The 72,089-nt window shown below is 36.4% G+C and overlaps 1 protein-coding gene across 3 annotated transcripts; it reads left to right on the plus strand.

Annotated features, from left to right (window-relative positions):
- The first annotated feature begins 27,236 nt into the window (after positions 1–27,236).
- Positions 27,237–54,575, plus strand: LOC149847992 (uncharacterized). Of its 3 annotated transcripts, none has more exons than XM_090010064.1 (4): positions 27,237–27,512; positions 28,013–28,649; positions 28,940–29,779; positions 54,125–54,575. In XM_090010064.1, exons 2-4 carry the CDS (start codon positions 28,107–28,109, stop codon positions 54,143–54,145), a joined length of 1,404 nt encoding a protein of 467 aa, XP_089866190.1. In that variant the 5' UTR covers positions 27,237–27,512; positions 28,013–28,106; the 3' UTR covers positions 54,146–54,575. The 3 variants fall into 3 exon arrangements, with proteins under 3 accessions (XP_089866190.1, XP_089866174.1, XP_089866182.1); XM_090010048.1 differs by having other exon boundaries at positions 28,042–28,649; XM_090010056.1 differs by lacking the exon at positions 54,125–54,575 and adding an exon at positions 29,951–30,006 and having other exon boundaries at positions 28,042–28,649.
- The last annotated feature ends 17,514 nt before the right edge of the window (positions 54,576–72,089 follow it).

The following is a 72,089-nucleotide window of genomic DNA, read 5'->3' on the forward strand; positions in this document are numbered from 1 at the left end:
GGATGCGATCAAAGCTAGATGCCTGGTTGGAAATGGATCTGGATCTTGAGAGAGTTCCTCTATTTGGTCACTGGTCCGTTTACTTATAAGCCGGATATGGTTCTTGTCTTTGAGATTCTAACCTGCCTAAGGCAAGTACAATTAGGCTCGGAGTTGGACTCAGGAAAGGTGGCGCAGTGTGGATCCACAAAAACTAGATCCAACCTTGAGTATCTTTGTGACAGTTTTCGAGGTTTACTGTGCAGGTTGTTTGGACCGCAAAAGGAATTTCTTTCCCATGTGATTTTTTATCAAACAACATTGGGTGGCCTTGTTCAACTAAAATACTGAAGCCAAAGAAATTCTGGAATTCTATGGAAAATCCAAGATTACCTTTTTTATGCCATTAAAAGATGGAACAAATCTTGTGTGTTCATGTGTTTCCAGGAATAATTCCACTAGCAGTATGATTTTTTTTTTTGACAGAGAAAGCTGGGGTTAGTCTGACCCCCTACCAGTTATACAACTATACCATTGGGATTCGAACTTGCAACATCCCAACACAAGGTGACTTGCAGTGGCTCCTGCCAGACAAGTGAGCCCCGTTGGTAGCAGTAGGAAATTTGAAAGTCTTGGAATTTTTAGATTTCTTTTAGTACCAAGTTATAGGCATACTAACCAATGGGGGCTCCGCTTGTCTGGCAGGAGTGGTTAGTGCACGTCACCTTGTGTTGGGACAATGCAAGTTCCAATCCCAATGGTATATAGTTGTATAACTGGTAGGGGTCTGCCTAACCCCAGCGTTCTCGGGCGAGAAAAATAAAAGTTGTAGGCACGCTAGAGTCGTGGGATCTCATGGTCATATACCAAAGAGTAGTAATAGTTGGCGTTAAGAGCACCATGTATATCCTTCTATAGTCACAAATATCAATCGTATTTTTAAAAATATTTTGATTTTGTTCTAATATATTCATTAATTAATAAAAAACTCGAGAAAACCACGATTTGTTCACAATATCAGATATTGTTAAGACGTGATTTTATCATGATATTATCCTGATATCAGCACTTTTTATTTTCTTTTTTTTTATGTTTTATGCATATGATATACCTTTAAAACTTTTAAATTTTATGCTAGTTTCTCTTGAGATATTCTAAAAAATTAAACTTTTCAACTTATCAAGAGTTTCCCATGGTGAGCAATTGTGACATTGCGGTAGCGTTTGATTCCCTTGGCCTTGAGATCCCGGAGGGTCAAATTTAGCAGAGTTTTCATGCCATACCCAAGCTTTTGAACACTGATTCTCGGATCCACAAATTTCAAGGACTCGAGCTTCGTTTTTTGAATTCTGAATTCGTGTATCTCTAGTCTGACATGGGGAAATGGAGAGCGAGGCCAGAGACACATGAGTTTGAGAATTGAGGCATTCAAACACACTCTAGAGTTTGAGAATTGAGGTATTCAAACACACTCTATCTCTCAATAATAGAACTCTAACAAACTTGCAAATGAAAGCCACACAGTGAGTCGAAAGCAGATCAGGTTCAAGGACCCTGGACAAAGGCCTGGTCATGAACACCTATAAAGTGCCCCCCCGCCCCCCTTTTTAATAGGGGGCAGCCAGGACGTGGCTTCCCCTGGTTGAACAGGATACCTCATAAGCTGTGGTGTCGTGTCCAAGGATGGAGCCACATTGGGGCCAGGGTGGGTAGCTGGTCCTACCCTGACTTTATGTAAGGTCAGGTCAGGGTGGGCACACCTAGACCCAACCCACAACCCTCTCCTCCATATCCTAGACCCCAACTCCCCCCCCCCCCCCCCTCTCAACTTTGTCAGATTGGGTTTAGTCATTCGGCGGCTTTTCTGGTGCACGACCTTAGCCCTAGTGGTTGAGACACCGAGTATCCTTATTTTCAAACTTGTTTTCAAAAGGTTTGATAGGGTTTTAATTTGAGGGACTTATTAGTGTAGTGTATTGTTAGGGTTTAGGTTTTTGATATAGTTTTTTTATTGAAAATACTCTAAATGTTTAGTTAGGGTTTTTGTGTTTTTTTTCAATTAACATGAGGCGTGAGTAATGAATGCTTGATTTTGGTTAGAATATTAGGGATTTTTTTCAATTAGCTTAAATCTATGATTTTGTTAGGACTTTGAGTGTTGATTTGGGGTTTTCCAAATGACATGAATATGTATGTAATTAGCGTTTTAGGGTCATTTTGTGCTATTTTTTAAAAAATTATCATTAAGCATAATTTCATTAATGAATGCTTAGTTTTGGTTATCAAAGCCTTTAATCTTTGATTTTTGTTAGAATTTAAGTTTTTTTATTTTGGTTTGTCAAATGACATAAATATTTAATTTAGAGTTTTTTTTAATTAGCATATTTATGAATGATGTTTGTTAGGATTTAGGGTTTTTATGATGGTTAGTTTATGGTTCTAAGTTTTTTTTTGTATATGTTTTAATAATCATTAAGCATGAATCAGACTATTGTGTGATTTGATTTTGGTTAAAATATTAAAGTTTTTTTTATTAATTAACTTAGATGCATAAATTTTTATGTTTGTTGGCTTTAGGGTTTTTCTGTGTTTTTTTTTAATTATCATTAAGCATGAATCCATGAATATTGTGTGATTTTATTACAGTTAGAATATTAAAAGTTTTTTTATCAATTAGCATAAATGTATAATTGTGATGTTTGTAGAAATTAGTGTTTTGATTAGATTTTTCTAGAATAATATAAATGTTTAATTATGACTTTAGGGTTTTTTTATGTTTTTTAAATTACTATTAGGCAAGAATCCACAAACATTGTGTGATTTCATTTTGATTAGAATATTAAGGTTTTTTTATCAATTAACATAAATGCATAATCTAAAATGTTTGTAGGAATTAAAATTTTGATTTGTTTTTTTAGAATGACATAAATGTTTAGTTGTGTTTTTAGAGAATTTTTGCATTTTTTGCTAATTAGTATTAGGCATGAATCTATGGATATTGCTTAATTTGATTTTTGGTTAGAATATTGGTTTTTTTTATCAGTTAACATAAATATATAATTTATAAAGCTGATAGGATTAGAGATTTTATTTTGCTTTTTTATGTAATGAATTATTATAGTTTATTAGTAATTATTTTTTCTTTTTTTACTTTACATTTATGCCCACCTTAGTTTAGAATCGTGGCTCCGCCCCTGGTTGTATCCCCTGTGGTGTTGTGTCATGAACACTGGATCTGCTTCCCATCGAGAGCGGATCAGGTCTAAGGACCATGGACAAGAAAGCATCTAGGGTCCCTTGGATATATCTTTGAAGTGGAAGATCATACTGATAATCCACCAAATCTTACCCTTCTAAACAAAATTATAGTGATCCATTTTGCAACCATAGACGCTATTGATATAGAGAGTAGATGGTGTAGGAAATGCTTGTAGGGACCATCCAGCTCAAGACCCTTAAAATTTAAGGGTGTATAGGTGTCATCCATCTTAAAGATAAACGAATCCCTAGGAACCTTGGATGCTTTTCTCTTGGAATGAGAAGCATGTAAAGAATAATAGGGAAGTGATTTTTGTAAGCATCTAATTGGCTTATAATTAGCAATGTCCTTCATGAGCAATAAAATATGTAATCAAATGCTCCTAATTAGTTGTATGTGGATAATATTGTTATCTAGTCATTTTGTTTGTGTACCAATCAATTCAATGTTGCAAAGGTGGCAAATGGGTTGATATAATACGTTGAGGGACACATGATTGTTTTACTATAACAATATGACATGTCAAAAGATAACACACTATAAACCAAAGAACCAACAAAAGGAAAATTGTGCTTCAATTAATCCAACAAAGTCAGTACATGAGTTGATATAATTAGTCGAGGTACGCACACAAGGTTGCTTTATATTGAGTTATACAAATGTCATGGGCATAAATCTTTTTGTGAGCCCATGCAGCCAGTTGATATGTGATATGTTATAGCAAACAACGCTATTCAAATTGCTCATTGATGCTTAAGCATTTACTTGTCTAGCCCTGAATCATACTCGGTTGACAACACTTAAAGTGATTCTTGCAAGAATTAGCCCTAACCCACATGCACTCTTGTGTGCACCAAATGTTATGCATATAAAACTCATCCAAGTCGAGAGGTACTTAACCAAATCTTTAAAAGGCAATATCATTTGATCCGTTGATACTATTTAACCAAAACACTTCATGTGTGTGCCGCCACACACCATCGCCTTAATGATGATACCGTTGTCCATCGCACACCGTCTTCATACTTATGGCTAAGGTGCCTTCAGCTACGACAAAAACAATTTCAAGCTCTTTGTGGTCCTCGCATAAAGAAGAGCAATCATCAACGCGTGCCACAAGAATATATGCTTTCTTATGACACCAAACTTGCAGTTTTCAACAGTCCAAACTAATCCTCAAGTGGAGAATGTCTACTTGCATATCACCCTTTAGTGGTCCTTAAAAGCGATCTTCTTGGTCATTCGTCCAAACATGGGGTAAATCTCGGCTCGACGCCGCAACTCTCTTCTTGAGCCAGCACATTGCAACTCACTTTCAGAGCCAGCAAACACATTCTCATAGAAACTAAACCGACGAGTCATGAACAATGGTTTTTTCCACACACAATCTAAAGAGAAATTACCAAAACAAAGAACATTTTTGCTCAAAAAGTAAAAACTCAGCTAACCCACAACTTCACCATCCTCAAAAACTTGGGAGAGAATATACAAGTTCAATTGAGTCTTCTATACTCGAAGGTGCAAATCCATTCATTTGAATCCAACATGCACTCTCTGCATGCATAAAGAAAATGCCAAACTCCACTTGCTAGTTTGATGCACAACTTGTAGGAATCTTGACTTACCCATGTTTCTTTAGCCAACTGAGTAACAATCTTGCGTTTCTGCTTACCATCAACAAGATATCCCATACCACACTGCCAACAACTTGCTTTTACACTCAGTTAACCATACTTCAGCTGCATAAATACATATACATGGGATAAACCATCTCTTGAACTCTTCTAATGAACATCGCCCTCTTATAGTGTCGCAGTTACCCAAAGGCAAGGTCACCATGAATCTTTCTGTTTCAATACCATTTTTACGGACAAAAAATTTTTACGAGCCCGTGCGACCCCACACTGCCCATTTTAACCAATTTAATGGCCAAAGGCTTCACACAAATTCATTTTTGTATGTTGAATCATTTCATTGGCATTGCATACCACCTCGTGCACAACTGCCTAAGCGAAAGTTGATCTCAATGCATCACTTCATGCGTAACTGCCTAGCCCAAGCTACTAGCTTTGCACATCGTTTCTTAAGCACATAGCCATCGTGTCTCAATAAAGGCACAAATGGGTCATTGTCCAAGTTTCAGGAGAGGGTGATGCCCACACCCGTCCTAACGCGATCAAAATCCAACAACAACATCATACCTCTCATGCTGTGATGTGACTTCCTAACAACATCATCAGAAAGGCCTTGCAGATATGTCAATGGCTTGTGGCTAGTTGATAGTTGATTCGTCATAGCAAACAACGCTACTCAGATTGCTCACTGACACTTAAGCATTCACTCGCCTATCCCCGAGTCAACATACTTGGTTGAGAACACTTAAGGTGATCTATGAAAGAATTAGCCCTAACCCACACTCACTCTCATGTGCACCAAACACTATGTGTGAAAAACTTATCCAAGTCGAGAAGTACTTAACCAAATCTTTCAAAGCAACATCCTCTGATCCGCTGATACTATTTAACCAAAATACTCTGCGTATGTGCCACCACACACTATCGCCTCAACAACGATAGAGTTGCTCATCGTATGTCATGCTTTCACCGTACGTCACTAATAGCTCAATGCATATGCATTTTTCAGTCAATAGAGCTCAACATTGCACATGCCTTATTCTGAAAGCTTGGTCCGAGATAACAACATTCCGTTATTAAACAAATAATATTTTTTTTATAGGCAAACTAGGGTTACGCAGACTCCTACCAGTTATACAATGATACTACTGGGATTCAAACTTTCAATGCCCCCAACCCAAGATGCTGCTCGTACTAAAGCCCCGTTGGTAACATGCCAAAAGAGAACACGGTGTAAACCAAAGAAGCAATAAAACAAATATTTCAAGGATCAGCCGGGGTTCGAGTCCGGACTGCATAAAATCAAGGATATATGTGGCATAAAAGAGACAACAAATGAGAATTCAGAGAGAACCAAGATGATCTTGCAATTGCCAACAGATGGCTGTAACTTGTAAGAGTTGATTTTTAATCTCACTCCTGGTCAAAACGTTGTACTTTTTAATGAAGGGTTTGCACTGTCTCATCGGAAGGATTTCTATGAGAATTTCAGTAGGGGAACTTTTGCTTGACCACGTGAGGGCACATTTGAAAGTGAGAAAATGGTAAGAAAAGTGCAAGAAAAAAACTGGCAACTTTTTCAACCATTTTAAATGAGAGAAAATATTTAAAAAAAAAAAGCTTTTTTAAAAAGTGTTTTTTATAAGAAAAGGGTGAAAGAATTTTTTCTATCAATTTTTTTATTTTAATTAGGGCAACCATTCACCCGCAACACATCTCATCCTATTGGGCTTCCATGAAAAGAGCATCCTCTGTCTTATTCCTTCCACCCACCACCATTTTCATCTCTCTCTCTTTCTCTGAGTGAGGTTGACCACTTCTCTCTTTGGTATGCTCGAACCACCTCTCTCTCTCTCTCTCTCTCTTGGGTGTGGTCAACCACTTTTCTCAAACCACCTCTCCCTCGCTCTTGGGTGTGGTCGACAACCTCTCTCTCTCTTACAGGGCTGATACAGCTCATAAGCAAAAAAAAATCATGTGAGAATTTTTCTTGCTTCCAAACATGAGAGAGAGGGCTGGTGATGTTGGTGGGGGAAGCAGATCTAGTGTCGAGGAGTGTTCGGCCCAATTAGGGTTTGCCACGTAGTGGCTGCCCCCTTGTAAAAAACAGGGGCATCCCCACATTAAGAGGTGGCCCCAGTGTATGGTCCCCCTCTTGAAAGGGCCTAACACTTTATAAGAACCACGCCTCAATCAGGCTCATACATTGTACACATTTTTATTATTATAGATATCATATAACTCTATGTATTAACATCAGTTGAGTAAACATGGTTTATATACAAAAAAATGGAAGTCCGATTGTTCTCCTTTAAATTTTTTTTTGGCTAGACCAAGGGAAAAAAATTCCGTCATTTATGTCACATTGGCAGACCTTCAGTTGATAAAACCCTTGAGGTCCTTTCGCCCACTAGAGAATACATCCGGCTTCAACTTTGTGGCCATGGACTGTCCTTGTGTGTTAATGTCTCATCAACTTGGTGACTTCACAAGGGTGGCCATCGGGCTTCGGGTACCCAACCTGAATCGGGTTGGGCTTGGGCCCTCTTTTGAAGAACCTGTCCGACAGCCCGAATATTGTTGGGCCGAGATCAGGTCGGGCTAGGATATGGGTCCAAGCCCGATACGTGCCCTTACAATAAAGGTGGAAAAAACAAAAAAAAAAATTTTAAAATAAAACCTAAAGGCACACGATTTGAATTTAAAGAAAGTTTTGCCTATGAGAGTTTTTTATATGACAAGTTTTTCAAAATAAAGTTTTTCATTTGTTTGTGTAGTATGCGAAAAAAAGAGTGAAAAAATGTGAAAAAACGAGAGAGGGGGAGGGTGGTGGGTAGTCCTAGATGGTCGTGGTGATGGTGAGATGGGTGGTGGAGAGTTTAAAAATCAATTTTCTTTCCTCTACCCTATGGAGGAATGTTTCTTTATCAAAAAGTGTATTTTTTTAGAAAAACTTTTTAAAGTGAAAAAGTGTCTTGGTTGGAAAGGTCGAAAAATCTGGATGAATTTTTCATTTTATATCACTTTTCTTACATTTTTCTCACTTCCAAATGCACTCATAATAGTCCTCTGAGTATCTTGAAAACACGAGTTTCCTTACCTTCATATGTTCGATTCGAGATCAGTAAGTTTGTGTCACACATTTGCGGACCTCACGATTTTTGCTTATATGACATGCAAGCCTCTTTTAACTAAAATAGCATAAACCAAAATATTTGGAATGTATGAAACTAACATTTTGAACATATGAAGCATTACCTTTAATGTGTGTTCAGAAACGTTACACGCGAGGATGAGGAGATTCATAGTAAAGTCATGAAAATATTTATGAATCTCATGCCGAACATGTAAATATTTGAAATGTTTGCAAATGAGAACAAAAGTTCAACATATATAAAGGATGTTCGCGAATCATCTAATGAATATAAGGAGGACGTCTGCAAATGTGTGAGGACATTTGCATGCAAAGGTCGGGATATTCACATTTTAATTATATTTGTTTTGCATTAATATGAATTTCGTATATAACGCTTGTGAATGTGAGACTTTTGTGAATGTACATTCAAAATTTATGTGATTTTAATTAAAGGAGGTTCACATTATATTTTCATAAAGATCGTGAGGCTAGTAAATATACGACGTGAACATAACCAGCTTGAATAAGATATGTAAAGGTAATGACATTCATAACATGTATTTGAGAATGTCAAGACACGTTAGCGGGCGTACATCCTACATATTTAGTTAAAGTTGAAGGTTGTGTGGTTCACAAATATGGGACAAGAACTTGTGGAGTTCGAATAAGAAAATGTGCAATATTTGTGAACGTAAGTATTGAGTTTTTAGTTAAAAGAGGTTTACATGCCATTTGCTTGAATGTCAGAACTGTCGTAAATGTATGGGATGAACCTGTCGAGTTAGAACTTTTCAATTAGTAAAGGTTTACGTAAGGGTTGTGAACCTGAAAAGATGTGTATATTTAATACGTGAATCTCTTGTTAGGATGAAAGTTAACTAGGTCCACAAATCTCCTGTTTATTAAAAAGTTATGAGCTTTTGGATGACGTACCTATATAGTGCAGGAACTTCAGTAAGTTCCTTTGTGTAAGGTAAAAATGTCTTAAAAAAGTCATACATTTTATATAGGAGGGAGTTTCAACAAATTATGAGGCATTTTCAAAATCATGACATTTTACAAAGATAGTACAGTTATTTTTCATTTATAATATGTACAGGTCTTATCATGATATTGACACTTTTTTGTCATTTTAAAATTTTAGTGTTTGTTAAGTGGGTATTAACTTTCTTCTAAAGTTTTCAAGCACTTGAGAAAGTGGTTGGGCTGAGCTTTCTTTTATAAAAAACCTATGGTGCTTTCTCATGTACTTGCAAACATGTTTATTGGTTTACTTCTACCTCACGTTAGGGATGGCAGTGGACCGGGGCAGGGGATAGGGTCTCCACCCCTGCCCTGTTTCAAAATCCAAACCTTCATCCCTGCCTCCATCCTTGCACGGGGATGGATTTCAACCTCTACCCCATCTCCATCCCCGTTTCATGTCCATCCCTGGTCCAAATGGGGGCGAGGCAGGGCGGGGCCCTGTTTTCCCTTAGTCTATAGTCATCCCTTAAAGGATTGGGGGTAGGGCTAGGCGAGGATTGAGACGGGACGGGGCAGGGATAAGCTTAAGTCTATCCCCACACGGGGATAGATTTTAACCTTCATCCCCGTTTCATGCCCTTCATCCCCGGTCCAAACCGGGTGAGGCGGGGCGGAACCCCATTGTCTTCCGGTCCACTGCCATCCCTACCTCACGTGGACATGAGAATGCATGATGAGACTGAAAGTTTGGATTTTTTTTTGAAAAATAAGACACGAGGGCATATAATTTTTTATTTTTTAATCAATAAAAACATTTTTTTTGAGATTTTATATTCAAAATTCATTTTTATTAAAGTAAAACCTTAAAAGAATAATAAAATAATATAAAATTATTGTCCCTACGTGTCTGTGTCCGAGCATGCCCTGCTTGTGTCATCAGGGACACACCACCAAAATGGCGTGTCCCTGTGACAAGAAAATCCCAATAAATTCAACTAGGCCCTATTCCGTCAGGTTTAAAGCTCGATACGGCCTGACCTGCAAGCGTAGGTCTGCCTACTTCTCTTCTTCACATTGAAACAAAGTAAATTGGGGGTTCGATCATGGCCTGACAAAATGCACAATGTGGATCCCACCAACCTTCTTTTGTCATGTTGGAGTCTTGGGCTGTCTTGGACAACACAAAATGGTTAAACTCACAATAAAAAAATATCACTGTGTCCGGTCTGAACAAGCATGTGAGTGTGGCACAGCCCATTCCCAGTCTTTTTCATTAGGGGTGTCAACGGGCCTGGTTTACCCAGACCTGACCCGAACCAAACCCAATAAGATCCAGTATGGTGATAAATAAGAAGACCCGGGTCCGGACTTGAAGGTCCGATTAATACATGAACCTGGGTATAGTTTGTGAAATTTTATACCACACACCCACCCGGCCTGAATTTCGATTAAGACCCTTAATTTTTAATGTAAAACTGATAAAAGTTATAGTTTTACTGGATATAGTCCGGGTTTGGTTCATGTAGTTCTTATCAGGTCTGGGTATGTTTTTTCTTATAATGAACCCAATTAGACTCGGACTCAGATCCCAATACCATACCCGAAAATCTGATCTAAGGCTGATTTCACCTGGGTCTGAACCAAACCCGACCCATTGACACCCTTATTTCACAAGGCCTCTCTTATATTATCATGTTTGTCATCTCTCTCTCGCTTGGCAATTGAAAAGAGAAAGTGGAGACATAAGGTTTTTTGGCTCTTTATTAAAAAAAGAAAGTACAAAAATGATATTGATAAGTAATCACTCATGGAGTTTTATGCTGTCAAGACAGAGAGCGACCTATGACAGTCAAAGCCAGCGTGGTTAGGTCGCTAATTTTGAATTGGTTTTTCGTGTAAATATAAAAATAATAATAATATAATATGCTTGCGTTCCCATCATTGTTGTGCTAAAAAAATGTTTAAAGGCCAACGCATTTTTTAAGACAATAGGGTTGTATAGCGTATCCACACTGAACAAACAAGTAGGATTGTTTTTTTTTAAGGCAAGCTGGGGTCAGGATTCCCCACCAGTTATTATTCAACTTACAACTGGGGTTTGAGAGAGGGTTTTGTGCCGAACACAAATTCGTGTGTTCCGGTGTGTATAAAAGAATATCTTGGGACCCACGATAATTAATATGCCAATATTGTCTACGATGACTTTATAATAAAATAACATATAAAAAAAGTAGATATGCTTTTGACGGAAATGTCCTCTCGTAAGATAGATATGTGTTGAACGAAAATGTCCTCTCGCTCCCCGTATATAGATTTGCGCGTTCCGCCTTTGTTTTTAGCTTGTGTTACAATACATGACCACCTTCTTATTCCTGCCTTGTGTTAGATAGAACTTTTCCGGGTTTGTTCCTACCTCGTGGAGATAACTATAAATCGAACGACTGGTTTGATCATTAGTGGGCATCATAGGGGAAATTTATCGACTATCTCTTTTTACAGTCTTCTCTCCTTCTTCATTTTCATTAGGTAGTATGGAAAAAAGCAACAAGTGTCATTAAAGCGTGGTGAGTACCTTTCCATGTCATTATGCTATTGTTGAAGAACGTATGTTGTCGTGAGTGTCATTAAGGCATTGTTTTGTTATTGCAAGTAGATTTTATCATTTCGACGGTTGAAAATTTGAAGATATTTGTAAGGCGATGGGATCTGTTGACAAGAATGCTTGGTTATAGATGCGAGCAAGGGCCTCTACCCCATCCAGTATTGTTTATTCACTCAGTATATGCAATGTAACGCAAATCGCAGTTGTAGTAACATGTGTATCGATTTGTGAGATATTGTTTTATTTGTTAATATCGATTTGTAATATATTATATTGAATTGTTGTATATCGATTTATAAGATATTATATATTTTCTAGTGTTGATTTGTGAGATATTGTTTTATTTGTTAATATCGATTTGTAATATATTATTCTGAATTGTCGTATATCGATTTGTAAGATATTATGTGTTTTCTAGTATCGATTTGTGAGATATTATTTTGCTTGTTAATATCGATTTGTAATATATTATGCTGAATTGTCGTATATCAATTTGTAAGATATTATGTGTTTTCTAGTGTCGATTTGTAAGATATTGTTTTATTTGTTAATATCGATTTATAATATATTATGTTGAATTGCCGTATATTGATTTGTAAGATATTATGTATTTTCTAGTGTCGATTTATGAGATACTGTTTTGTTTGTTAATATCGATTTGTAGTATATTATGTTGAATTGTCGTATATCGATTTGTGAGATATTATGCTGAATTGTCGTATACCGATTTATAATATATTATGTTGAATTGTCGTATATCAATTTATAAGATATTATATATTTTTTAGTGTCGATTTGTGAGATATGGTTTTGTTTATTATTATCGATTTGTAAGCTATTATGTTGTTGCTTTGATACTGTGATTCATTCAATCGTTTCTTTGACTTGCTTAACTAATCGGTAGTCGTTGTTATATGCATCCTGAATAAATCGTAGTAAACGTATGTGCTGGCTAATGCAAATTAATATTGTGCTCATGACAGTGTTGAGCATATCAACTAGTTGCAGTGAAGATGATGTATCTCAATCATTGGAAAGTCATGAAGCAATGGACATCTGTACTATCGACGCACCTGAAGAAGTGAATATGTGTATTAATGATGCACATGATAAGAAAGTTGCAGGCATTAGATTCACTCTTGACTTGAATGTTCCAGCAGAAGAAATGCAATTCGATAATAAGGTAGACGATCATGACAGTGTACTTGACAAAGGTGCAGGCACCTCAAGTCTATATGATATTACACTTGACTATGTTCTTGTAGAGGGAATACAGTTTAATAATGATGAAGCGACATACAAATTTTATAATGATTATGCCTTAAAACTTGGCTTTAGTGTTAGAAAGTATTCTTGGGCAAAAAATGCACATGGTGTCGTGGTGAGAGAGACATATGTTTGTTCTAAACAAGGTTAGAAGAAGTCAAATAGAAATTCAACAAGGAGCAAGCCAGATTCAAGATGTGGCTGTCCAGCGAGAATGATGTTAAGAAGACTTTCGAATGAGAAATATGTAGTCCGTACTTTAATCAATGATCATAACTATGAATTAGCCACTTCATTTATGACTCCTATGTTAAGGTCACATCGTAAAATAACTGAAGCACATGCTGTAATTATTGAAATAGCTGATAGCGTCAGCATTGCACCAAGAAAGACATATAATTTGTGTGCACACATAGATGGTGGTCACGAGAATGTACCATTCACTCCTATGGATCTAAGAAACCACTTGAGAAGGAAGAGATCAGACAACATAAAGAATGGAGGAATATGTTCTTTGGTTGATTACCTACAAAAGAATTCAAGCAATGATCGTGGTTTCTTTAGTGCAATGCAACTGGATGAAGATGAGTATGCTGTGAATATGTTTTGGGCAGATTCAAAGTCAAGAGTAGATTATGAATGCTTCAATGATGTGCTTGTTTTTTATACGACAGTGAAGTTTAATACGAAATAGTGGCCATTTGCGCAGTTTGTCAGAGTAAACCATCACTCACAAAGTTGCATATTAGGCAGCGTTTTTTTGTATGACCAGTCTAAGAAAACCTTTAAGTGATTGTTTAGAGTATTTACACAAGCAATGAATGGAAAGCACCCTGGAACTATACTTACAGATGCTAATCATGCAATTGTGGCTGCAGTGTCTCATGTATTTCCATATGCACATCATTGCCTATGTTTGTGGCATATCTTCAAAATGTAGCAAAGAACATATGACACATTTTTAATCAGAAGACAATGTTTATTAAAAAGTTCAGAAAGTGTGTACTTGAGAGCATAGACGATGTCACCTTTATGTCTGATTGGAAGCAAATGATTCAGATGTACGACCTTGAAGACTGTGTGTGGTTACAACATTTATATGCAGACAAAGAGAAGTGGGCATTGGCATATGGAAGACAATACTTTTGTGCATGTATAATAAGCACACAAAGAGTTGAATCTATGCATGCCACACTAAAAAAAAACTTGTATTCATGTTTAACAATGTTTCGCTTCATGGAACAGTATGAATTATTTATAGACGGTCTTAAACAGAATGAGCTTGAACAAGATGTGAAATGCTTCAACGCCTGCCCTGTAACTTTGGACATACAAATATTGATGTGACCTGTAGATCTGTATACACTAACTGTATTTGAATGGACTAAGAAGGAGGTTATACAGGTCATGAATTGCGACACAGAAGGACATATGTAATATGAGAATATGCATAAAAACTATATTGTATGGGAGGACGAAGAGCATCCAAAAAGGAAAGAAACACATGTTACGTACAATATTGATAACGGAATAATTGAATGTATGTGCAAAATATTTGAATTCAAAGGTATTTTATGTCATCATGCATTAAAGGCACTTAATCAAGAGAAGATACAAGAAATATCTGAGTCATATATAATGCGAAGATGAACGAGACAAGCAAAGATTAAACTGCTGGATACAGATAATTTCAATCCATCTGATGTTGATGAGAAATGCCACATAGCCTCCCGTTACCAACAACTATATAGGTCACTTATGCATGTTGAAGATTCGACATCGAAAAGCGAAGAAGCCTATGTATGTATAAGAAAAGTGTCAAGAGAATTACTTGAAAAAATGCAATTAATTCACCATGAGTCTGTTGCAGCTCGTGAAGACCAATCTAAGAAAACATGATCGAACAACATAGGTGAAAATCAAGCTTCCCTTGACCCTTGTGAGAAGTTGCGCTGAAGCGTAAATATCATCTTCGACAAGTCAGGAGTAAATATTGTAGATTATGATAGAAATATTCACCTAGCGAAGGGTATCAAAAGAAAACCTGCCATTGATTGCAGTCGTCAGAGAATAAAAGGTGCACTAGAATTGGCTGGCAAGAAAATGTCTAAAAAACAATCAACCCCTAAGCAAAAAAGCCCTTCGCATGAACATGTATGTAATACAGTATATTGCTTCCCATGTAAATTGTATTACATGCAACTTATTAATACCTAACTTGTGTAATTTTCAACATGCAGCAATACCCTACAAACGTGCACTACAACGTTGGAACCTGCAATCCTCCCGACCTGTTTGAGTGAAATGATGACATGAGTTTGAAAAGTCTTTTGGTATGTAACAATTTTGGGAGGATGTTTGCATTTCTTGTTGAACTTAATGTATTGCCTGATATTGTTCTGTTTTATGACCGACTCAATTCAATTCAAAAGTGAGCAACACAACACAGGAATCACGTGTGGATTCTTCAGCTACAAAATAGTTGTAGCATTTAATTTTCATTAGTGTAAATCGTTATAATGTTTAACATTCTATAATTCTTTGTTGTAATTCTATAATTCTTTGTTGTAAATCAATAATTCTTTGTTGTAATGTTATAATTCTTTATTGTAATTCTAAAATAGAAATCATACTATATATATCATAAAAAATTGATACTAGAAAACACATAATATCTTATCTTACAAATTGATATACAACAATTGAGCATAATATATTATAAATCGATACGACAATTCAACATAATAGCTTACAAATCGATATTAACAAACAAAATAATATTTTATAAAAATCGGTAGAAATGATTTATCCTATCGCGATTTACACAATGACTGATAAAAGGTGAAAAAGTGAAAGAAACAACAAATCGACATGATGTTTATTGATAGCAATATCTTAAATCGATTTGTAAGCTATTATGCTGAATTTCCGTATCGATTTGTAATATATTATGCGATATGTATATCGATTTGTAACATATTATGTGTTTGCTAGTATCGATTTGTAAGATATTTGTATTATGATATTGAAACATGTGTGTGCGGCATTTACATTATTATGCGATTGTGGTGGCGATTTGCGTATTCAAATCAAGATTTACGTTTCCATTCGCCTCCTCATTCTTCCTTTGCTTTTCTTCCCTGCCAGTTCAAAATTTTAAATCGATGTCCTGTTCTCAACGAGCAACTAAAAAATGATGCCAGCCGTCGTCTCAATCGATATAATATCCTATAAATTTATTGCAGACATCGTGTTAGGAAAAATATCTACAAATCGATGATAAAATATCATAAAAATTGAGAGAAAAATTCCTATTAATAGCTTAAAAATTAATATTAAGAATGAGCATACAAGATATTATGCAATATTATATCGATTATATAGCTTAGAAATCGATATTATGCAATATTATATCGATTTGTAAGATGTTATGTGTTTACTAGTGTCAATTAGCAAGATATTTGTATTATTATTTTGATTGTTGTGATTTGAGCGCTTGAGGTGGCGACTTGCGTATTCAATGTGAATTTTGTACACCTGGCACACACGTGTGCCAGGTGCGTAATTTTGGTTTTTAGATCAATGTGAATTTTGTACACAATCTTACAAAATTTGTATATACAGTCTATAAAATCTGTTACAAATATCTGTACACAAAAAAATTGTCATGTTCGAGAAATTGAATGTTGAACCAAAAATTGCTCTCTCTCTCTCTCAGCAGTAGAACGTAACCCTCTTCACGTTATCCTTGAGAACAAGTAGAAGTTTAGTCGACTTGCCTTTGTAAAATCATTGTAATGTTTAGTCGATTTGCCTTTGTTACGAAAATATTGTCATAGTATAACGCAAATTGATGATCAAATGGGTTTAGGGTTAAGGTTTAGGGTCAGGGTATAGGGTTTAGGTTTAGGTTTAGGTTTTAGGGTTAGGGTTTAAACTTAGGGTTTAGGGTTTAGTAATATATTAAGGGTTTAGGGTTTAACATTACGGTTTAGTACGATATTAAGGGTTTAGGGTTTAGGCATTAGGGTTTACGGTTTAGGGTTTAGGTTTAGGGTTTAGAGTTTAGGGTTAGGGTTTAGGTTTACGTTTAGGGTTTAGGTTTTAGGGTTAGGGTTAAGGTTTAGGGTTTAGGGTTTAGTAATATATTCAGGGTTTAGCGTTAGGTTTTAATAAGATATTAAGGGTTTAGGGTTTAGGTTTTAGGGTTTAGTAATATATTCAGGGTTTAGGGTTTAGGGTTTAGGTTTAGGTTTTAGGGTTTAGGTTTAGGGTTAAGGTTTATGTTTTAGGTTTAGGGTTTAGATTTTAGTAATATATTATGGGTTTAGGGTTAGGGTTTAGTAAGATATTAAGGGTTAGGGTATATGGTTAGGTATAGTAATATATTATGCGATATGTGTACTGATTTGTAAAATATTAAGTGCTTTCTAGTGTTGATTTGTTAGATATTTGTAGTCTGTAATTGAAACCTGTGGGTGATAAATCTACATTGTAGTGACATGAGGTAGCCATTTGCGTGTTCAAATCGTTGTTCATTTAGCGATTTCTATGGATATCGCTTCAAAGCTTCGTACCTGTAATTAAATAGTTATCACGTGAATCACTATCGTCAACAAGTATAAATCGCTATTTCATCAAACATATAAATCGTTCTTGCTTTAAACGTACAAATCGCTGCTTCAAACGTACAAATCGATGTAGAAATCACACCCTTCATAAGTACATATCGTTGTAACGTTTGGGCTTCAACAGTAAACGTCGTTCCATATCCCGCTCGTTGTCAAAAATCGATATGCTTTGTGAGACCTAGATTCCGATTGACGATTTATGCGATTTACGTAATGACGTATATGTCGGCCACAACTGACGATCATGACAAATAACATGAAGAATGATGTGCATGTAGATTTAATTTTGCATGGTCGGCAAGAAGAAATCTTTTTGCCTCATAAGTGCACGTAGTTTTCATTCTCCTCCTCCTTCCTTTGCTTTTTCTTCTCTTCATCATCCTTCTTCTTCTTCATCCTTAGTTCTTTCTCATCTTTCTTCGTTTGCTTTTCATCTTCAATATCTCATGGATCAGGCTCCGTATAATAAATATCCAACAATTTGTTCCTGTCTTTTTCATTCTCAATGTTCATTATATTTTGGTACTTTATATAACCCTCATATATATCGGATTGGCGGATTATTTCTCCAAGAGTCATCCCCTTCAACGATGAAGGCTTTCTTGTCTTATGAATTGTAATCATTTCTAACCTGCAAAACACATAAATTTAACCACATCATTATATGTTACAACCGCCTTCCCAAGTATATATATTATTACAAATTATCACATTCGTTACACAATCACCAACATTACAAGTCGTCACAATATTTAGCTTCATAAGTAAACATCGTAGTATGATTTATCAAAATTAAGTACAAATTAAGGTAACTTCATAATTACACATCGCTATTGCATCAAACATATAAATCGTTGTTGCTTCAAACATACAAATCATTATACAAATCACACCCTTCATAAGTATATATCGTTGTAACATTTTGGTTTCGTAAGTAAACATCGTAGTACGATTTAGTAAACTTAAGTACAAATCGTGGTAACTTCATAAATCATAAATACACATGTCTACTGCTTCAAACGTATAAATCGTTGCTGCATCGAACGTACAAATCGCTGCTTCAAACGTATAAATCATTGTAGAAATCAAACCCTTCATAAGTACATATTATTGTAAATCATAAATCGCTACCGCATTAAATATATCTGCTTTAAATGTATAAATCATGAATCATAAATCGTAAATAGCTACTGCTTGAAACGTATAAATCGTTGTTGCATCGAACAAATCGCTACTGCATTAAATGTATAAATCATTGTTAAATTCAAACTTACAAATCATTGTAAAAATTTAGCCCTCATATCGTTGTAATGTTTGGCCTTTATAAGAACAAATCGTGCTAACTATTTTTCGATGCCCAGAAGGTGGATACGTATAAATCAATTTGTTTCAGTATGAAAATAGGTATTATTTAGCATGAATAGTATAACCAGTTGTAAGATTTAGCATTCAGATTTACAAATCGATTTGTTTACATAACGAAACCTTACACAAAACTCACCGAAAGGACACAAGTTTCGCTAATCCGACAGTGGATGAGAAACACCTAGAAGATAGATGCAGTCGATGGTGGCAACGGTGCTCCGACTATATTTCGATGGCAGTAGACGATAAAAAGGGGTGCTCTGGAGGCAACAGATGATGACAAAGGGTGCTCCTGTGGCAGACGACGACAAAGGGTGGTCCCGCGGCAGCAAATGACGTCAAAGACTGTGTCGTCAAAGGGAGCTCCTGTTACAACATATGGTGCATCATCAAAGGGTAAGCCAGAACGTTTAGGGCGACATATTGCGAGGAACTCTTGTTAAAGCATAATCATTTACTCCTTAGGGCGAAAACGATGATGATTTTAACCCTTTCTCTCTTCTGACGGGAGGATATTTTTGTCCTTTACTCGAAACATCATTTTATGGCGCTAAAGGTGGGAAATGGTACTTAAGTTTTTGCAAACAAACCGAACTCCGATGCTAAGTGATGCCAACATACACAAGGAAACAAGCCCCACGTGCTTACATACGTGGTGCTCATTCAGACCCGAAAACATGCACCTGTGTGTTCGGGGGGAGGGGGGGGGGACATATAACCTGCTTGGGGGTTTGAACCTGTAAGTCCCACCACGAGACGTGCACTGACAGCTCCTACCAACCATGGGGAGAGCCAAGTAAGATTCTTTCCTTTTATTTTTTATTTTTGGAAAGACCAGCTGGGGTTAGGCGGACCCCTATCAGGACAACAGCCGCTACATGTAAGCTGTAACAGAAGTATTTGATCATCGGTTCTCCAGCTTGACACAGGACCCCACATAACACATGGGATACCACCTTGGTGCCAAGTAGGATTCTTGCCCAACAGATTCCCCTGGACTTTGCTAACGATCATTTTTTGGGCCTTACAAGTTTGTTACGATATCAAGCTAATTCGTCCTGAGCCATAGCTCACTGTTTTGTTTGGGAAAATATTGGCTACCCTTAAGTATAGCCTACCCTATGATAGAAGCAACCTGTTTCTTCATATTTTCTTCAACTTTTTTTTCTTTGCAAACATAGCCTACGAATATGATTTGTATGGTCTGTGTAGTCCAAAACAAATTTTATTTAATCTGGACGAGTTGTTTAGGCAGATTCTGTAAGGGCTACAAAAATTAACGATACGCCAAGCTGTCACTACTAAGAAAATCATATTTTTATGCCTAAGCTTGAAACTACCCAATCCAAAGTGCATTTCCTAATAATGGAACATGCTGAATGCATTCGTGGGGTCAAATTAGCCAAATAAATATCACACTTATGAGACTGAGAATACCGTGTTTTGTAGAATTGTTTTCTTAGTTTACCACTGAAAAGAAAGATGGGCATCTTCCCTAAAGGGGGGGGGGGGCGCGTAAAATCTGGGTTTTTCGCAAAAATACATCGATGGGTGTGCGTTTCTGCGGAGCCCACAATGCCAAAACAAACATGGCATCATGCAAATGCCTTGACGGGTGTGCCATTTTATACGCTGGACCCCCTTTTCTACCCAAACGGTTCCGTGGGGGTCCAATCCAGTTTCTGCGGCAGAGGAATCCATGGAAGGGGTGCTGCGGCATCCTATTCCGTGACAAGCAAACGCTCTTGTGAATAGCATGATTGAACCTTATGCGACCTACTGGATACTTTTATAACAAGATTTAAATCTGATGAGCGTACTGAGATGCACAGGTATTCAAATTTCAGGTTCGTCATGTGCACTACAATTCAACACAGTCACAATTGAAAAACAACGGGAAGAACGGTGCTTAAAGGAGCCTCTAGTTTGCTGAACTCATTCTGGAATTTGTCCAAACAAATAATCTACTATAGGCAAGGGACAATACCATAAAGGGACACGTCCTTTACCTAAATCTACATTTACACTTGGTTTGGCATCCTGGTATGTAACACAACAATCTGTACCAGCAAATATATCACTGGAGCACGTCCATATTTTGGACAATTTTCCAAATGCACATGAGTTGCCTTACTTTGATAAACTGCTGCACCAATCCAGGTAAAACAGTGTGTGTGTGTGTGTGCACGCGCTACACACTATGGGTGCATTTGAATCCATCAGATTTCAGATCCAAGGTTCTTGAGGTCCTTGAGATTAATGATATGAGGATCTCAAATCCATGGTTCCCGGCCAATATATATAATCACTATAGTAGGCACTTTTTAGAAGGATATATATAACAAGAGCAGAAAATCATTTTTGATTCCCCCAATTGAACACCAGAAAATCTAAGAGTGGTATCAAACCGATTGCAATGACTCTTAATAACTAGCAACTAGAATCAAGATTTGCATCTTTCAAACTTCAGGAGGATAACTGATCATTGATGGCTCAACAAGTCGAGTCTTAAGGAGCTAGTGCAGTAGATATCTCCCATATAGTGGGATCCTCACATTCAAACGATGAATACAACACCACCGACAAAATTCTCTCAGCTAAGAGGCTTATACAAGAAGAGCTTCATGACTGAACTAGGTTGCGATGAAAAATGGCACAAAGGCCATAGGTGTAAAGAAAAACAATTTGTTTATAATAAAGTACATGGTAGTTGAAGCTGAAGATAAAAGTAATAGGAGGGTATAGATAATCTAGAATCAACCTTTAAATAAAGCTAAGAATAAAGGGTAGGAAATGATAAGTTTATTAAGAAATTATATTACTGTAACAGGCAAATTAGGAAATGTAGATTTGAATGGGTAGGAATATTATAGGAGACATGAAGATAGATTATGATGCTAAAAAGTTAGGTTTGGTTATAGTAAGTATATTAATTGTCAAAAGTTGTGCTTAGGCTGGCTAGGCATACGGCCACCACCTAGGTCCACCACCTAGGCTTATGGGTTTAGGCAGTATGATCTTGTTTTTCTACCTGCCTAGGTTGTTCATGCCTAAGCTGCAAGGACATAATTGTTATGTTTTTTTAATTTTTTTTGTGTTCTTTCTTTAGCCTCAAAAGCTTTTTTATTTCTTTTTTACCTTATTTTTTTCTTATTCCTCCTCCTTTTACCCCTTCGTTTAGTGGTCAAAGTCAAAGCCTAGGCGCCGCTTAGGCGGCTTAGCCGAGGTAGTCTCTCAGTCTGATGCGCAATTGCACACACACATATATATATATTTTGTATAATTGTATATAATTATATATATTAACATATCATAAACATATATTATAAATTTACAATATTATGTATTTATATTATATATATATATGTACTTACTTCATATATAATCTATAAGTGTATGAATTATCTATTTGACTGTTTTTATGTAATATAATTGCTTTACAATATTTGACAACATATTATTTGCCTATTGCTTATTGTTGATTGATTCTATGTTTTATACATGCTTTTTATTAATTTTAGTAGTTTGTTTACATATTTTGTATGCTTTTTATTTATTTTTTGATATGGGATATCGCCTAGTCTACCTAAGCCCCGCCTAAGCCTTGCCTAATCTTTTTAAGGGCTCATCGCCTAAGCTTTGCTTAGTGCCTTTGACAACTAAGGTAAGTATCTCTCAATTTAAATTTGATATTATTAAGATAATAATTCTTTTTATATAAGAGAACTGTCTACTATAAAAGGTATGACACTCTTAATAAGTGAGAATAATATTGACAATCATTGGAGAATTAATCTCTCTCCCCGTATGTTAGCATCCAGACCTTGGTTCCTCTCCTTCTAACCATCCATCTCCTGTGTCGCACCCCCACCCGACCTAAAAATCACGGATTTCAGGCTATTTTGAGGATTTGGAGGGGGGTTGAATCTGGCATGGGCTCCACATATTGATCGGTGTGTCCATGGATCTCTGCACGAGATAGCATGGTATTCAAACATGTTCTAAGGTGTTTTAGCCAAAGATTCTTGGATTAATATGTTACAGCCTTGTAATGGCGGACAACATTCTGCTATTACATACATGCATATGCATGTACATATGGAATACATTATATGCATTGAGTGAGTACAGGGAGAGGTTGGTGTTAGGGTTGTACGATTCCTTTCAAGCTTAGTTTCTCCCTACTATTGAAAAGTATGTCACTGTCCTTAGGTGAAGATGGTTGGTACTTTGTTTCAGTAGTTGGCACATTTTTTTTTTATAAAAAAATAATTTCTATTATTAGTTACAAGCCTTTCTTAAATGAGCAAGGCACCAACCAACAGGCTCTTGCCACCACCACAAACAACCACCACCACAAGCAACCACTTTGCTAATCGTTGAGTCCCACGAACATGAACCAAAGAGTCAAATGCTTACAATGAGCCCAGCACATTTTTAGTATGCATGCCTAAGATGGTCCCCTGAGAACAACAACAACAACAACAACAACTACGCCTTCATCCCAAAACAATTGGGGTCAGCGATATGAACCAAAAAAGAAATTCATTTTGGGTCTTCCACATGAATCCTTTTCCTCCAATCATTTCTATCCAACGCCATGTCCTTGGTGAGGTTCAAAGCATTCATATCCTTTCCTATCATCTTCATCCAAGTCTTCCTAGGCCTACCCCGACCTCTTTTAACTAATATATTTTCCCATTTCTCCAACCTTCTAACTGGAGCATCATTAGGCCTTCGCCGAATATGTCCAAACCACCGTAAACGATTCTCTCGCATCTTATTTTCAATGGGTGCAACACCTACCTTCTTACGTATCTCTTCGTTCCGAATCTTATCTTTTATTGTATTTCCACACATCCATCTAAGCATCCGCATCTCAGCTACACTCATTTTTTGAATATGATGTCTCTTGGCAGCCCAACATTCCGTACCATATAGTAAAGCGGGTCTAATAGTCGTCCTATAAAACTTTCCCTTCAACCGCAATGGCATTCTACGATCGCACAGCACTCCAGTAGCACTTTTCCATTTCATCCACCCAACCTTTATCCTATGATTTACATCTCCATCAATTTCTCCATACTTTTGAATGATGGATCCCAAATATTTGAAATAATCATTCACCGGTATATCTTGCTCACCAAGCTTCACTACACTCCCATCACTACTTCGTTGCTTACTAAACCGACATTCCATATATTCAGTCTTACTCTTACTCAACTTAAAACCTCTAGCTTCCAATGTCTGTCTCCATAATTCTAACTTAGCATTAACCCCAGCTCTAGACTCATCAATCAAAACAATATCATCAGCAAACAACATACACCACGGTACATTTTCTTGAATTGATCTCGTAAGCTCATCCATCACTATCGCAAATAGGAAAGGGCTTAAAGCAGATCCTTGATGTAACCCAACCGTTATCGGAAAATTGGTTGTCACCCCTCCACAAGTGCGGACATTGGTTACTACTCCTTCATACATATCTTTAATTATACTAATGTACTTGAAAGAAACACCTTTCTTCATCATTGTCCACCAGAGAACGTCCCTAGGTACTCTATCGTATGCCTTCTCTAAATCAATAAAAACCATATGCAAATCTTTGTTCCTCTCTCTATATCTTTCAATAAGTTGTCTAAGAAGATGTATAGCTTCCATAGTTGATCTTCCAGGCATAAAACCAAATTGATTCTCCGATATCATGACAACCTTCCTCAACCTAGACTCAATCACCCTCTCCCAAAGTTTCATAGTATGACTCATGAGTTTTATACCACGATAGTTTGTGCAATCTTGTATATCACCCTTATTCTTATATAAAGGCACCAAAGTACTCTTCCTCCACTCATTAGGCATCTTATTTGTTCGCCAAATCAAGTTAAAAAGATTTGTCAACCATTCTAAACCTTTCTCTCCCAAGCATTTCCAAGCCTCGATAGGTATACCATCTGGGCCAACTGCCCTTCTTGATTTCATTTTCTTCAAAGCCTCTGCAATTTCTTTCTTTTGAATCTTGCGCATGAAGTCACGATTTATCTCATGAAAAGGAATGGAGAAGTCTCCAAGATCTTGAGCATGACTATCATTAAATAGCTTATCAAAATAATCTTTCTATCTCTCCTTAATCTCCTCATCTTTGACTAAAACCCTTTGCGTTTCATCTTTGATACATCTAACCATACCCAAATCCTTCGATTTCCTATCTCTCATCTTTGCAAGCCTATAAATATCCTTCTCGCCTTCTTTGGTATCCAACTTGTCATAAACCTCCTTATATACCTTAGCCCTCGCGTTTCGAACAACTTTTTTAGCTTCCTTCTTTGCTATCATATACTTCTCCAAATTCTCACTATCACGACTCTTACTTAGATTTCTATAACACTCTCTTTTAACCTTAATAGCTAATTTGACATCCTCGTTCCACCATGATGTATCCTTACCTAGTGGTGCACCGCCTTTAGACTCACCCAATACCTCCTTAGCTACTTTTCTCATACCACCCGCTATCTTATTCCACATTGATTCTGAATCCTCCTCGAGACACCAATCAACTTCCTTAACTACCTGCTCTACAAACATTCCTTGTTTAGCTCCTTTCAGTGCCCACCACTTAATTCTAGGATCTATCCTATGTCTATCCCTTTTGCGGCATTGTCTAATTCTAAGATCTAAATTTAAGACTCTATGTTGTGTAGCTACACTTTCTCCTGGTATAACCTTACAATTGATGCAACAACCCCTATCTCTCTTTCTAAGTAGGAAAAAATCTATCTGACTCGTATTAACCCCACTTTTAAATGTTACTAGGTGAGACTCCCTCTTCCTAAACCAAGTGTTTGCTAAGATCATATCATAGGACAAACAAAAATCTAAAATCCTTTCTCCACTTTCATTTCTTTCTCCTATACCATAACCTCCATGGATATTCTCAAATCCATCCCTACTAATGCCTACATGTCCATTAAGGTCACCGCCGATGAAAAGCTTTTCTCCATAAGATGTCTCTTGTACTACTCCATCTAAATCTTCCCAAAATTGATGCTTAATGGAATCATCTAAACCTACTTGAGGTGCATAAACACTAATAATATTAATAATATCCGTACCTAATACTAATTTAATAAGTAAAATTCTATCACCCTTCCTACGGACCTCAACTACATTATCTATAAACTGACGACTCATAACAATCCCTATTCCATTCCTATTCCTATTTATTCCTGTATACCAAATCTTATATCCCCAAGGTTCTATCACTTTAGCTTTCTCACCTACCCATTTGGTCTCTTGAAGACATAAAATATCAATCTTTCTCCTACACATAACATCTACTAACTCTACCAACTTACCAGTTAAAGACCCTATGTTCCAAGTGGCTAACCTAATTTTATGGTCTTGGACTAACTTCTTTACCCCCACCCGTCCAACAAAGTGAGGGAACCCTTGCCTATTTGACACCACACTCGGGCGCCTGTGTGACGCGTCGCTTCTGGGCGACGACCTAGCAACCCTTGCACATTTATCACTGCCTCCGGGCCTAGAGAGTACAGTGCGTCGCTCAGTAGGGAACGCCCCAACGAAATTCTCATATTGGTTCATTTTCATAGGATATGACAAAGTTTTTATGCTGGCTGTCACAGGCCTACCGCAACCCTCCTCCTTTATCCGGGCTTGGGACCGGCAGTGTATAACTACACAGGCGGAGTTAAACAACCTCAGAAAGCATTGGCTAATAACACTTGGGTTTCAAGACTATTACTGATAAACAAGGGGAAGGAACCCAGATCGAGGTGTTGAAATTTGGCTCGTATTTGTGGTCGGCCGAGCCAAGCTCGAGCATGAGAAAAAAAAACACTGCTTCAATGCTAAAAGCAACAGGTTTTTCACTTTAAAACATTGCTTGCAAGCCAAGCACTTCAACCGTTTGTTGTACATAATGCTGTGATGTAAAATTTGTGTTTGGTTTGCTGAGCCTATTTTATTAGTTTGAACAAGCTCTTTAAATGCCATGAGCAGCTGATCATATTTCTCAGCCATATCCATGACCAAGCTTAGTGAGCAAACTTAACACTGATTTTCTATATGATTGTTAGTATTAAGATGATCATGACTGTTTATATAGGGTATTGCTGTGCTTCTTCGGTCTAATCACCATCATGTTGAGTAAAAAAGAGTGCGCCCACCACCGAGGTGGTATCCTATGTGGTAAGCGGGGTGCTGTGCCAAGCTGAAAGCCCAGGTTCTAACCCCTCTGCCATATTGGGCTTAAGAGATATCTGGTAGGGTCTGCCTCACCAAATTGGAGAGAGAGAGAGAGAGAGAGAGAGAGAGAGAGAGCACTGATATAATATATGTCAGGGCTTTGGATCTTGTGGACGCAACAAGAGATCCTCTGGTAACCAAACCCAAGAAGGGGCTGGGTTCTGGATTTCGTGATAGATCGAGAGATCCCCCTTCAAAATTCTCCGTTAGACAATTTCCTTATAAGCAGAGGACCTTCCTTTTCTTTCCCCCACATGTGAATCTCGATCATTCGCTAAGAATTGGATGCTGCTGCACGACATCTCACTCTGATTCCTTCTCCCATCTCTCCCCCATCTACCAATGGTGGGGAGAGCTGCGTCACCCATCCCAACAAACGCTTCTCTCATTGCTAGGCTCCTGTCAGGTAAGGCTCCCCCTTCTTTTCCTTCCCTACCACCATACTCATTCTTCGTTTTTCTATCTTTTTTATTGTTTGTTTTTATCTAACTTCTTTTCTGCTTCCATAATCTGCTTTTTCTTGAAATGGGTATTTTTTCTCTTAAGTATTGTTTTTGTTCTTCGTTTTTTCTATCTTTTAGATTGTTTGTTTTGATCTAACTTCTTGTTCTGCTTCGATAATTTGCTTTTTCCTGAAATGGGTATGGATTTTCTTTAAGTATCAGTTTGAATTATAGTCAAATTAAGTGTCTGAGATATAAAATAGAGATGCGAATTGAAATTGAAGTCCTTCATCCTTTGAGTTTTTGCTAACTATTTTCTGTTATGATTGTGTGAAAATTTCTAGTTTTGATCTTCATGTGATTGGGATGTGATCCTTTTTAACATTGCTGCTTGTGTGATTACTTTGTTTGGTATTAGTTTCTTTGGTTTTTATACAATTGACAGAGACATGAATGGTACAAGAATCTTGTCTTTGGACTGGATCTGTACAGGTTGCCATTTCTTTTCCAATGCAGCTTTGTGCTGGAGACTAAAAAAAAGTTTGGGGAATGTGAAGATGATGAGGAACAAATACAGGAAATCAAATTCTTTACATTGCAATGCAGGAAGCAAATTTTCACTATCTGTTGTGGTCTGGAGCTTAGTCGCATTCATTCTTTTGGTCCACTTCTACTCAATAGTTCACCATGAGGATCGAAGGGGAGAGGTTCAGGTTCATTCGAATCTTGTTGCAGTGAATAGGGAGCTTGAACAGGTTGAGGAGGAGCATTTCCAGTTTCCACCACCAAGCAAACGGCAAGGGCGTTGGGGGAAGCAGAGAAGAAGACGGACATCTATAATAGATGAGTTTCTTGATAAGGGATCGAAAACAAGGCAGTATTTCTTCCCAGATCGAGCCACTGCTATAAACCCACTGAAGACATCGGCTAACAATAGCTTGTACTTTTATCCCGGTAGGATATGGTTGGACACTGATGGGAATCCGATTCAAGCACATGGGGGAGGAATTTTATATGTCGAGAGCTCTGCAACATTCTACTGGTATGGAGAAAATAAAAATGGTGTTACCTATCATGCACACAAAAGAGGAGCTGCACGGGTTAGTTTGAATTATGAACTTTTCTACAACTTCATTATTTGAGAAATTCTCGCATTCACTTTATCGTATCACTGAATCAGGAAGTGCATATAAATAGATAAAATTTCTGATCTTTTATTTTTCATTTGTTCATATGTCAAGTTTCTTTTCGAATTTATGGTATCTTTGGCAGTGACTCTGAGTGAGGTGCTGAAAAATCATGTATTGATTTTTTTTCACATGCTGAGTGTTCTTGTTATGTGTTATCAGGATATGATCTCTTATTGGTAGATTATGTTGTATAACCTCAGGTTGACATCATTGGGGTGAGCTGCTACTCTTCCAAAGACTTGTGGACATGGAAAAATGAAGGAATCATACTACATGGCGAGGAAAAGAACATCACCCATGACCTGCACAAGAATAATGTTCTTGAGAGGCCAAAGGTAATTTATAACAGAAAGTTGAATAAATATGTTATGTGGATGCATATTGATAATTCGAACTACACCAAAGCTGCTGTTGGAGTAGCCATAAGTGATTCACCTACCGGGCCTTTCAAGTATCTGTACAGCAAAAGGCCACATGGCTTTGATAGTCGGGACATGACAATTTTCAAGGACGATGATGACAAGGCCTACATTATCTACTCATCAGAGGATAACAGTGAGCTTCATATTGGCCCACTTACTGATGATTACCTTGATGTTACGAGGGTGATGAGAAGGATTTTAGTTGGGCAACATAGAGAAGCACCAGGTTTGTTCAAACACCAGGGTACATATTACATGATAACCTCAGGTTGCACAGGTTGGGCACCCAATGAAGCACTAGCCCATGCAGCCGAGTCAGTTATGGGTCCCTGGGAAACATTGGGAAATCCTTGTATAGGTGGTAATCAGATATTTCAGTCAACAACTTTTTTCTCTCAGAGTACTTTTGTGTTACCACTTCCGGGATTACCCAGTTCTTTCATTTTTATGGCTGATCGATGGAACCCTGCTGAGCTTAAGGATTCAAGATATGTCTGGTTGCCCTTAACTGCTGGTGGAGCCGCGGATGAACCACTGGAGTATAGTTTTGGTTTCCCCCTATGGTTAAGGGTGTCTATCTACTGGCATAGAAGATGGAAACTTCCCAATGGATGGAAGGTATCTCATCTAGACTAATTTGGTTGACTGTAAAGGGCTTGATCCATTTCCAGTTGTGCTCATGCATAATTTGTAGCTTTATGATATCTTGATTTACCATTTTTGCCTCTTTAATGTGACTTTGTTTTAATGTTTTATTATGATCCATTATCATGGTCATTATAATTGCAGATGAATGAAACCTCTGGTTGAACCTAAGCAGAAGCCACATACTTGTTTTCTCGTACCTTTTAGCTTCAACCTAACTCAAGACCTTTTCCATGCATGTCACATGGGTATTTCTGGTTCAGATGTTATAATGATTTCACTTGTACAACATTATCATGTGGATGGTTGCTCCTATATTTAAAACTTTGAGGTACGATGTATATTGCCTCCTCTATATGAGCCTTGTAGTAACTCTCATGAGAAGAACATATTGATCAGGTAGTTCATCAAGTCCCTTGGCATTCCTACAGTGTGGCATCTCAATTTTTTATGTTGTGAGTCTGCCTAACTAACATGGCATGGAGTGCATCGAGTCCCATTCATTTAGGTGTTGGTCACCTTGGTTTTCATATGATGTAATCCATGGTTTATATTGGAGTGAGTTTGATTTTCATTCTGTTTTTTTTTACTGATTTTGGCTTGTCATTCAGCTTATTGAGGGACCTCTCCTTGTTTTCAGTCTTTTTTCCTTTGCTTGCTGTCAAACTATTCTTTCAGCTACATTTTGGGACATGATTAGTGATTTTCTCCTATATTACATCTTTTACAAACACCTGTTGCCATGAGGTTTTTCCAACTCCTTTGATGTCTCTCCATTGTTAAAGTTGGGCCATCTTTTGCTGTCGCAACTGTAATGTAGTAGCTGCTGAAATGAAAGAGGGGCACAAATCTTTTATTAAAAAAAAAGACAGCTGAAGGAGCTTTTCATTTTGGTGTCATGAGCTCTGTCTTATTGTCCTTGTGAAAGATATAACATGGAAGAATTCTGCCGTGTATTCTTTGTGCAATAAAATGACAAGAGGATGAGATAGTATTTCTGCCCGGCCATCTTGCTGCTGCCATTGAAAGACCAAAAAAACTAGATAATAAGAGACAAAGCCGGAAGTTTCTTCTCTTTCTTAAATTACTCCCTCTCTCAATAATACCAATTAGGCATTTGAAATATTATATTCAGTATAGTTATCTTGTCCATGAAATTCTTCAAAATAATTAGTTCGATCCATTGCTTAAAATTTCAAATCCCCTGAAACTATTGAAGTTTTCCCCCTAGCCAAAAGTTTTATAATTATCAAAATACCTTGAGAAATTTGGAAGATACCCAAAACATGTTAATGTTTCTGGTTATTTTCGAAACTTTGGAAAAGAAAACTCATTACCTCCAATGATTGCTAACTTTTATTTATTTATTTTTTTATAAAGCATTTTGGTCATCTATACAAGTGTATGGATGATGCATGACATCAGTGTATTTTGTAAATGCCAAGTATCATATGCAAGAACTTTATGCGACATCAATAGTCTGAGATTTCTTTCGGTTTGTCATTCTTTTTGTTTAGTTTATCCTGCTGCTTTTTTTATCTGTAATCTTCTTACCTTTTGTTTGACATGTCATCATTTCATGTGGAAATGAAACTTGAAATGCTATGCATCTGAACCATAACTGTTTTGGTTGCACTTGGATCATTTCTAGGCCAAATGCACCAGCAGCTACCTTGCTAAATTTTTGTCTTCCCCTCAGGTAATTAACTGGTGATCTGATCACCTTTGCATTCTCAGTGCTAATCTGACTACTGCTGGCATTCCTTCAATACATCCATAGCACTCCCAGTGTCCTGTTGACAACATGTCTATAATTATTGGCAGCAAATAAATGCCTGATAGAAGTCACTGGCAGCAATTAAAATTAAATGCCTAATAGAAGCAGTTTACCCACTTTGGAGAACAACCAGATTGTATCACTGTTATTAGCATTGTCACTGCTATACGATTGGTGCTGGCATTCCTTCCACCCATCAGCACACCTCCCAGTGCTTTGTTGACAGCATTTCTATAATCATTGGCAGCAGTGTAACACTTAGTACAAGCATTTTGATGCTTGTTGGCAGTTACATAGTGTTTGGCCTATCAATAGAAATACCACCAGGCAGCAATCACCGTATTGCGGCAGTCTGCAGCCATCTTGGATTTGTTTCCACGACTTGTACATCTGATGCATCTATTCACAATATGTGAACCTACAATCCAGTAAAAAAGAACTGCTGTTTCTATCCCAAGTTTCAGCATCTTGGTTTCTCATGTTATTAGCAGCTATACATGTTTAGTATTTCCTGATGCTCTGACACTTCTAAATCCTATCATCATTTGTCAGCTTGTGTTCAACCCGCCATTGCCTGCCCAATCAATCCTTTTGTGATCCACATGCCTCCAGTGATGAACCGACTATATCTGTCACAGTAGTCTCACAAGAACATGCATAATTCATGATGTAAGAAGATGAGAACCATAATCAAATCTTCAAATGATTCTCACCAAAGAGATCTCTCACAAGAACCACGAAGGTTCATAAAGAATGCACACTCACAAGAACCACTAGGGTTGATACAATATACCCAAAAAAGGGTATTCAAAGTAATGGGGAAAAATATAATCTTTATTCAAATGGGAAAACACCCACCAAAAAGTATCTTTACAAGGGGAGAATAGACTCATATTTATAACATTCAAAGAGGGCCACTAGAGGGAGTCGTTGGGCTTTAGAGCCGTTGGGAGTCCAACGACTCTCTAGTACTCTTTGTTTGTTGACTTTGGTCAAAAAGTAAAGAGTCCAAATTGGTCCAAAAAAAGAAACTAAAAAACCTATCCTAACTAGATTCTAACTAAAATACATAACTAAAGTAAAAGGAATTACATTAATATGTTACATTTTTTAACACTCTTTCTCAAACTTACGGTTGGATAACTGAAAGTTTGTTCAAGAGAAAGTGAAATCGATGAGCAGCGAGAGGTTTGGTAAAGAAATCTGCCAATTGATATTCTGAGAAAACATAGTTGAGATCAATGGTGCCATGTAGAAATTCTTCTCGCATGTAGTGACAATCCATTTCAATATGCTTGGTGCGTTCGTGGAATGTCCGGTTGTTGGCAATATAAATAGAACTTTTGTTGTCACAACATAGCCTGAATGCTCATGTACTTTCAACACCCATGTCATGAAGCAAGCGCCTTAGCCAGACTACTTCCATAGTGGTTGTAGCCATTGCCCTGTACTCTGCTTCAGTTGACGAGAGAGAGACCTTTTGTTGCTTCTTGCACCTTCATGAAATCAATGATTCACCTAAAAATACACAAAAACCAGTAGTTGAGTGTCGATCATTGGGATCACCTCCCAAATCTGCATCAGTATGAGCAATTAAATCTAAGGAGGAAGAAGCAAATAAAAAAAGTCTTCTAAAAATGAAAGTTTTAATATATTTAATAATGCGCAAAACAACTCATATATGGACAGTGGTAGGAGCATGCTGAAATTGACTTGCTGTGTGGACGACATGCGCAATGTCGGGTCTTGTAATAGAGAGATAAGACAGTGCCCCGACAAGTTGTTTGTAGGGTGTTGGATTTTCAACTGGTTCTCCATTATCAATTTTCATTTTGATGTTCACAACTTCATGAGTGTCAACTTGTTTTTCATCTGAGATACCAGACCTGTTAACAATATCCAAAGCAAATTTAGACTCAGTTAACAAATAACCTCTAGAAGAATAAGCAACTTCTATACCAAGAAAGAATTTTAAGAAACCCAAATCACTCATTTCGAAATGTGTTTTGAGAATTTTTTAATGTTGTCAACTCCTTGCTTATCACTCCCAGTGATGATCATGTCGTCTACATAGAGAAGAAAAATGATAATACCTCTATTAGAATTCTTAACAAAAAAAGTTGTGTCAGCAAGGCAAGATTGAAAACCAAAATCAATCATAACTTGACTAAATTTATCATACCAAGCTTTTGGGGCTTGCTTAAGCCCATACAAAGCCTTATTTAATCGAAGAGCTTTTCTTTTTGAAATATTGATGCCAGGTGGTGGTTTCATGTATACTTCTTCAACTAGATTTTCATTAAGAAATGCATTTTTAACATCCATTTGATATATATGCCATTTCTTTGAAGATGCTAGAGCTATCAGGATCCTAACCATGGTCGTTTTAGCAACTGGAGCAAAAGTCTCTTCATAGTTTATTCCATATTTTTTAGAATAACCTTTTGCAACTAATCGAGCTTTAAACCTTTCAAGAGTGCTATCACTCTTGGTTTTAAATTTATACACCCATCGACAACCTATAGGTTTTTTACCTAGTGGAATATCTTGAATAGTCCAAGTATTTGTTTTTCTAAAGCCTCTAATTCAGTTGTCATTGCTTTGACCCATTCAGATTGTTTTTTTGCTGCATCATAGTTAGAAGGTTCTACATAGGAGTGTATTAAAGCAATATAAGCTTAATATTTTTGTGAAAAAGACTCATATGACAAATTTTTCAGGAGCTTTAGATACTTTAGACGACTTTCTAGTGGACACTTGGTTATGTCCCTTAATATATTTTTCAAGAGCACATGGAGTCTCTAAATTACCTCGTCTAGAGTATTGAATACAATCTGGATGATCACTAAATGATTCTGTATTTGTCGTGTCATGTTGCTCTTCTTGACTCATCTATATCACTTTCATCAATTTTTGAAACTAAGTCCAATAGAAATGAATATTCATCTGTTTTCTTAGAGTTCTCACTTTTAAAAAAACTTTCTTTTTCTAGGAAGAACACATTCCTTGATACATATAATTTTTTAGTTTTTAGATTGAAGCATCTATAACTTTTTTGATGACTTGCATATCTTAAAAAGGCACACAGGATAGCATGGGGGGAGAGTTTGCCATTTTTATCGATAAAAACAAAGCATTTGCACCAAATTTTTTTTTAACCTAAAGTAATCTATGATTTGTTTAAAAAGCTTTTCAACAGGTAAAATATTATTTAATGAAGAAGATGACATTCTATTGATAAGGTAAACTGCAATTAAAATAACGTCTGCCCAAAATTTTTTTGGAACTTGATGTGTGATAAGTAAAGTTCTTGTTGTTTCGATAATATGTTTATGTTTTCTTTTTTCTTTCTGCTAAATCGTTTTATTGAGGGGTATAAGGACATGATTTTTAATGCGTAATACCATATAGATTTAAATAATCTTTAAATTCTTTTGAAAAAAATTCTTTCCTGAATTAGTGCGGAAAATTAAAATATCACTGTTGAATTGATTTTTAACTATATTATGAAATATTTGAAAGTGTGAGAAAACTTCAGATTTATGTTTGAGAAAATAAATCAAAGTATGTCTTGCGTAATCATCTACAAAAATTACATAGTGCATAAAGTCACCATTTGAAATAACCGGTGCGGGACCCTATACATCCAAATGTATTAACTCAAGTGGACGTGAAGCGACAAAGGTTCTTTTTTGAAAAGGTAATCTTTTCATTTTTTAAAGAATACAATTTTCACATGTAAAAGTTTCAAAATTACAAAAAAAAAATCATCTTTGAAAAAAACTGGAGCTTGAATACACTAGGATGTCTAAGTCTCTTGTGTCATAGATCTAAGTCAATCTTTTGAACATTACAACACAATGTCTTCTTTGGTATTTCCAAAAAATTCATGTAGTGCAAGCCAACTTCTCTATGGCCTTCCCCAATCAGCTTTCCTGACAGGTGATCCTGCACTTGACATTCACGAGAGGAGAAAGAAACATTACATTCATGATCAGACGATTGTGAGACAGACAAAAGATTTAGGTTGAGATTAGGAATATATCTAACTTGTGGAATGCAAAATCTTTTTGAGTTTTGAAAACCTTTTTCAAAATTTTCTATTCCTTTGATTTAAAGGGATATTCCATCAACAGTAAAAACATTTGATCCATTTGAGTTATAACATTCGGATAACATATCAATGTTTGGTGTCATATGAAAGGAAGCACCAGAGTCAAGGAGCCAAAAAGATTTATCAGGATCGGAGATGCCAACGAAAGATATGACGACTCCAGTGGATGAAGATGCTCCCTTGAGCAAAGGTTGAAGTACTTCCACCAATTGCGTTAAAGACATGCTTCCGATGGATGGTTCACTTGATTCTTGAGGAGGTCCGATGGAGGCAACCTTCTTTTCATATGGTTTCTTCAACTTTGGACAATAAGTTTTTACATGTCCCGGTTCTCGACAATAGTAACAAATTACTTAATTTTTTTTAAACTCATTTCCATTTCTCTCATCATTCGTCCTCCCATAATTTGGAGATTTGTATGAACAAACATGGTTTCCCGGTCTAGATACGGCTACAACCGAGTCATCATCACTCTTGGTTATTCTATTCTTGAGCCTATTCTCCTCCATGCTCAATTCTTCTATTGTGTCTTCTATTGAGGGAACCTTCCCTCGATGAAGAAGAATGGACTTGGTAGGTTCAAACTCCAATCTTAGTCTATTAACAAATTGGGAAAAATGCTCCACATTTATATAATTTTAGCGAAGTTGTATGTCTTGTGGATAATGCCACTTTGGCTCAAGAAGAGCCAAACTCTTTCCATAATTCGGACAAGCTATTGTAGTATTCTTTAATACTTTTATCCTCTTAAACTATATTCTGAACTTGATTTTGTAAATTGCAGACATGTGCAATATCTTTAAGAGAATACATTTTCTTAAAATAGTCCCACGCATCATTGGCATGTACAAATTTTGCAAGACTTGAACACTTCTTAATATCCACGCTACTTATGAGCCAAGACAATCTTGGCGTGTCCCATTCTCCATTCCTTTCACTTTTTCTCGTAAGTGGTAATGATTTTAGTCTTTTTTACCTCACTAGGAGGTATTTATTTCTCACCTTTAATCTTTGTAAAAATTAGCTTAGGTTCCAAATCGGTTCCATCCACTAATCCCCACAATCCTTTTTCCCATATAAGGTGCTTCATAATTGAAGCCCATGTAACATAGTTTGAATCATTGAGTTTAATGATGACATTATCATTGTCATCCATTTTACAAGGTTTTGAAAGAAATAATAAAGAGAAGAAAGAATGTGAGTAATAAAGAGATTTAAAGAAGAGAGAATATATACTCTACCACCAATGGTAGGTACGAATTCTCCTCCAAGCTTTTGCACAATCACACTTTCACTGTTTCACATAAACTTGAAGAAGAACATTACTTCTTTTCCAAGCTTGAGTGACACGCTTCTCAATACACCAAAAAAAATAGCTTGATCACAATCAAGCTCTGATATCATGTAAGAAGATGAGAACCACAATTGAATCTTCAAATGATTCTCACCAAAGAGATCTCTCACAAGAACCACGAAGGTTCATAAAGAATGCACACTCACAAGAACCACTAGGGTTCATACAATATACCCCAAAAAGGTATTCAAAGCAATGGGGAAAAATATAATCTTTATTCAAATGGGAAAATACCCACCAAAAAGTATCTTTACAAGGGGGGAATAGCTCCATATTTATAACATTCAAAGAGGGCCACTAGAGGGCTCCCAACGACTCTAAATAGAGCCGTTGGGAGTCCAACGACTCTCTAGTACTCTTTGTTTGTTGACTTTGGTCAAAAAGTAAAGAGTCCAAATTGGTCCAAAAAAAGAAACTAAAAAATTGATGCAGAACAGGCCCAGAACATCCCAGGCGCCCAGATCCAACAACACGTAGAGTTCATATCGGGTACGGGTCCGGGTCCGAACCCAGACCTGAGATCCAGCCAAAACCCTTTAAATAAGCTGCCTAGGGTTTCATGAAAGTAGGGGGGGGGGAGAGAATATCAATACTGTAGCAACCTTTTTCTTTATGTTTTTTTTTTTCTGAGTTTTTCTTTAACGCACAATGGGCAAGAGCCTTTCTCTTCCTTTTCTATTTTCTTTATTACTTTCCTGTCAGCCTTTTCATTTCTTTAATGATATGTCAGTTTTGATTGCAACAGCCTTGGGTTTTCTGTTTTTTTCTTTAGTTTTCGTTGTTATTGCTTGCATTCAGCCGACTCCTTCTACTGTTCCCTTTTGTCATTTAGTGTTTGTTTTCTTTCAGTCGTCCTTTCCTTTGCCTTCTTTATTTTCAATCTACTGTTGATTCTTTAGTTACATTCTGTATGTTCGTTTGAAAATTTTCATTGAATAAAATTTAAGCCCCATTATTTAGGGTGGGCATTCTTTTCATTCTTGCACAACACACTACCGTGAGGGTCGTGCCCTTTTCTCCAACTGACGTCAAGAACAAGCAAGCCGACGCTTCCACTCCCGCAATGCATCAAATGGTATCAGAGCCCAGCCCCTCCTCCTTCGTCAACGGCATGACGCAAGAAGCGAGGAGCGATCCTATGAGCGAAAAGGCGCAAAAGGAGATCATTAAGCGGATGCTCAACAAGTTGATGAAGATGCATAAACATATGCTATGCCTTGAAAAGGAGGTAGCCGGTCTGTCGAAGCGCATGGATGGGGTCGAAGCACGGTTGGGTGCACTTGAATCCAAGGTGGATGCGCACACAGTGCCATTGAATCAGTTAGGCGCACGCGTGCGATTCACCCTGTTGATACTACCGTCGTTGATCTAGCCCTGGTGACGCTCTAGCAAACATCGCGACGTGAAACTGTTGAAACTCTGCACAGGGATGCAGGTTGCGACAATTCTCTCCATCTGGTACCCCCCTTCCAACTCGAATCAGCAGTGACCCGCGTGAACCCTTTCATCGCGGAAGCAGTCCAACCGGTGCACCGTCAGCCCGTCCGTGCCACCACCTCGCCCTCGGGCCCTACAATAGCTGATGTTAATGGAGATGGGAGGACAAACGTTGTGGTTCCAACAGTATCAGGGACCATCTTTGTTCTTAGTGGAAAAGATGGGTCTCAAGTTCGTCCGTTTTCTTATTGTACTCATGGCAGAGTTATGAATCAGGTTCTTTTACTTGATCTTAATGTTGCTATTGGTGAAACCTCATACAACATGGTTCAACATGGTTCTGGCAGATAATGTTGATGGTGAAGATGACCTTGACCTTGTTGTTACTGTGAAAGTATCTTCAACAAGATACTACAATCAATAGAACAATATTCCTGAAAATAAATACGTGCACATACGCATAACAAGAACACTTGAAACACTTGTGCACAAAAGCACAAAACACGAACTCACAAATGTGCAAATGCACTCATAAGATTCATAAACAACAAAAGGCTGGGCAATAGTCCCAAAACCCTTGAAGAATACAAGAAATAGTGTCCATATATATAGGGCATTGGGAGGCCTTGGAAGGGGCTCCACATAGTCGTTGGAGCCCCTCCAACGATCACAAATGTGACCGTTGGAGGGGTCTAACAACTAGTGGGTTGGGCCTCTCCCAAGGCAAGTACAAGATCAAAAAGAAAAAGAAATTAAGAAAAAGAAAAAGAAAAATACAAAAGAAATACAAGCATACAACAACAACAACAACAACAACAACAACAACAACAACAACAACAACAACAACAACAACAACAACTACACCTTCATCCCAAAACAATTGGGGTCGGCGATATGAACCAAAAAAGAAAATCATTCTGGGTCTTCCACATGAATCCTTCTCCTCCAATCATTTCTATCCAATGCCATGTCCTCGGTGAGGTTCAAAGCATTCATATCCTTTCCTATCACCTCCATCCATGTCTTCCTAGGCCTACCCCGACCTCTTTTAACTAATATATTTTCCCATTTCTCCATCCTTCTAACTGGAGCATCATTAGGCCTTCGCCGAATATGTCCAAACCACCGTAAACGATTCTCTCTCATCTTATTTTCAATGGATGCAATGTCTACCTTCTTACGTATCTCCTCGTTCCGAATCTTATCTTTTATTGTATTTCCACACATTCATCTAAGCATACACATCTCAGCTACACTCATTTTTTGAATATGATATCTCTTGGCAGCCCAACATTCCGTACCATATAGTAAAGCGGGCCTAATAGTCGTCCTATAAAACTTTCCCTTCAACCGCAATAACATTCTACGATCACACAACACTCCAGTTGCACTTTTCAATTTCGTCCATCCAACCTTTATCCTATGATTTACATCTCCATCAATTTCTCCATACTTTTGAATGATAGATCTCAAATATTTGAAACAATCATCCACCGGTATTTCTTGCTAACCAAGCTTCACTACACTCCCATCACTACTTCGTTGCTTACTAAACTGACATTCCATGTATTCTGTCTTACTTTTACTCAACTTAAAACCTCTTGCTTCCAATGTTTGTCTCCATAATTCTAACTTAGCATTAACCCCAGCTCTAGACTCATCAATCAAAACAATATCATCAGCAAACAACATATACCACGACACATTTTCTTGAATTGATCTCGTAAGCTCATCCATCACTATAGCAAATAGGAAAGGGCTTAATGCAGATCTTTGATGTAACCCAACCGTTATAGAAAAATTGGTTGTCACCCCTCCACATGTGCGGACATTGGTAAAATGCCTAAACTACCCCTAAGACTAAAGATAAAAATATATATATATATATATTTTATATATATAGTAGGTAGATACATATACATATGTATAATATATGTATATATATTACCTTATATATAAAATATATATACTAAATTACAAGTTGGATTTACATAATTTAACCCCCCCCCCCTCAAACTTAGGGCAAGATGACCGAGAGTTTGCCAAGGAGGAAGTTGAACCGCAGAGCACACAAAGCTTTAGTAAAGAAATCTGCCAACTGATATTCCGATGTGACATTAAGGAAGGTCAATGACTCCTTTGAGATACGCCTCACGAACATAGTGACAGTCCATCTCGATGTGTTTAGTCCGCTCATGAAAAGTGTGATTTTTTGCAATGTAGATTGCACTCTTGTTGTTGCAACACAACTTGGTAGGCCCTTTTATTGTGATCCCCATGTCTTCTAGCAACTGATGAATCCATACAATCTCCATGGTAGTAGTCGCCATAGCACGATATTCAGCTTCAGTTGAGCAGAGCGACACCTTTTGTTACTTCTTGCATCTCTACGAGATTAGTGAGTCTCCTAATAATACACAAAAACCAGTGGCGGAGTGACGGTTATTTGGGTCACCTCCCCAATCAAAGTCAGTATAAGCAATTAATTTTAAATCAGAAGAAGATGATTGAAAAACTCTCTTATTTAGAGCACACTTTATGTATCTTACGACTCGCAAGATGGCATTCATGTGAACTGATGTAGGCGCATGCTAAAACTGGCTTGCAGTATGGATTGCATGAGATATATCTGGTCTGGTAATACTTCCATTGATGAGCATGTCATCTACGTATAATAATAAGATTATAATCCCTGCATTGGATTTTCTAACAAATAGAGCGGTGTCAGTAAAGCAAGAAGAAAAATCATTTTCAATCATTACAGAATTAAACCTATTATACCAAGCCTTGGGGGCTTGTTTTAGACCATAAAGTGCTTTTTGAAGACGAGACACTTTTCCCTTGGGAAACTCCATTCCAGGTGGTGCATCTATATAAACTTCTTCATTCAAATCGCCATTTAAAAAAATATTTTTAACATCCATTTGATAGATGTTCCAGTTGTTGATAGAGGCAACAATTATAAGACATCGGACAGTGACCATACGAGCTACAGAAGCAAAAGTTTTCTCATAGTCAATACCATACTCTTGACTATATCCTTTTACAACTAATCGAGCTTTATATCTCTCAAGAGATCCATCACTTTTAGTCTTTACTTTGAAAACCCATCTACACCCTATTGTTTTCTTACCTTTAGGAAGATTTTGAAACACCCAAGTTTTGGCTTTTCTCAGAGCTTCAAGTTCATTATCTATTGCTGTAATCCATTCAGGGCACTTTCGTGCTTCTTCAAAGTTTCTAGGTTTTATATAAGAATGAATGGCACTAAGACATGCTCTATATTTTAGTGAGAAAGAGTCATAGGAAATGAACCTAGAAGGAACTTTTCTACTTCTTTCGGTTCTACGGGGGATCACTTCACTTTGAGGAGCTCTTGGACTAGCATTATCATATCTTTCAAGAGCACTTCTAAAGGTGTTCCGGTCTCTATGAATATAGGTGATAGGGTCTCTAGGTAATCCTTCATCAATATGTTGATGAGATGAAGAGAGCAAGAGAATGTTTTCCTCAGTTTCAATATCACTTAAGTCATTTTGATCTGACTCAATCATTACTAGTATCATCGTTTTTATCTAGTAGATCAAATAGAAAAGAATAATCTACATTCTCATCATGAGATACACAATTTTTGAAGCCACTAAGATTTTTCAAAAAACTTATATTTCTGGAAACATACAGTTTATCACTTTTGACATCATAACAACGAAAACCCTTTTGGGTTCCAGAATAGCCAAGAAATGCACAAGGAATGGCCTTTGGAGAAAGTTTGTCATTTTTATCAATGTTTTAAAACTCGCCGAGTCAACTCGTTGACTCGGCTGACTCGGCTCGGCTTGCCCCTCCAGCGAGTCAACCCGGCAAGGCAAACTCGGTTCGCCAAAACTCGGGCTTGACTCGGCCTGACTCGGCTTGACTCGGGCGAGTTTTGGGATGTTTGAAATTTATTTTTTGAGTTTCAAATTACAGTTTCGAAATATATAAGTATATATATTTTAACAAGGGTTACCCCCAGATTTTGTATAAAAAAGAAAATAAAAATCATTTAAAGATAAAAAAGCATTTAAATCCATAGAATAAAATTGCCATGTTGTTCGAACTACTGTTCACCCTGTGTTATCAACTTATTCTAGCAAAATATTTTAAAGAAATGATTCTCACTATATATGGCGGGTCAACTGTGCCTATGGGAAGCCACATTTAGGTTTCATCATCCATTTGTTATGTGAACAAGCATTGTACATATTCAAATATTAGTAGTCTTTTTATAGTTGTGCCATTAATATATTTCCTGCATAGTTTTATACATGAGAAAATTGCTTATTTATGTTGATATTGGGCATTCTGTAAACTTTCAATATGCACATATATCCCTGTTTTACATTTATGGATTTGTTAGAGAGGGAATTAAAACTTTTAAAACAAGCTAGCATATATGATTGGCCATTTTAGGAACCTTAGGTAGTAGCAGACTGAACTCATGGTGACCAAATCCTCTAATTCAAGTCATGAATTAGTCAAAGTGCTTGTATAGATATCAAATTCAATTATTCAAGCAAACCTCTATAGCTCTTTGCAGTTGTTTTTATATTCTTACAGACGTTTGGAGACTATGTTTACTCAAAAACATGGTTTCAGACAAATTATATATTGTTTTTCTTTTAAAATCAAAAGTTAACAAAACCCGGTCCGAGTCACCGAGTTGACCCGCCGAGTCATGAGTCAATAAAGAACGAGTCGAGTTCCGAGTCACGGGTTTTAAAACCTTGATTTTTATCAGTAAGAACAAAACATTTACAACCAAAGACCCTTAACCTGCTATAATCAGGTTTCTTTTCGTATAATTTTTTAAAGGAGAAAATTTTACTTAAATTTTTTGATGGAAGTCTGTTTATGAGATAGACAGAGGTAAGGGCTGCCTCAGCCCAGAGATTCTTTGGAATGCTTTATAAAATGAGCAAAGTCCTAGTTGTTTCAATGATATGCCTATGCTTTCGTTCGGCTAACCCATTTTGTTGAGAGGTTTTTGGATAAGATTTTTGGTGAAAAATACCAAAACTTTCAAGATAACTCTTGAATTCATTTGAGAGGTGTTCTCCTCCAGAGTCGGACCTAAAGATTTTTAGGCTCCCATTGAATTAATTTAAAATCATCATATGAAAATTTTTAAAAGTTAAAAAAACTAAATGTTTATGTTTAAGAAAATAAATCCAACAAAACCTAGTGTAGTCATCCACAAAAATCACAACAACAACAACAACAACAACAACTACTACTACTACTACTACTACGCCTTCATCCCAAAACAATTGGGGTCGGCGATATGAACCAAAAAAGAAAATCATTCTGGGTCTTCCACATGAATCCTTCTCCTCCAATCATTTCTATCCAATGCCATGTCCTCGGTGAGGTTCAAAGCATTTATATCCTTTCCTATCATCTCCATCCATGTCTTCCTAGGCCTACCACGACCTCTTTTAACTAATATATTTTCCCATTTCTCCATCCTTCTAACTGGAGCATCATTAGGCCTTTGCTGAATATGTCCAAACCACCGTAAACAATTCTCTCTCATCTTATTTTCAATGGGTGCCACGCCTACCTTCTTACAAATCTTCTCGTTCCGAATCTTATCTTTTATTGTATTTTCACACATCCATCTAAGCATACGCATCTCAACTACACTCATTTTTTGAATATGATGTCTCTTGGCAGCCCAACATTCCGTACCATATAGTAAAGCGGGCCTAATAGTCGTCCTATAAAACTTTTTCTTCAACCGCAATGGCATTCTACGATCACACAACACTCCAGTTGCACTTTTCAATTTCGTCCATCCAACCTTTATCATATGATTTACATCTCCATCAATTTCTCCATACTTTTGAATGATAGATCCCAAATATTTGAAACAATCATCCATCAGTAATTCTTGCTCACCAAGCTTCGCTACACTCCCATCACTACTTTGTTGCTTACTAAACCGACATTCCATATATTCTGTCTTACTCTTACTCAACTTAAAACCTCTTGCTTCCAATGCCTGTCTCCATAATTCTAACTTAGCATTAACTCCAGCTCTAGACTCATCAATCAAAACAATATCATCAGCAAACAACATACACCACGACACATTTTCTTGAATTAATCTCGTAAGCTCATCCATCACTATAGCAAATAGGAAAGGGCTTAATGCAGATCCTTGATGTAACCCAACCGTTATAGGAAAATTGATTGTCACCCTTCCACAAGTGCGGACATTGGTTACTACTCATTCATACATATCTTTAATTATACTAATGTACTTGATAGAAACACCTTTCTTCATCATTGTCCACCAAAGAACGTCCCTAAGTACTCTTATCATATGCCTTCTCCAAATCAATAAAAACCATATGCAAATCTTTGTTCCTCTCTCTATTTCTCTCATTAAGTTGTCTAAGAAGATGTATAGCTTTCATAGTTGATCTTCTAGGCATAAAACCAAATTGATTCTTCGATATCATGACAACCTTCCTCAACCTAGACTCAATCACTCTCTCTCAAAGTTTCATATTATGACTCATGAGTTTTATACCACGATAGTTTGTGCAAGCTTGTATATCACCCTTATTCTTATATAGAGGCACCAAAGTACTCTTCCTCCACTCATTAGGCATCTTATTTGTTCGCCAAATTTTGTTAAAAAGATTTGTCAACCATTCTAAACCTTTCTCTCTCAAGCATTTCCAAGCCTTGATAGGTATACCATCTGGGCCAACTGCCCTTCTTGATTTCATTTTATTCAAAGCTTCTGTAATTTCTTTCTTTTGAATCTTGCGCATGAAGTCACGATTCATCTCATGAAAGGAATGGAGAAGTCTCCAAGATCCTGAGCATGACTTCCATTAAATAGCTTATCAAAATAATCTTTCCAGCTCTTCTTAATCTCCTCATGTTTGACTAAAATCCTTTGCGTTTCATCTTTGATACATCTAACCATACCCAGATCCCTCGATTTCCTATCTCTCATCTTTGCAAGCCTATAAATATCCTTCTCGCCCTCTTTGGTATCCAACTTGTCATAAACCTTCTTATATACCTTATCCATCACGTTTCGAACTACTTTTTTAGCTTCCTTCTTTGCTATCATATATTTTTCTAAATTCTCATTATCACGACTCTTAGATTTCTATAACACTCTCTTTTAACCGTAATAGCTAATTTGACATCCTCGTTCCACCATGATGTATCCTTACCTAGCGGTGCACCGCCTTTAGATTCACCCAATACCTCCTTAGCCACCTTTCTCATGCCACACCCGCTATCTTATTCTACATTGATTCTGAATCCTCCTTGAGACACCAATCAGCTTCCTTAACTACCTGCTCTACAAACATTCATTGTTTAGCTCCTTTCAATGCCCACCACTTAATTTTAGGATCTATCCTATGTCTATCCCTTTTGTGGCATTGTCTAATTCTAAGATCTAAAATTAAGACTCTATGTTGTGTTGCTACGCTTTCTCTCGGTATAACCTTACAATCGATGCAACAACCTCTATCTCTCTTTTTAAGTAGGAAAAAATCTATCTGACTCGTATTAACCTCACTTTTAAATGTTACTAGGTGAGACTCCCTCTTCCTAAACCAAGTGTTTCCTAAGATCATATCATAGGACAAACCAAAATCTAAAATCCTTTCTCCACTTTCGTTTCTTTCTTCTATACCATAGCCTCCATGGGTACTCTCAAATCCATCCCCACTAATGCCTAATTGTCCATTAAGGTCACTACCGATGAAAAACTTTTCTCCATAAGATATCCCTTGTACTACTCCATCTAAATCTTCCCAAAATCAACGCTTAATGGAATCATCTAAACCTACTTGAGGTGCATAAACACTACAACAAAACAAAACAACAACAACAACTACGCCTTCATCCCAAAACAATTGTGGAGGTGCATAAACACTAATAATATTAATAATATCTGTACCTAATACTAATTTAATAAGTAAAATCCTATCACCCTTCCTATGGACCTCAATTACATTATCTATAAACTCATGACTCATAACAATCCCTACTCCATTCCTATTCATATTTATTCTTGTATACCAAATCTTATATCCCAAAGGTTCTATCACTTTTCCTTTCTCACCTACCCATTTTGTCTCTTGTAGACATAAAATATCAATTTTTCTCCTACACATAACATCTACTAACTCTACTTACCAGTTAAATACCCTATGTTCTAAGTGGCTAACCTAATTTTATGGTCATCCACAAAAATCCCATACATCATAATGAACAAGTTCAAAAGGTTTTGTCGTAAACATGAATCTTTGAGGAAAAGGTAAACACTTCATCTTCCCAAGAATACATTTATTACATTAAAAAAAAACACTTTTACAAAGATGTTTAATAAAAGGCAAATAAGAGATTTTAACAATATTGGGATGACCCAATCTCTTATGCCATACATGAATATCTTTGTTTTGAACAACATTACAAAATTGACTCTTGGGAACTTGAAGAAAATCAACGTAGTAGAGATATCCTCTCCTAGCACCTTCCCCAATCAATCTCCTAGACTAGCGATCCTGCATCCAACATTTATTAGAAGAGAATTTTATATCGCAACCATGGTATGAGAGTTGGGAGATAGAAAGAAGATTTAAATTTAGTTTTGGGATAAGACGAATTTTTGGAACAAAGAAATCTTGTTTTTCAAAATTGCCTACAATAACAACAACAACAACTACTACTACAATTGGGGTCGGCGAAATGAACCAAAAAAGAAAATCATTCTGGGTCTTCCACATGAATCCTTCTCCTCCAATCATTTCTATCCAATGTCATGTCCTTGGTGAGGTTCAAAGCATTCATATCCTTTCCTATCATCTCCATCCATGTCTTCCTAGGCCTACCCGACCTCTTTTAACTAATATATTTTCCCATTTCTCCATTCTTCTAACTGGAGCATCATTAGGCCTTCGCTGAATATGTTCAAACCACCGTAAACGATTCTCTCTCATCTTATTTTCAATGGGTGCAACGCCTACCTTCTTACGAATCTTCTCGTTCCAAATCTTATCTTTTATTGTATTTCCACACATCCATCTAAGCATACGCATCTCAGCTACACTCATTTTTTGAATATGATGTCTCTTGGCAGCCCAACATTCTGTACCATATATTAAAGCGGGCCTAATAGTCGTCCTATAAAACTTTTCCTTCAACCGCAATGGCATTTTACGATCGCATCACACTTCAGTTGCACTTTTCCATTTCATCCACCTAACCTTTATCATTTGATTTATATCTCCATCAATTTCTCCATACTTTTGAATGATAGATCCCAAATATTTGAAACAATCATCCACCGATAATTCTTACTCACCAAGCTTTACTACACTCTCATCACTGCTTTGTTGCTTACTAAACCGACATTCCATATATTCTGTCTTACTCTTACTCAACTTAAAACCTCTTCCTTCCAATGTCTGTCTCTATAATTCTAACTTAGCATTAACTCCAGCTCTAGACTCATCAATCAAAACAATATCATCAACAAACAACATACACCACGACACATTTTCTTGAATTAATCTCGTAAGCTCATCCATCACTATAGCAAATAGGAAAGGGCTTAATGCAGATCCTTGATGTAACCCAACCGTTATAGGAAAATTGATTGTCACCCTTCCACAAGTGCGGACATTGGTTACTACTCCTTCATACATATCTTTAATTATACTAATGTACTTGATAGAAACACCTTTCTTCATCATTGTCCACCAAAGAACGTCCCTAGGTACTCTATTGTATGCCTTCTCCAAATCAATAAAAACCATATGCAAATCTTTGTTCCTCTCTCTATTTCTCTCAATAAGTTGTCTAAGAAGATGTATAGCTTTCATAGTTGATCTTTCAGGCATAAAACCAAATTGATTCTTCGATATCATGACAACCTTCCTCAACCTAGACTCAATCACCTTCTCTCAAAGTTTCATATTATGACTCATGAGTTTTATACCACGATAGTTTGTGCAAGCTTGTATATCACCCTTATTCTTATATAGAGGCACCAAAGTACTCTTCCTCCACTCATTAGGCATCTTATTTGTTCGCCAAATTTTGTTAAAAAGATTTGTCAACCATTCTAAACCTTTCTCTCCCAAGCATTTTCAAGCCTCGATAGGTATACTATCTCAGCCAATTGCCCTTCTTGATTTCATTTTATTCAAAGCTTCTGTAATTTCTTTCTTTTGAATCTTGCGCATGAAGTCACGATTCATCTCATGAAAGGAATGGGGAAGTCTCCAAGATCCTGAGCATGTCTTCCATTAAATGGCTTATCAAAATAATCTTTTCATCTCTCCTTAATCTCCTCATCTTTGACTAAAATCCTTTGCGTTTCATCTTTGATACATCTAACCATACCCAGATCCCTCGATTTCCTATCTCTCATCTTTGCAAGCCATTAAATATCCTTCTCGCCCCTCTTTTGGTATCCAACTTGACATAAACCTCCTTATATACCTTATCCCTCGCGTTTCGAACTACTTTTTTAGCTTCCTTCTTTGCTATCATATACTTTTACAAATTCTCATTATCACGACTCTTAGATTTCTATAACACTCTCTTTTAACCTTAATAGCTAATTTGACATCCTCGTTCCACCATGATGTATCCTTACCTAGCGGTGCACCGCCTTTAGACTCACCCAATACCTCCTTAGCCACCTTTCTCATGCCACCCTCTATCTTATTCCACATTGATTCTGAATCTTCCTCGAGACTCCAATCAGCTTCCTTAACTACCTGCTCTATAAACATTCATTGTTTAGCTCCTTTCAATGCCCACCACTTAATTTTAGGATCTATCCTATGTCTATCCCTTTTGTGGCATTGTCTAATTCTAAGATCTAAAATTAAGACTCTATGTTGTGTTGCTACGCTTTCTCTCGGTGTAACCTTACAATCGATGCAACAACCTCTATCTCTCTTTCTAAGTAGGAAAAAATCTATCTGACTCGTATTAACCTCACTTTTAAATGTTACTAGGTGAGACTCCCTCTTCCTAAACCAAGTGTTTGCTAAGATCATATCATAGGACAAACCAAAATCTAAAATCCTTTCTCCACTTTCGTTTTTTTTTCATATACCATAGCCTCCATGGATACTCTCAAATCCATCCCTACTAATGCCTACATGTCCATTAAGGTCACCACCGATGAAAAGCTTTTCTCCATAAGATATCCCTTGTACTACTCCATCTAAATCTTCCCAAAATTGTCGCTTAATGAAATTATCTAAACTTTCTTGAGGTGCATAAACACTAATAATATTAATAATATTCATACCTAATACTAATTTAATAAGTAAAATCCTATCACCCTTCCTTCGGACCTCAACTATATTATCTATAAACTCACGACTCATAACAATCCCTATTCCATTCCTATTCCTATTTATTCCTGTATACCAAATCTTATATCCTCAAGGTTCTATCGCTTTTGCCTTCTCACCTACCCATTTGGTCTCTCGTAGACATAAAATTTCAATCTTTCTCCTACACATAACATCTGCTAACTCTACCAACTTACAAGTTAAAGACCCTATGTTCTAAGTGGCTAATCTAATTTTATGGTCTTGGACTAACTTCTTTACCTCCATCCGTCCAACAAAGTGAGAGAACCCTTGCCTATTTGACACCACACCCGGGCGCCGGTGTGATGCGTCGCTTCCGGGCGACGACCTAGCAACCCTTGCCCATTTATCACTGCCTCTGGGCCTATAGAGTACAACACATCGCTCAGTAGGGAACACCCTAACGAAATTCTCATATTAGTTCATATTCATAGGGTATGACTAAGTTTGTATGTTGGCTGTCACTGGCCTACCGCAACCCTCCTCCTTTATCCGGGCTTGGGACTGACAATGTATAATTAAACAATTATACACAGGCGGAGTTAGAAAAAATTGAAAGAGAGGTGTTCCATCCACGGTTGAGACAAATGATGAAAGAGAATTTTTAGAAAAATTTGAAAGAGTGCAAGTACCTGGGGTCATGTGAAAAGATGCCCCAGAATCTAAAAGCCAAGATGTCTTAGTGGGGGGAAGGAAGATGACATAGCGGCTTCGGAAATGCCTCCCTTGAGAACCTGTTGCAATGCTTTTACGATTTGTTGAAGAGAAAGAGACCCACTTGATGAAGGTCGTTCATCTGATTGGGATGCCATAGCCGTTGCAATTGATTTCTTTCATTTAGGGCACATGGGTTTAATATGCCCTGGTTCTTTATAAAAATGGTAATTTAATTTGCTATAGTCTCTTTTGTCATACCGATCATTTCCTCCTTGACCTTGGTTCTTGAAATGAAGAGGTCTATAGGTCTTTACATTATTTTCCGGTCTTGACATGACATTAACCACTTTACAATCTTCTTGAGTAGAAGAGGTAACAAGAATGCTAGGATTACTCTTGCTAATCCCCATACGGGTTTCTTCACCACTTAGCTTAGTGATTACATCTTTAAGTGAGGGAGATGTGAAGGCGGAGAGAAGAGAAGACCGAACTTGTTCAAATTCGGGTCTAAGACTATTTAGAAAGTTAAAGAACCGGTCTTCCTCAAGTTGTTTGTGCCTTAATTTGATTGTTTCTCCACTCTATTTTGGTTCAAGGATGATAAACTCGTCCCAAATAGAGGATAATTCGGCAAAGTACTCCCGAATGGACATCTCATTTTGTTGGAGGGTCAAAGCCCTCTTTTGGAGATAGTACTTGTGAGATAAGTCTCTTGAAGTGTACATTTTCTCAAGATACAACCAAGCTTCAAAAGCTTTTTTAAACTTGATGATATTGTCGTTTATCTTGGTCTCAACGGATGAAAAAATCCAAGATAAGATCTTGAAGTTCTTCATCTCCCATTCATCATGCTTTTTAGAATATTCTTCAAGAGCCCTTTGTCTTTCTTCATTTTCAAGGATCTTAATATCCCCTTTTCCAATGATGGTGATTTTGGGTTCCTGTTCCGGTATTGAACCATGAATGTAACCCCAAAGCCCCTTTCCTTTAATATGGGCTTCCATATTACCGGCCCAAACATGATAGTTTGAGCCATTAAGTTTAAACCCAAGAGAGAAGTGAGTCTTTTTCGCCCATTAGAGAGGAAAGAAGGCAAAAAAAAATACGTACCTCAAATATTTTTCGCATCTTTCTTGATGAAAGAGACTTCTAAAATATTGCTCGAAGAAGATGATCCACTTTAAACTTTAAAAGTTTGAAGGCACACTTTTCGAGGCACTCAAACGGAGGAGACTCACAATTCTTCTTCTTCAACGAGGCTCTGGTACCATGTGAAAGTATCTTCAACAAGATACTACAATCAATAGAACAATATTCCTGAAAATAAATACGTGCACATACGCATAACAAGAACACTTGAAACACTTGTGCACAAAAGCACAAAACACGAACTCACAAATGTGCAAATGCACTCATAAGATTCATAAACAACAAAAGGCTGGGCAATAGTCCCAAAACCCTTGAAGAATACAAGAAATAGTGTCCATATATATAGGGCATTGGGAGGCCTTGGAAGGGGCTCTACAAATGTGACCGTTGGAGCCCCTCCAACGGTCACAAATGTGACCGTTGGAGGGGTCCAACGACTAGTGGGTTGGGCCCCTCCCAAGGCAAGTACAAGATAAAAAAGAAAAAGAAATTAAGAAAAAGAAAAAGAAAAAGAAAATACAAAAATACAAGCATATTCACGAAAAAGAATGTGTAAAATGCCTAAACTACCTCTAAGACTAAAGATAGAAATATATATATTTTATATATATAGTAGGTAGATACATATACATATATATAATATATGTATATGTATTACCTTATATATATAAAATATATATACTAAATTACAAGTTGGATTTACATAATTTAACAGTTACAACCATGAACGATAATGTCTTTTGCTTTTCAACTTCATCTCCTCACTATCCTTTGAAGGCTTGGACCTCCATCAATCAGGGGAGGAATAATGTCACCTCACGGTATAATCATGAAGGAATTTACATCAAGCCATCATCAAGAACTTTTTGGGATGAGGAAGGCAACAACTTCTGGGTTGAGGTGGTCATTGGTACGCTTGCAAAGTCAGAAGCATATCACAATTTTAAATGGAAGCGCCTATCTTCGGTGTGTCTGCTCTATATGCTTACTGTGGTGGAGCCGACTTCTTCCCAACCCGGGGAGAATGATGCAAAGCAGGCCCAAAACATCCCAGGCGCCCAGATCCAACAACACGTAGAGTTCATACCGGGTCTGGACCCGAGATCCAGCCAAAACCCTTTAAATAAGCTGCCTAGGGTTTCGTGAAAGTGGGGGGGGGGGGGAATATCAATACTGCAGCAGCCTTTTCCTTTATGTTTTTTTTCTGAGTTTTTTCTTTAACGCACAGTCGGCAGCAGCTTTTGTCTTCCTTTTTTGTTTTCTTTATTACTTTCCGGTCAGACTTTTCATTTCTTTAATGATCTGTCAGTTTTGATTGCAGCAACCTTGGGTTTTCTGTTTTTTTCTTTAGTTTTCGTTGTTATTGCTTGCATTCAGCCTACTCCTTTTACTGTTCCTTTTTGTCATTTAGTGTTTGTTTTATTCCCGCCGTCCTTTCCTTTGCCTTCTTTATTTCCAATCTACTGTTGATTCTTTAGTTACATTCTGTATGTTCGTTTGAAGATTTTCATTGAATAAAATTTAAGCCCCATCATTTACGGTGGGCATTCTTTTCATTCTTACACAACGCATGACCGTGAGGGTCGTGCCCTTTTCTCCAGCCGACGTCAAGAACGAGCAAGCCGACGCTTCCACTCCCGCACTGCATCAAAAACCTATCCTAACTAGATTCTAACTAAAATACTAAAATACATAACTAAAGGAATTACATTAATATGTTACATTTTTTAACACATGAAGCATCATCTATTGGATAATGGTTAATTGTGGTATCTTGAGTCCTTGACCTGATCTTCTCCTCTGTTCCTACTCTGAACTTAGAAACTTTTATAAACAAAACACAAAGTTAATAAGAATTGCCATTGTATTGAAGCTTTATAAAAAAAAGGAAAACGAAGAGCATTTTATTGAGGATCTTATCAAAAAAAGAAAAAAAAATTGTATTGAGGTGATAAACAGTGAGTTATCTTGAGTGTATAGACATCACAATGTCTAGAATGGGGTGTTGCTGAGTTAATTATGGACAAGAATGTCACATAAGCATGATACAGAATTTAGGTATAGGGCGGGTTCCATTAATCTGCTTTAAGGCTTATTTGCAAAAAGGTTATGTCAAGGGTGTGGGATCAGTGCACATCCATCCGTGTTGAGAATATGGCATTATCCTCTGATGTTGTATAGTGTATATAGATTTAACTTGATGTCAAGAAATGCAATTTTTATAAAGTGATCTTATGATATATTAAAAACAGGCCACATGCCTATTCTATAGACACTGATAATTTCCTCTCGACTTTATTCAGAATCATGTTATCAAACTCTGTCCATGATAATCTTCTTATTCATTCTTATTGTACTTTACGTATGCCAACAATATATCACAGCAGAATCTAAGATGCTCTTGTTGGCTGGCCAGGTCCGACAATTCCCTGACTAGTTCCAAGACGAAAGTTTGTCTGCGATTTTCTTGGTGCTGTTGAAGCTGCTCTCTCCTGGAGCCAACATTTGGAAGTTGTTTCCAAATGGGATTTATCCAGCTTTTGTTCCACATCAATAGCCACAATGCAATATCCTGTTTCCATGATGCTGGTGCAGCATGGCAAACTAAAGCATATTTACAAACACGCCATTGAGAAGACCGAAAACCACGAGCTTGAAATGTTCTTGCGGAGGGCATGTTGTTGACATGTCCATCAAATCATTCCCAATTGGTAGGAAGTGGAATCTAAACTCCAAGATTTTCATGGTTTTCACTAATGCAGATCGTCTGGTGGCATCCTTGTAAGCAAGAATATGTTCTGCAACTTTTTCTGCAATTTGTATTATCTAACATTTGTTTGTAATTCCATTATAAAAGCTAGCAAAAAGTCGTAAGGGCCATCTTTGAGTGTCATGGCATGTAACTGTATAACTTGAAAATATTTTCATGTGGCATGGTAAGTTGCCTTTTACGAAACCTTTTGCTAGGTGAAATGTGCTTCGCATGACGTTGCTTGCTAGAATTTATGGATGATCTGTATCTGGTTAACACGATCATTTTTCAGTAAGCAGTCTAACAGTTCATTGCAGTTCAAGCCATTCTTGGAAGGCCAAATTGCCATGTAGAATGGGTTTTATTTTCCGTGCATATAGTTTGTCTTTTTGGACTCTCTTGATGCTCTATGCTCTGGAAAGATGATTTTTGCCTGGCACATCGAGTTAGTTCTTGTGGTTGTGCTGTGTTTTTTTGCCATTCCCAAACTATTCTAACCATTGTTGTCAGTATTGGTGTGAATCGGCTGATTCGTATCATATGGGGCCAGAAATCGATATGGTACAAGGCTGATTCAGCTTATTTTCTAAAAATTCCAAAAAATGGTTAAAATATTTTTAGATATTTTAAATTTTATTTTAATATTTTGTGACATGTCATGTTTTGGTTGAAAGTTGGCCGATTCAGCTCCGAATTTGAATCATCCCATTCACCTGAATAGTTTTCAATACGAATCAAAACCCAAATGCGATATTGACAACATTGATTCTAACGACTCTAATGCACCCTATTTTTCAATTACAAAGTTCTTTTTTCTAACATGAAATTCATGTGGTCTTGTTATTGACTGTCTAAAAGTTTCTCACCTTTCTTCAAATGATAGGGCAGGTTGTTCTCTTCATAGTTGAAAGTTGTTAAATTTTCTCTATTCTTGATGTGTCATGGTTGTGACTATTCAAATCCTTGTGTTCTGGACTGCACTGCAGGTGCTTCTCTTGCCGTACGGCTTTAGCATTAAACAACTGAATATTCGGCCTAGCATAATCAATTAGCACGTAGGGTTGGGATGTCAACGGGTTGGGTTGGGTTTGGTTGGGACTCAGGTAGAACCAGACTTGGACCCAAATTTTGGGTATGGTATCGGGTCCAGACCGAGTCTAATTGGGTCTACTATAAGAAAAACCATATGTGGACCGGATAAGAACTACATGAACCAGACCAAGACTATACCCTGTAAAACCATATTTTTTATCATTTTTACATTGAAAAATTATGGGTCTTAATTGAAACTTGGATTGGGTCTGGGTCTGGTATAAAATTTCACAAACTATCTCCAGTTCATGTATTAATCGGACCTTGAGGTCGGGACTTGGGTCTTAATCAGGTCTTCTTATTTATCACCATGCCCAGACCCTATAGGGTTTGGTTTGGGTCCAACCCGACCTGTTGACACCCCTCACATCTAATGTAGGGACATCTTTTTTTTTGGAAAATTTTCAAATACACCCCAAACTTTTGGGTCTAAATCATGTGCATACCAAACTTTTAAGGGTTTTCAATTATGCACCGAAGGTTTGTTACCGTTAATAGAATGTCCCCCATTCATGGCCTCCTGTAATCCTGTTAGTAGGTCCTTGACCTTGAGTTAACTCTAACCATTGTTTAAAAGTTATTATTTTACCCTTTCAGCAATTGAACTGCACGTTAGTGCTACTCTTCATGCTTAATGACAATTATTTTTTGACCCTTACTTTGGAAGTCCAATCAGTTTTTACCTTATTTAAAGTTAGATTGACCTCACCTAATCATAATTACTGTCTTACCGTTGGTGCAAACTTATGCATGACTTCCCTGCATGCTAACTATCTTTATGTAGGAATACAAACGGGTTGAATATGGCTAAGAGATCATATGAATCGGTAACTTCCATGTGATGTTTGAGTTGGATATGGATCCAATTTTAGACTCATTTTAAAAATCCCAGGTTTTATCGGGTGAAGAAAATGAAATCCCAAACCAGATCCTTATAGTTTAAGGGGTACTTTCACTAAAATACAAGGCCAAGTTAGATATTAGACAAAAAACACAACCCAAACCAACTCCCATATTACTTGGGCTAGGTTCTGGCCAACCCAAATAATATATCAATAGGCATTTTTTATGCCCATATATGAGAATTTGGGTCGGGTCGAGTCAGGTCGCCAATACAAACCCAACTTGTTGATAGCCCTACCCTTGACATAAGAAATAAAAAGGGTTTAATATGGGTTCGGGTAGACCTTGGCCCAAAACTATATTCCTATTCTTGAAAACGTCTAGTTTTGGATCCAAGTCTAACTCAAACATCCAAAGACAGTTAACTTAATCCTTTCATGCCCAAATAAAGTATGTTTCTGGATCAAGCAATATGAGTTACATGTTAGACCTAAATAGATCACCCACCCTTATGCATTCCTACTTTATATTATGATAACACTATAGATATATTCTATATAATTTGCTGTGTTTGCTTCTTCAATTCATTAATTTTTCCATTAGTTGAAAAATATTTTTACTTAAAAACGTTAATATGTCAATTTTAGTTTTAGAAAAATGTTAATATGCCAAGAGATGCTATGGATGCCAGCAGACTATAGTAAAAGAGGATGCCAACACTTAAGGATGTCAACAGGTCGGATATTATCCAACATCCAACCAGAATCCAAATTTGATTCGTTAGATCTGGTTAGTAATCAGATCCAAACTCGGTATTGGATTTTGCATCCTAATCTGAGTCTGACTTCAACTAAAATTTGATTCCGACTACAACCCAAATCCCAATGTATGTAAATATCATCTTTTTAGTTAGCTGGATCTGAATTCAGTTTGTCTTTTAGATGATTGCGTTCAACTTTGAATTCCAGTTCAATTAGGTTGGACTCGGTATTGCCTAGAGCCAACCCCAATCTGGCCCATTTTACATCTATACCCACACTCATGGAAGAAGACGAATCGGAGAGAGAGAGAGAGAGAGAGAGAGAGAGCTCCCCATAAGAATGGAGAGGAGGTGGTTAAATGAGGGTAAGTTTCTTAATGAGCAACGCTTTCTTGTATTTGAAAAGTTTATCACCAATGTCTTATGGATAGATTGATCATTTTATTAGATAAGTAACGGAGGTTAGAGCTGATCTAATACATGATTCTCAGAGAAGAGTCTATCATTACTCACAGTCAAATATCCTGCTCGAAGAAAGTGTTGGACATTTGGGTTTGGGTCTAATCCATAGTCTGACCCGGTTTGACACTATGAGTGGGTTAGTGGGCACTAAATGGGTGTTAGTGGGGTGGAGGTTACCTGAATGTGAAGAGCACACATTCTGCAACTGCCCCCAATCTTTCATTATAAATGGAGGGCTGGACTGTATGAAGTAATAAACGACAGCCTCTAGCTTATTGCCCGTAACTGTCATTAGGTTCAAGGTCCTATTCACCATCGACTTCAAGGCTTGGGCTCATCGTGGGCCCATAACCCAATGTTGATGTATTCGCATAAATTAAAACAGAAATACTTTCTATTTTGGACCGAATATGGATCCAGATCGGGTTTTGGATCATTGAATCCAATCCGGGACCCGAACATTATGAGTCTAGATCTAGATTAGATCTGAACCAGAGGTATCCGATCCGGAATTCATTTCAACTGAATCTAAATACAGATTGGATCAGATCAAAATCCAAAACAAGGTCTAGGTATTATTTACACTTGAACCAGTTCGGAAACCGATACAACTCTTTTCAGGACCGGTTTTAAGCTATTTTTGACTGGTTCCTATAGGGTTTTCACCGGTTCCAAGATGCAGAGACCCTGTTTTCATGAATTCATGAAAAGACAAGGATTTTCTCATTTGATTATAAGGTTTTATGAGCTTTTGTTCACATTTTGCATTGGTTCATTAGGTTCAGACTCTTAGATGATCGGTTGGAGACCATTTCAGATCGGTTCAGGGTATTTTTAGACCGGTTTCAGCTTGAGGACCCCGGGTTTTACCCATATGATTATGTTTTTGTTATTTTTCATGCTTTATAAGTGTTTATTATTAAGCAAGCATAACTTATGCATGTCTAATACATGTGTTTTATATTATTTAAGTTATGCATAAAGTTTTTAAACATGATTATGACTAAATTCATGATATTTTTAATGTATTATGATAAAAAAATAGTTTATATATATATGTTAAAGCATGAACTTATATTTTGATGATATAATGCATGTTTCATCATGAATATACATGCATTAATATGTGTGCATGGGCATGCTCCATAATACAAATATGATTTCGGTAAAAGATCTTCATTGGCTGACTCATGCAATTATCAAAGTGATATGAGTTATGTTGATTGAGGATTCTTTAGACCGTATTGAGATTTGATATTATGATTGTGTGTGACTTTATGAAACAACGATTCTACTCAAAGGTAGATTATTGTGTTTCAAATTCACACAGGGTGTAATAGTAGATGTGTATTCTAGCCTATAAAGCATGTTCGTACCCAAACGTACAATGTTGATTTGCCTCTGGTTATATGATATGCTAGTTTCACCAACTGACGTCAATTCCTTGTGAATTGAGGAGACGGAGCAACTCTGAGTATTGTTGTTTTCATTAAAGTTGAACGATAATGGCTCAATTATGCTTGTCTAAAAAAAGGTGAATAATAAAAGGTCTCAATGTTCACCTTTTCATCACAAGTCCTATCTGAGCAATAATAAGGTTTTCTCTTTCATTCTTTGTTATATTAGGTTCTTTCCTCATTGATGGTTTTAGTAATATTCTCCTATTAGATGAATCTAATTTTTTGAATTAGAAAGAAATAATATTGTTCACTCTCAGATATATGAACTTAGATCTGGCCCTTAGGACTAACGAACCTCTCACTCTTATAAAACAGAGTATAACCGAACAAAAAACTATCTATGAGAAGTGAGAGCTTTTGAATAGACTTAGCCTGTTGCTTTTATAATCTCGAGTAGCTAAGAACATTCAAGACGCTATTCCTCACTGCAGAACAATAAAATAATTTTTGGAAGCTATTGAGGCTCAATTTGTTACTTCTAATAAGGCAAAGGCTAGTACACTGATGTCCAAATTACTATCTATAAAATATATTGGTGATGGTCACATTCAACAACACATTTTAAAAATGAGAAACATTACATCTCAGTTGAATGACATGAAGTTCGCCATTTTCGATTATTTCTTGGTCCATCTGATTTTGACCTCATTGCCTACTGAATATGGACTCTTTAAAAGCTTCTACAACACACATAACGATGAGTGATCTTTTAATGACCTCTTGACCAAGTGTGTTAAAGATAAAGAAAGACTAAAGGGTGAGAGGGTGTCGAGGGCACATATGGCCTCTCATAAGAAAAAACATAAGTTGGGGCCAAAGAAATGTTCCTTTAAAAAGAAGAACAAGAAGAAAACTTCTGGGAAGAGTTCAAACTCTCAAGCAAAAATCAGAACCTAGGCATGAGGCTTTTCTACAAAGTGTTTCTTCTGTAAGAAAAAGGGACATAAGAAGGTAAACTGCTTGAAACATAAGAAATGACTCGAAAATAAAGGTAATATGCCATTCATTTCTCATGAGTGCAATTTAATTCATGTTTCACTGTATAGTTGGTGGATTGATTCTGATGCCACAATATACATTGCCAACTCTTTGCAGGTATTTCTAAATAAAAAGGAACCAACAGAACATAAAAGAAGCATCTTCTCAAAAAATAAGATGCGTTCGTATATTAAGAATGTTGGGACCTGCAGAGTTGTGTTGAAATCAAGATTTGTTTTGTATTTGGTTGATACATCTTATATTTCATCCTATAGTCAAAACCTGATTACAATTTTGAAACTTGATAAGTTTGGTTTTAGCTTTAAATTTGAAAACTTCAAACTTATTATTATCGAAATTTTTATTAATGTAGGTTCTCCAATACAAACTCTAAAGGTCAAATGAAGATGTACAAGGCTAGGCTTGTTGCAAAAGGTTTCACACAGATAAAGAGTATTGATTATAATGAGACTCTTTTTCCTGTATCAACAAAGAAATCGTTGAGGATAATCATGACCCTCGTAGCTAATTTTGATTTATAGCTACATTAAATGGATATAAAAATTGTTTTCCTGAATGAGGATCTAGAAAATGAGGTATACATGCAACAACCTCTTGGTTTCAGTGTAGATGAGTCAAATAATTTAGTTTGCAAATTGAAGAAGTCAATTTATGAACTTAAACAAGCCTTCTATTAGTGGTAATAAAGTTTAATTAGGTAATTATGAACTTTGGATTCACTGAAAGCATTATTGATCAGTGCATTTACATTAAAACTAGTGAAAGTAAGTTCATAATTTTGGTTTTATATATTGTTGATATTTTTCTCACGGTGTACTACATGAGAGTAAAGATTTTATTTCCTCTTATTTCGATATGAGGGATATAGGTGAAACCATATTTGTCCTTGAAATCAAGATCCGTCATGATAGAACTAAGGGTGTCCTTGACCTCTCTTATAAATCCTATATCCTTAAGGTTTTTAAAAGATATGGGATGAAGAACTGTTCTCCTGGTTCGGCACCCATAGTAAAAAGGGATAAATTGAGCCTAAAGGACTGTCCTCAAGATGATAATGAAAATGCTCAAATGAAAATTATTCTGTATGCTTTAGTGGTTGGGAGTTTGCAGTACGTGCAGACCTACACACGACCTGATATCGTATTTGTTGTAGAAATGCTTGGTAGATATCAGTCAAATTTAAGCATTGCACACTGGAAGGCAGCGAAAAAGGTCATGCACTATTTGCAATGAACAAATGACTACATATTGACCTACAGAAAGGTTGACCACCTAGAGGTCATTGAATAATCTGATACAGACTTAGGAGGATGTCTCGACAGTAGAAAATCTACTATTGGATACATTTTTATACTAGTAGGTGGTGCCATCTCATGGAGAAGTGAAAAAACAGTCTACAACTGTTGCTCATACCATGGAGGCTTATTTTATTGCTCTATACGAGACTTTATATTAGGTCATTTGGATAAGAAACTTCATTATAGGTCTTAAGATTATGGACTCTATTGAGAAACCACTAAAGATCTTTCATGATAATGAAGCAGTCGTGTCCTTCTCAAATAACAACAAAAGCATAACCTCGTGTCGACACATGCAGTTAAAGTACTTTGTTGTTAAAGAAATGATTGAGAATCATCTGGTATGTATTGATACAATTAGTATAAAAAAAATGACTGTGGATCCCCTTACTAAAAGGCTAGCACCGAGATTATATTCTCAACATGTAAAGGGGATGGGTCTTTTTGTTTTCTTCTAATATATGACAATATATTATGTAATCACATTTGTAAAAATGAATTGATTTTCTATGACTTTATGTATTGTTGATTTTGCATAAATGATCTCTCATTTGGTTAAAGAGAATAACAATATTAAATGATCAATAAAATAAGAGACCAACATATTCATAAATATAATCTTAATATGCTAAAACATTGAAAATAAGTTTATTGTAGTACATAGAAATATGATATTTTATAAAGAGATGATCATCTCCATGACTCATATGATGTGTTCTTGTGATACAGAATAGCATGTGAACCCACGTAAACAATTAAGTCAAGATAATGATATAAACCTTGATTTAGTACCTTTTTAGTGTCAATTGGGTCAAGTGAGAGAATGTTGGATATTTGGGTTTGGGTCTAACCCATAGTGTGACCCAGTTTGACACTATGAGTGGGTTAGTAGGCACTAAATGGGTGTTAGTGGAGTGGAGGTTATGTGAATGTGAAGTGCTTATATTTTGTAACCACCTCCAATCTTCCATTATAAATGGAGGTCTAGACTGTATGATGAGAGCAATCATAGACGATAGCCTCTAGTCTATTGATCATAATTGTCATTGGGTTTAGGGTCCCGCTTACCATCGACTTCAAGGCTCGGGCTCATCGTGGATGCCAATAGGTTGAGGAGAACGCTAAGCACCTGCACGTCGCATCCACTATGGCGTCTACCGGTACATGCTTATTTTGTATTTCGGTTTTTAATTTATGTGAATACGCCAACAGAAGCCTTGTGCCCAGGTAGCTATTTGCAAATGAATTGGCATGATACCGTCTAGAGGCCACTCAGTACGCACAATGCCCATCTTAGCCCAAAACTTGACACAGAACTACATTGCATCCTCCCAACCCAGTTTATAGAAATTATCTATACATGCACTCCAAATTGAATGTTTTGCCTTTTCTCTGTTTGTCTGCAGCAACTGCGTTTTCTGAAGCTACTGAATAGCAACAGAGTTATGACTGTTTATGTTCTCTGATTCTCTTTAGCAGCAAGTGATTTATCATCACTTCTTGCTGCACTGTATTTTTCGGTATTGTTCTACATTTCAATGATATATCCTTTCTTTCAAAAAGAAATATATGTAAAACCAGTTGCCAACATGCATATAGCAACTTCTCTTTGAATTTTCGAGTGCACCACCATTTCCATTCATTCTCTATAGAGTCGCATAACATGCGGCCACTCCATTTAAACCGTGTGATATGAACAGGAGGCCAGATGACTCTTCTTTCTTACATAGGAAACACCTACTACTGTTATTAGCCATAGAAACCCCAATACGTTTGTCTTTGCTGTGTCGGCAACTCATCATCGCAGCCCTTGGGAGACTACACTATACTGTCCCAAAATCAATTTGCGACATGGCTGAAGCTGCCCTGCCTCTCTCAGGTGATTCCACTGGGGCTTGCAAGCGATAGTGGCACTGCTTGAACCTTCCAAAACTAGCTTGTCGCTTTCTGACGTGAGGTTTTGGGGGAGGGAAAGAGTATCTGTTGAATTGTCCTCCCCAAGAAATCCCTCCACATAAACATACATCATCCCTTCAATAGCATTTAAGATAATGCCCTGCCCCCATGGGTTAGTCCAGAAACGAGCTAAACCACCGTCACCCAGCTTCCAACTGATGGAATCCTTAACTGACGTCCAACCCCAGCAAATGCATGCCCTTCCAAGACCACGAATGCTTAGCTCTAGGGTGGCCAATCTACGTACTATTCTTCCTTGGATACTTGGCTCTAATTAACTTAACCCACATCGAGTTTTTTTTGTGATCAGGCTGCACCCCAAAAAAGCCAAATTTGCACGGTTGGAATCCTCCAACAGTAATATTAAATCCTCCTTCCTCAAAGGGCCTGCACAAAGTTTGCCATTTCACCAAGTTGGGGTGAAACCCTGTAGACAAAGAACACCAAAAAAAATCAGGAAAGAGTCACTACAAGAAAACATGTCATTGTTTGATATTTATCATCGGTAATATATGATTTATTGTAGCCAATAACATAAACAATGATAAATATTGTTGCCCACATTGTAAGCTTTTTATGGTCATTTATATTACTACTAAATGCATGTTAAATATGATTTTTTTTAAATGTGATTTAGATGTTGGGGTTTTGCATTTTAATTGTTAATTTTATAATTTATTTAGTAAATGCATGTTAAATTTGATTTTTTCAAGTATGGTTTAGATTTTAGGGGTTTTGTATTTTAATTATTATTTTTATAATTTATTTAATGAATGTATGCTAAATCTATTTTTTTTTCAAATATGATTTAGATTTTAGAAGTTTTGTATTTTAATTGTCAATTTAGAATGAGTGATGGAGGAATACGTAAAAACCTAAAGAAACTTTAGGTGTGAGCTTAGGAAAATCTTCAAGCAGAATAGTACTCTCAATAAACACCTGACAACACACATCCACCTTCCATTCATTCTCATTAGTGGAAAAACCTGATGCTACAATTCACTTAAAAATGATATCGAATCATTCGCCAAACGATACAGGTTCGATTCAGATACTGACAACATTGCAATTTACACTTGATGGTGGGGAGGCCAATGCAAAATGAAAATTTCTACTTTCTCAAAACTTCATAAAACTTGGAATACAAATATGCAGAAGCCCATTGGAAAAAAGGAAAATGCATGGGCATGCCTAGCTAGCTAAAAGTGAAAGGGCTCCCAAAATACATCCTGCACAGCCCAGTCATTGGGAAATGTACTTTGGCTTGGGTGTTTTTGGCCTAAAAATATGATTTTCCTGATGTTAAAATTTTATGGCATTGTAGACCATTGAATTTTGTAACCCTTAGAAATTTTTATTGTACAATACAAATGGACGATCTAAAACAATTTTTGACTAACCAAACCATATAGATTGTAGATGTAAATTTGTGCAAATAAGAATTTTTATTCATTTTTTAAGGTTTTTACAAAAAAAAATCTTTTATAAATGTACCTCTGTTACAAAAGCAATGGGATTGACTTTTGGTACGAGATCAAACTATTCATCCCCAAATAGCGAAGTGTATCCCGATCAAGGTCGAGACTTCTTCATAGGAAATGACTTTATGGGCTAATTCCTTGAGCTCCCTTGAGTACTTATGAGATAAACCTAGGTGGAAGACCCACCAACACTCAAACTAACAAAGAAAGAAGTGTGTGGATTAGTAAATGCGCGTGCATAAGCAATTCTTAAGAAAAATTAAGTAAAAAAGAAGAGGAAAAATACTTACTCGGGTTTTATGGAAGACCTAGCCCTTTGATCACGAGAATTCGCCAAAGTAAATTGCATCCCAAGCACCCCTGAAGTTATTTTGGCAAAGTATATATCCCTACTCTAACTGATGTTTTCCTACTAAAAATGAGATTTTCTTGTTGGATATTTCAGATTGGGTCCAACCGAAGGTGACCTAGTTTGACACAAGGCACACTTAATGATAAGCATAAGTGAGAAGAGGGTTATGTGAATGTGAATGGTTCATATTCAATACGAGCATGTGAAGGGTTAACATGCATGAATGTCATGCATGTAACCCCGTTTCCTCCCACTATAAATAGAGTGACATAGTTGCTTGATAAGTGAAACCAAGGAACTCTCTCTCATTTGGGTTCAAGGGTCCTGCTCACCTTTAAACCTGACGGCATGGGCTCATCATGGTTGTCGATAAGCTAAGGAGAACACGGAGTACCCGCATCTATGCAAGATTCGTCTGGATCGACTATGACGACTTTCAATATATTTTTGTTCTCCATGTAGTTTTTGCCAACAATGCATTATGGACCCATATTTCTCACAGTCGTTGTGCATGTGGGTGCGTTGGCACGCTCCCCGAATGCTCGCTAAAAAATTCTTTTCAATTTTCTTTTTGTCTTGTCGAACTCCCATTCAGTCTTTGTGATGTCAGACGGTGATGAGGAAGGAGTAGGTCGGTGCACCACTGCCTACAGGCCGACAATTGTTGTTGCCTCTCTACGAACGCAACGACGATTGCCGCCGGTGATCAGGGCTGTCGTCGCTGATGTATCATGTCTTGGGGTAGTGGAACCCCATCCATAGTTATTGAGGTCGACCAACACTATAGACGACTCTGGCGTCAAGGGTTGGCCACTTGTGGCCAGCTGAGATCGGCAACTACCTAAGGCTAACCACTGCTAGCGTCGACCAGCGACAAAGGCCAGATGTCATTGGGTGGGAGTTGGTTTATAGAAAAACCAAAAACCGGTTCGGTTTGGGGTACGAACCCCCCTCATCACTGACCTCTGGCACCGGCTAGCAGTGGAGGCCGAATGTAAAAGTATGTTTTTGTCATTTTCTCATGCTTTATGTGTATTTATTATCATGGATGCATGACCCATGCATGAATTTTATATTATTTTTAGTTATTTATGATATTTAAGCATGGATTATCTAAATTCATGACATATGCGATATGTTTTATCGAAATTTTATTTATGCATATGGGATTAAACATGAATTTGTTTTTTTGATGATATAATATATAGTCTGTTATGAATATACATGCATTATCATGTGTGTATAGACATGCACCATAATACAAATATGTTGACGGTAAAATAACTCGATTAACTGACTCTTGCAATCATCAAAGTGATCTAAGTTGCGTTGATTGCAGATTCTTTGAACCGTGTTAAAATTCAGTATTATGATTGTGTATGATTTTATAAAACCATGATTCTAACCAAAGGTATGTTATTCTATTTCAAATTCATACATAGTGTAATAGTAGATATGTATACCATCCCATGAAGAATATTCATACCTAAAAGTACAGTGCTGAATTGCCTCTAGTTATATAATCTACTAGTTTCACCAATTAAAGTCAATTTCTTGAGAATTGAGGAGACGAAGTAGTTTTGAGTATTATCATTTCCACCAAAGTGAAATGATAGTAACCCAATTATGATTGTCTTAGAAAAGGTGAATAATAAAGGGTCTCAATTCTTACATTTTTAACATGAGTCTCGTTTGAATATTTATATGAGTTTTTCCTTTTATTCTTGTGTATCAGGTTTTTTTATCATTGACGGTTCTAATAATGTCTCTATCTTATACGAATCCATTTTTTTGAATTGAAAGAAATGATATTATTCACTCTGGGTTACATAGACCTAGATTTGGTTTGTAGAATTGATGAACCTTCCACTCTTACAGACCAGAGTACAATTGAACAAAAGACTACGTCTAAGAAATGGGAGCACTCAAATAGACTTAGCATGTTGCTTTTGCAATAAAAAGTGACTAAGAATATTAAAGACGTCATTCTTCACTACAGGACAGTGAAGGAATTTCTTGGAGCCAATGAGGTACAATTTGTCAGTTCTAATAAAGCTGGAGTCAATACCCTAATGTCCAAGTTGTTGTCTATAGAATATTCTGTTGATAGCCACATCCGAAAACACATCTTGAAAATGATAAACATTGTATTTCAGTTGAATGACATAAAGTTCATAATTTCAGACTCTTTTCTAATTCATTCAATTTTAACCTTGTTTCCTATTGAATACAGACCCTTTAAGATCTCTTACAACACACATAATTATAAGTGGTCCTTTAATCACCTCTTAACCAAGTGTGTTGAAGAGAAAAAAATATTAAAAGGTGAGATGGTGTTGAGCACACATATGGCTTTTTATCAGAGAAAATATATGTCATGGGCAAAAAAGGTTTCCTTTAAGAAAAGGAATAAGAAAAAAATCTCTGGGCAGAGTTCCAACTCTCAAGCTTAAGTCAAATATCTGGCAGAAGGTTTTTCTATAAAGTGTTTCTTCTGCAAGAAGAAGGGACATAAGAAAGTGAATTGCTTGAAGCATAAGAAATGACTCAAGAATAGAGGTAACAAATCATTCATTTTTCAAGAGTGCAATTTAATGCATGTTCCATTGCATAATTGGTGAGTTGATTCTAATGTCTATGTATATTTCCAACTCTTTGCAGACATTTTTGAATAAAAGAGAACCAACAGAGCATGAAAGAAATATCTTCTTAGAAAACAAGATGTGTTCACATGTCAAGAATATTGGGACCTGAAGAGTTGTGTTGGGGTCTGAATTTTTTTTGGATTTGGTTGATATTTTTTATGGTTTATCCTATAGTCAGAACCTCATTTCAAAACTTGATAAGTTAGTTTTGTTTTTAAGGTTTAAAACACTAAGCTTATTGTTGTTAAATTTTTTATTTTTGTAGGTTTTGCATTTGTCTAATGATTTGTATCATTTGAAAACCAAATTCCAAATATGAGAATCTCACTCTGTTGAAAATGCAATGCTTGACAATAAACATGGTCTAAACGATGATCAATCGTATTTGCTTTGACATTGAAGGTTATGACACATCTCTAAAGATAGAGTTCAAAGACTTATGAAAGAAGTGATTCTTGGATCCCTTGATTTCACAGATACTAAAATATGTGTTGACTGCATAAAAGCTATATAATTTAACACATATAAGAAAGATGACAAATACAACAATAAAAAATTAGAGATTATGCATGCAGATGTTTATGTGCCTTTTTTCCATATTACATAGGTGAAAATTATTTTATCACATTTATAAATGATTGCTCATGGTATATATTCTTCTACTTATTATTTAAAAAATCTAAATTATTTTAGGTTTTCAAGAACTTTAAAAAAGAAGTAAAGAAACAAACCAATAAAGTTATTAAAGTGGTTAGGTCTGATAGATATGGTGAATATTATGATAGTTTTATTCAGATGAGACAAAATAAAAGGCCATTAATGCAGTTTCTAAAAGAAAAAGACATTGTATCTCAATACACCATGTCTGATAGTGCTTACTAGAATGGTGTAGCTGAAAGAAGAAAACATATACTTAAGGAAATTGTTCGAGTGATGTTGAATCACTTAAACTTTTTCTTGATCTTGTGGGGTGAAGCTCTTAGAACAACAATACACATATTGAATAGGGTCCCTAGGAAGGTTGTTTAAAAGACTTCATATGAGCTATGGACTATTAGAAAACTTTTTTTTATCATATATGCACATATGGGGATGTTCAACTGAAGCTACGTTATATAACTCACATATAAAAGCCTTTGATCTTAAGATAACTAATAGTTTTATATTGGTTATTGAGAAAGATAAAAGGGTTTTAGGTTTTATTGTTTATCTCATACACCACAGATAGTGAAAACAGATAAGGCAAAATTTCTTAAATATAGTTTTGTTGGGATAGATGCATCACAAAGTTTTGAATTTAAGGAATTGCATGATTAAGTTTTCAGACCTATGAAGGAATTGCTTAGTTTTTTTATCATTATCCCTTTAAATGATGCTAGAAAAAAATCAGTCAATAAACATTAATCCCATGTAGAACAAATTGATGATGATGATATACAATAACAATATGATGTAGAGGTTCATTTTGAACCACCTATAGCATCTGTATGGAGGTCTATGAGGACAAAAAAATTTGCTATCCATCAAGAATATATGGTATATTTACAAGAGCTTAAGTATTTCATAGACATTGATGATAATCCCTTAACCTTTGCAGTAACCATTAAAAATGAAAGATCGATACATTAGATCAATGCCATGAAAGAAGAGCTTGACTCTATGGCAAAGCACCAAACCAAGTGAAGCAATGCCACCAGTTTGTCAAAGGTCCGTCATTCTTTGTGTAAACTTTGCTATCTATAAATTTTGACCTGAATCAAGTGTTTTACCCAAGAACAAAACTTGCATTATACAGGTCAGATATGGTAACCACATTAAAGATTGAGACTTGGATTTAGTATGAGTGTATAACAAAATTCCAATCCAAACATGACCCTAATCCGAAACTCTATGCTCATGTTGGACTTGAGTTGAACATGACCCGACCTGTTGATGGCCCTAAATTGCAAAACATGCTTTCAAATTAACTCAAGATACATAGGCATTGATGGCCCTAAGAAGCCAAACATGCTTAAAAAAAATACTTTATAATTTGAATTTAAAAAGTAAAAGTTATTTTTTTACTAAAAAAATAATCATGTATTTTTTAAAATATTATTACTTTTAAAGTTGTTTTGATCATTACAATCAAGTAAAGTAAATGTAACTAATGTTAAATATAATTAATTTAATATTAGATAAACTATATATTAAATGTGTGTGCGAGAGAGAGAGGGAGAGAGCTCAAAGCAACTTTGGTCATATGGTTATTGTAGAACAAGCATTGAACATGCCCCGCACGTTGATGTTATGCCAAAAAAGGCAGCTAATTATCTGGGCAGAAAAGCAATCTTTAGAAGCGATTGAGAACCACCACTAAAGCCAGTTTTATGCTTAAACATACACTTGCCACTGATCATGCACCATCAGCGACGAGCACGCGTCTGATCCAACAATGGACGATTTGTCGGTCCATTGTTAAGGGCTACTATTTCTCTCTCTATATATATTTATTTATAGATTTGTTGTTATGTATAGGGGTGTCAACATGTATGGTTTGGTTCAGACCTAGGTGAAACCAGACCTGGCTCAGATTTTTGGGTATGGTATTGAGACTCAACCCTAGTCTAATCAGACTCTCCATAAGAGAAACCATACCCAGACCCAATAAGAACTACATGAACCAGACCCATGCCATACCCAGTAAAATAATATTTTGTATCATTTTTACTTTGAAAATTTGTGAGCCTTAATCAGAACTTGTGTCAGACTCATGTTTGATATAAAATTTCACAAACTATACCTGGCTCCATGTAATAATAAGACCTTCGGGTCTGGACCGAGGTCTTAACTGGGTCATCTTATTTATCACCATACCCGAAACCTATAGGGTTTGGTACAGGTCAGGTCTGAGTAAACCCGACCCGTTGACACCCCTAGGTATATAACCAAAGAGAGAAATGTGTAAGTTTCAGACCATTTATCTTAAAGACTATCTCAAACTCCTTAAAAACATATATGCACGTGTTTTTTACTCAATCTAAACTGGCAAATGTGATCTCAATTATTTATTTAGCAGAAAATATGTATTAATTTAAACATTTTTCATGTTTACATGTGTTTTTAGCTCAACAAAAAACTTAATGGTTTATATTATACCAAAATTTAATTAATTAAAAATCAAGAATTCTTGTTAAATTGATTTTGATTCAATGCATGGTTCTTAATGAATAAGTAATGCTAAACACATTTATTGATTTGGATTAAGTAAAAAAACACATGAAAGTGCATTTGTTAGAGGGGTCATATATATATATATATATATATATATATATATATATATATATATATATATATATATATATATATATATATATATATATATATATATATAACACATAAACACGTTAGTACAAAACCCAAGCATTTGCACGGGAGAGAAAAAAAGGATAAGCGCAACCTCACATGGGATTCTTTCAATGACAATAACTTATTTGTCTAAAAAAACATACATACTAACTATAAAAGCAAAATTATATTCAATATATGGTTATATAAATCCTCTCTCTCTCTCTCTCTCTTTCTATATATATATATATATATATATATATATATATATATATATATATATATATATATATATATATATATATATATGGTTAATATTTGGAGCTATTGAAGTCACAAAACTTTATGAAACTATAGCGCTAGAAGTCATAGGTTCTATATATTTTCGTAGATGATCTACAACATCTGTTTAGTGGGAAATGAGTTTTGAATCATATGATTATGACACATACGCAAGTTTTTTTAAGGGTTTCAAAAATTAACGGTTCACTATGCACTAAAATCTTGACTCAAAAATCATATTTATTTTATTGAAAAACACTATCTAAGGTTTGATCATTAGCAAACAAACCGTCCTGAACACATTTATGTGACTAGATTGAGACGATAAAGCTTGAACCTATGATTTTCAGCTCAATAGAACAAAATATTAACATATATATTGTAAAGTTACGGAGCTCTGGGCGCACCTACTAAAAATCACAGTTTTAGTTTGGATCTTCTCAATCAGACCTTATAGATGCATTTAACATAGTTTATTTGATAGAAATCATATTTTGGATCATGTTTTTTTACATAAAAATAGGTTTTTAAAGTAATGAAATTTTGGTACATTGTGAACAGTTGATTTTTGAAGATCTTTGAAAACCTATATTTATGCTGTAATATAATATATAATACTATATATAACATAATCTGTAATATAATATATTATATAAATAAAATATATATTAT

The sequence above is a fragment of the Nuphar pumila genome, chromosome 1 (assembly GCF_984573655.1).
Source record: "Nuphar pumila chromosome 1, dmNupPumi1.hap1.1, whole genome shotgun sequence".
Lineage (NCBI taxonomy): Eukaryota > Viridiplantae > Streptophyta > Magnoliopsida > Nymphaeales > Nymphaeaceae > Nuphar > Nuphar pumila.

Bases quoted from the DNA above. Each gene is read 5' to 3' on its own strand.
- LOC149847992 (XM_090010048.1), top strand. From the start codon at position 27,449: ATGGTGGGGAGAGCTGCGTCACCCATCCCAACAAACGCTTCTCTCATT. The intron at 28,650-28,939 runs GTTAGTTTGAAT...GTATAACCTCAG, and splicing joins ACAAAAGAGGAGCTGCACGG to GTTGACATCATTGGGGTGAG. The intron at 29,780-54,124 runs GTATCTCATCTA...TTGGCTGGCCAG, and splicing joins AACTTCCCAATGGATGGAAG to GTCCGACAATTCCCTGACTA.